At 43.3% G+C, this 72089-nt stretch overlaps 1 long non-coding RNA gene across 1 annotated transcript; it reads right to left on the reverse strand.

Moving 5' to 3' along the window:
* Nucleotides 1-22734: 22734 nt before the first annotated feature.
* LOC120987203 lies at nucleotides 22735-27856 on the reverse strand. The gene is made up of 3 exons (XR_005775957.1): nucleotides 27823-27856; nucleotides 23565-23694; nucleotides 22735-22839 (listed from the first exon to the last, which is right to left on the reverse strand). It is a non-coding gene; the product is annotated as an uncharacterized LOC120987203 (long non-coding RNA).
* Between the last annotated feature and the right edge of the window lie 44233 nt (nucleotides 27857-72089).

Here is a 72089-nt window from a genome sequence, read left to right on the forward strand (position 1 = left end):
GACTGAACGTACCAATCAAAACCTAGAGACATATTTGAGATGCTTTGTTTCCGAAAATCAGGAGGAATGGTCATCTTATTTACCGTTAGCCGAGTTTGCCATTAATAATAGTCGTCAAGAATCCACCCATAAGTCACCATTTTTTGGTGCGTATGGTTTCCATCCTCAGTTTTGTACATTTAGTGAGGGGGGGGCCGTCTGAGATTCCCGAGGAGGAACGATTTGCGTCTTCACTTTCTTCAGTGTGGCAGAGTGTGCAAGAAAGTTTGAAGAGAATTGGTGGTAGATACAAACGTGCGGCTGATAGGAAGCGCTCTGAAGGTCCGGACCTTGGGGTGAATGACTTGGTGTGGTTGTCTACCAGAAATATAAAGTTAAAGGTTCCCTCGTGGAAATTAGGTCCGAGATTTATTGGTCCTTATAGGGTAATTAAGATCATTAACCCGGTGGCTTTTCGTCTGGAGCTACCTCAGACTCTAAGGATCCATAATGTCTTCCACAGATCTCTGCTTAAGAGATATGTAGAACCTCCTGAACCATTGCCACTACCGCCTCCACCGGTGGTTGTTGATGGCAGTCTTGAGTTTCAGGTAGAAAAGATTGTTGATTCACGATATGTTCGCCGCTCTCTTCAGTACCTGGTGCACTGGAAAGGTTATGGTTCTGAAGAGAGAATGTGGGTTCCAGCATCAGAGATAAAAGCGGACAGACTCATTCGGGCTTTTCATAGCTCCCATCCGGAGAGGCCTGGTCTTGAGGGTCCAGGGGCCCCTCGTAGAAAGGGTGGTACTGTCACGACTGTGACTGATCCAGACAGGTCTGGGAGGAGAAGGTCGCAGCGACTTGCTACTCGCGATAGCTTGTGAGTTTGCTCCGTGGTTCAGGGTATGTCATCTGGGTTTTGCCTTGTGAACCTTTTTGTCCTGACTGGGAGTTTGTAGGCATCCTTCTCAGGTGAGTCCTGTCTGCCACTCCCAGCTACTATATTAGTTTCACTTTCACTTGCAGTCATTGCCAGATATAGTCCTTACTTCCAGTGCTACTCTGACCTTGGAAGGAGATCGTTTGATGGTGTTGCTGTGGAGCTCTTGTCCGGCGTGGACTGTCGTGTTTGGGATCGCCTTCTCTGCTCGTGACTGGATAAGTCTATCTCTGCTGTTGTTTGTTTGTTGCTGTCTTCCCCTGTTGTTTTCCTAGACGTGAGTGATGGTGACTAGCGCTCCCATCGGCCTTTCCCCAGTCCAGTCTTGTTAGGGCGACTGAGGGTTTAGGCATCCTGCTCGCCGCACGGGTTCACACCCCGTCTAGGGTATCAGGGCAGACAGGTGCCAGCTTAGGGTTAGTCAGGGGTGGCCATTCTATTTCCCATCCGTAGATAAGGGTCCCCCTTCCCCTCCGTCTGGTGCGACACGACTGCTGCTGGGATAGCGGTCGTGACAGCAGTCAGCTAGTTCTTTATCTTCTTCCATATACCTTCCTTCTTTTGTTTTTAATTTGGTAATTCATTGTTTTAGTTTTCTTTTTTCATTTATGGATCTGAAGAATGTCTTAACACCTTCTTTCACTGACTTAGCTAATTTCTCTTCTGCCTGTGCCTCTAGAAGCTCTTATAACTTGCTTGGCCTCTCTCTGCCTAATCTTCTAAATTTCCCTGTCATCCTCATTTTGTTTTGTTTTTTATAATTACTAAATGCTATCTTTTTGTTTTTAATGATTTTGGCCACTTCTGCTGAGTACCACAGTAGTCTCTTCCTTTTTTTTGCTTTTACTGACAAGCCTAATGCAATTATCTGTTGCCTTCAATAGTGCCATAGTGCCACTTTTATGTAGTCTCATTTCTCCTGGACTCCATTGAAACTGTTCCAATCTGATAGGGACTCGTATACCTCTAATCTAATTTTAGAAAAGTCAGTTTTTCTAAAATCTAAAACTTTAGATTTTGTGTGGTGTCACTGTACATATAGTAAACCACACTAACTGGTGATCACTAGATCCCAAGCTTTCGCCTACAGCAATATCAGATAGCAAGTTTCCATTTGTGAATACTAAATCCAAAATAGCCTCCTTCCGGGTTGGCTCCTCAACTACTTGCTGTAGAGATAATCCCAGTAGGGAATTTAGAATATCTGTGTTCCTGGCAGAACTAGCTATTTTGGTAATCCAAAATTCTTTGCTGTCAGGTAATGCCTATTGGCTAATTTTTGTGGCCTGTACTGTCCGACAGTTACATTTTTATCCTGTGACCGCCTAATGTACCTCCAGCCACAGAATCCAAAGTTCTTTGCTGTCAGGTAATGCCTATTGGCTAATATTTGGGATCTGTACTGGCCGACAGTTACCTTTTTATCCTGAGACCGCCTAATGTCCCTCCAGCGTTCGCGAATCGTCCCAGCCGATGTTCGTCCATCACTACTCTCAATGATTGAAGGATTACTATGAAGTCTCTAAAGAACGTTGTTATGAAGCTTGGACTATACAATGTAAGTCTTGCCAATGGCAGGCTTACTAATATTATGAATAAAAATTCGCATTACGAATTTTTTGGACTATAAATGCAGAATGTTTCTTGGGGATTTTACTATTGAAAACAGAACCTCCAGGAAGCTGAAAACCAATAATAAGCATGAATGCCACACTATAATTATTATTACTTTTTAAGTTAGGCGATGCAAATAGTTGCAATGAAAACTAACTGAAATATATAAAACTATGTAAAAATCTGTCCTAGCTAGCTGAATAAGTGCAATAAGTTGCCGAACATCCATGAGAAGTGGTGTAACTTACTTCCACAGCAGCCATAGTTAATATATTAAGTATAATTTGATAGTCTAGACTGACTGGTTGCCAAACAAACAACTCTTCCATGTGATGTCTTATGATGACCAGGATCCTTCTATCAATATTTGTTCTTTAAAGGTTGATTTTCACATTGATCAATAAATCTGCATAAGTATACCATATTACTATGCCAATAAGCCATAACATTAAAACTACTGATAGATGTAGTGAATAACAATGATTTTCTCACAACAATGGCACTTGTCAAGGTGGGGGGGGCATGCATTGGGCACAGTAATTTCTTGAAGTTGACATGTTGGAAGCACCAGGGGCGGACATACCGCCTGTGCAGCCGGTTCAGCTGCACAGGGGCCCAGCGTGGGAGGGGGCCCTCCACAGGACGCACAGACAGCTGATTCTAATGGTGAAGCAGAGAGCTCCCAGCTTCACCATTCATAACTCCATCCAGCATGTAGAAGGGGCCCCCATGGCAATCTGCGGCTCACTGTCTTGAGTCTGAGGACGTGCTGTGCCGTCCACAGCTCTGAGCAGCTGGGCCTGGGCAGCCCGTCCTGAGCTGTATATGTGATCACCCTGCCTCCTGTGCCAGGCCTGTGCTGAGCCACTTCACGGTGTCGGTAGCTCCGCCCCATCTAGTGATGATGGTAGCTCCGCCCCGTCTAGTGATGACGGTAGCTCCGCCCCATCTAGTGATTACGGTAGCTCCACTCCCATCTAGTGATGGTGGTAGCCCCCATCGGTAGCTTCACCCAAATCTGGTCCTCTCCTAGCTTTTCAGCACCTCAATGTTGGTGCTTAATGTGTGAGGCCTGCAGCAAACCAGCAACTCAGGAGAAAGTGAGTAAGGACTGGAGGTGGCACCTGTGCCCACTGTCCCTGCCAGACACTGAACTTGACACTTGGTATGTTATTTTTTTTACTCCATCCTTCACCCCTGTCCCCCTCTGGCCCTCCTGTGACTGGCCCTGGCCCACAATCATGTATTTTGCGGTCCGTGGATCGGCAAGATATGTATGTGGTCCATGTGCGACCATGTCTGCAGTCCGTATTTTGTAGAGAAGTATAGGACGTGTCACATTTTCTGTTTTGTGCAGAACGGACATACGGATATGGAAAGCATATAGAAGTAATTTGCTTTCTGCATCCTTATGTCTGTTCCCCAAAGGATAGAAAATGTGACATGTCCTATACTGGTCCCCAACATGCAGGCTAGTTAATGGGTCTGCAAAAAAAAAGGTAGATGGCACATGGACGTTGTGCCGGCATACATACATTATTCCTCTGGGTAGCCATTTTGTATGCTTCTGGCCTATGTAAAAGAACAGTGAACTCTCATCTTCCTGAAGCCTGGGTCAAGTATGATATAGATGGACACTTTTATTACCACTGCTCTGTGAGGCCGGCTATAAAAGGTCATAAAGGCTATACCAGGCCCAGCTCATCCTGTCCTATAAGATAAAGATCAGCTCGCTGTCAAGCCTGGCTGGAGCGTGACGTCATTAATTTCCAGGTCTGGTTTGAGGAGAGCTAATAGCCCTTAATTAGCTCTGGGCATAAAACCAGTCCACTTTCATATTTCAGTTATGAATCAACTTATGCCCTTTCTGACACCAGATCCAGGCTCTACAGAGTATTGTGGTTAATTGGGTATCAAATATGACCAGAGGATGTGATTCTGTAGCTCACCTATGGGTGGTAGAAGAACTACAGGTCCCAGCATTACCGTGTGTGGTCTCATTCTGTATGTAAATAAATAAGGATCGCAAATATGTATTCTGTATAAAAATATGCCGATGTATCAGGGAGATACAGGCTTAAGTATAATCCTCATTGTAGGAACTGAACTTTGATGGGGGTCATAAAACCCTTGGAGGCCAATCCCTAGGCTTCACAGTCACTCTGCTGCCATTGGCTGACAGGAGTAAGTCTCCTGCCCATGGCAGAGTTCATAAGAATCTGTGCACAAGGACAGAGGAGAGAGACCCATGGAACATCACCAGACACTTAATTGGACATTGACGGCATATCCCTGTATCAGAAGAACTTTGAGGGTCTCCCCTGATACATACTGAACGGGGTTTGCAAGGATTCAAAAAGGACAGATGAACGACCATCTGAAAGCCTCCAGAGAAACTAAGTATTCTTTCACCTTTTTCCCTTTCATTTGAACTGTCGTGATTATTTATATTGTTATTATTATTCTGTAGATTTATAGTCATTTTCATTAGATTTGTATGCACTGCTTTTTACCTCTTATTAAAGATTATAAAATCTAAGTGGCCAAGTCTTCCATATTCTAAGCTGCTGAACAACGTACCTTGCCTTTGAAGAGACGTTACCAGGTAGTTAGTTAAATTGCATTTAGGAATTGTAGCTGGGGGTGATTGACTGCGGTTGGTCAGTAAGTGATATCCGGTTCATCCACTGATCTGTGTGATAGTGAATGACCCGGATAGTCGGCTCGTGGACCGGGAACCCACGTGGTGGCAGTTACCGAAGTGTAGTGGGGGGGGGTGTTAGCCGGATGGTAATACCCCGGTCACGTGAGGTCTCTGTGTGTGCGCAGACTCCGTCACAGACCACTACGTCAGAGCTGTGGGATCCGGAGCGATCGGATCCATAGTTCGTGACATTTTCTGGTGGCAGCTTACGGGATTCTGTATGCTTAGAATATTAGTGCATGAAGTTATGTCCATAACTCTGTACTAAAGGGTTGAAAAATTCTGGAAGACGAAGCACAGTGCATTAGTTTTGATAGAATAATAATTCACGACAGTACCCTCCCCTCTCTCTTGTTTTCTGTCCTATCTTTTATTTGGCAATAATGTCCGAATCCGTGAATTATGACGCCATGAGCGTGTCTGATATCACAGCTCTGTGTGAGCACAAAGGCATCCAAGTATATGGGAAAAATAAGACTGTCCTTATCCAGGAGTTATGTGCACGGAGGAGTCAAGAGTCATCCCTGCAGGATTCAGAGAATGGAGGACACTCAGGGGCCCCTGAGCCAGGTGACCCCTTCCAGAATGAGGATGACGAACTGGGAGGAGGACAGCCTGCTGGGGCTTGCAGTCCTCTAGCTGGACATAACTCTGTCTCTATGCCATCCCAAAATGGTCTGGACCAACTAATGCTCTGTAACCCGGACTTATATTTTCGGTTGCTGGAGGCACGTCGGGCAGAGCGCCAGGCTGAGCGCGAGGCTGCAGAACGGGAAGCTGTCCGCAGGCATGAACTGGACATGGCCCGAGTACAGCTTCAGGGGTCCGACCGGCATGCTACATCCACAGGCCCATCCCTGATGGTCAAGCCAAAACTGCCTGTGATGGAGTCTGAGAACTGTGACATTGATCTTTTCCTGCATGCTTTTGAAACCTCATGCCAGCAGTACCAAGTACCAGAGCCGCAGTGGGCGGGACATCTAATGTCCACACTGAAGGGCAAAGCTATGGAGGCCCTGGTCGGACTACCATTAGCAGAGCGTACCAGTTACGCGGTCATCAAAAAGGCTATTCTGGTCAAGTACCAGCTGACTCCAGAGACTTACCGTTTACAGTTCCGGTCCCTGCCGAGAGGGCCCAGAGATACTTTTACGGACCATCTGGGCAAGTTGCAGACCACCTTCCAACAGTGGTCTGATCCCCTCACAGAGGACACCAAGCAGTCCCTGGCGGATCTGATGGTCCGAGAACAGTTTATCTCAAATTGCCCCACGGATGTGCAAAAATATGTATGTGAGCACAAGCCGAAGAGTGCGCGAGAGGCGGCCGAGCTAGCCGATGAATACGTCGCCATGCACAGCACTCGGGCATTCAAAGACACTCTGTCCCGCCTGGGAGGAACCTCTTCATCTGCTTCTTCCTCCCGGCCAGCTTTGTCGGTTCCGGTCCAGCGACCCTTTCACAGGCCTGCACAAAGACCCGAAGGAGTCAAGCCAGCACCGACAGATGTGCGCAAATGCTATGCGTGCGGCAAGCCAGGACACCTCAGCCACTCGTGCCCGGAGAAGAAGACAGCACCCCCTGGCAAGCTTGCCCGCAACCCATCATCTGTGCTGTTGGTGAATGGAGCTGCAAGACACAGCGCAGACAACCTACAGTCGGTTACTGTGGGCAACCGGTGCACCACAGGCTTCCGCGATACAGGAGCCGAAGTCACACTAGTTCGGCCTGAACTAGTGGATGACGCAGACCTTATTCCCGGCAAAAGCCTCACCATCACGGGAGTTGGAGGGGTGAGCCCTAATGTTCCCCTAGCTCGTGTTTTCCTTGATTGGGGGGCTGGGAGTGGAGTAAGGGAGGTGGGAGTCTCTGCGGAGATCCCCACAAATGTTTTATTAGGCACTGACCTAGGACGATTGGTCTCATGCTACGTGCCCCCTGGAAGCACACAGGACTCACCCGTCCCTATGGAGGTCCCTGGACATACCGAGGTACTGTGCAAGGATGTTTGCGTAACATCAGAAAACCTTGGGGATGGACCGCGGGAGGTGGGAGGTGGGGTGTGTGGGAGCAGTTCTCCTACGTCAGGAGATGTAGAGGGGATGGCGGGTGTATGTACACAGGTAGCTGACATGTGTTTAACTGATTCAAGTTGTGCAAATGTTAAATGTGATGACATTATTGTGCCTGTGTTGCCCGTCACTCGCAGGGCTGCAAAAGCCGCAGCGGAACGCTCCATTGGGGAAGAGCAAGTGGAAGTGTCCCCTTCCACTGGTTCGGACCCCGTGGACTTAACCGCGTCAGAGCCTCAGCCACAGCTGGCTGGGACTTGTAGTGCCGCCTTTGAGCAGGCCCTGCGAGATGACCCTACCTTGGAGCAGCTAAGAGGGTTAGCTGCTAGCCCTCACACTGAGGGAGACAAATACAGAGTGTGTTGGGACAATGGGAAACTGTATAAGGAGGACATCCCCCACAGTGACAGTAGGGTGGGGCCACTCAAGAGGCAGCTCATTGTACCTGTGCAGTTCAGGGAACAATTACTGCAAGTGGCTCATGAGATCCCCTTAGCTGGTCACCTGGGAGTAACCAAAACAAAGTCCCGGGTGATGCAGAATTTTTTCTGGCCTGGCCTCGGGGCAGATGTCGCCAAGTACTGCAGGTCCTGCGACACCTGTCAGCGAGTTGGCAAAGCAGGAGACCGTCACCGAGCTCCATTGAATCCCTTACCGATAATTGATGAACCCTTCAGGAGGGTGGCCGTGGACATCATTGGTCCACTGGCCATCCCCAGCAGTTCAGGTAAACGGTTCATATTAACCCTGGTGGATTACCCGACGCGCTACCCAGAAGCAGTGGCGTTATCCTCCATTAGGGCGGACAAGGTTGCGGACGCCCTGCTGGGGATTTTCACGAGAGTGGGGTTCCCAGCTGAGCTTCTCAGCGACCAAGGACCTCAGTTCATGTCTGAACTAATGCAGGGGCTCTGTAGGAAAATACAGGTGAACCATATCGTAGCCAGCCCTTACCACCCACAAACAAACGGCCTCTGTGAGCGCTTCAACGGGACGTTGAAGCAGATGCTGAAGACGTTCGTGGAGGCGCAAGGGACGGACTGGGAACGATATCTACCTCACCTGCTATTTGCCTATAGAGAGGTTCCCCAGGAGTCAACCGGGTTTTCGCCCTTCGAACTCCTGTATGGTCGACGAGTAAGAGGTCCCCTAGACCTAATCAGAGAGTCTTGGGAAGGCAAGGTTGCCGGAACAGAAGTCTCTGTAGTAGACTATGTCCTCAGGTTCCGAGACAAAATGGAGTCGCTTGTAGGTCTGGTACAGGAGAATATGGTGCAGGCCCAAAGCAAACAGAAGCAGTGGTATAACCGCACTGCCCGAGAGAGAATCTACCAGGAGGGGCAGAAGGTCTATGTCCTGCTGCCAATGCGGCAAAACAAACTGCAAGCTGCATGGGAAGGGCCGTACCCCATTGTCAAACGTCTGAGTAAGGTAAATTATGTGGTGGGCCTTGGAGAGGGAGGTAGAAGACAGAAGACGTTTCACGTCAACATGCTCAAGGAGCATCACGAGAGAACGCCACATGTTATGCCGGTTTGCAGCCTGCCCGAAAGGGAGGAGGCCGACCCCCTACTAGATCTGCTAGCTGACACTCGAGAGTTGGAGGTGGACTTAACCCTCAACCCTCAACTCTCGTCCCAGCAGAGATCTCAGCTCTTAGAAGTGTTGACGGCTCACCGTGACACTTTTACAGGGAAACCCGGGAGAACACACCTTGCAGTCCATCATGTGGACACAGGTACACATGCTCCCACAAAGCAGTCCGCCTACCGCGTCTCAATGGAGGTCCAGGCAGACCTCAGGAGGGAGATCGAGGAGATGAAGCAGCTCGGGGTCATTCAGAAATCCCACAGCGCTTGGGCCTCACCGGTGGTTCTGGTCCCGAAGAAAGATCAGACAACCAGGTTCTGTGTGGATTATCGGAAACTGAATGCCATCACAACCTCGGATGCTTACCCCATGCCCAGGATTGATGAACTGTTAGATAAGTTGGCAGGAGCCAGCTACCTGACAATTATGGACCTGAGCAGGGGGTATTGGCAGATTCTCCTGACCTCGGAGGCTCAGGAGAAGTCGGCCTTCATCACCCCATTCGGCTTATACGAATTTACTGTAATGCCGTTTGGGATGAAGAATGCGCCAGCCACCTTTCAAAGGCTTGTGAATGACTTGCTGGAAGGACTAGAAGAATGTGCTGTCGCCTATTTAGACGACATTGCCGTGTATAGCCCCACATGGAAGGAGCACCTGGTGCACCTGTCGCAAGTACTGGACAAACTTGCTGCGGCTGGACTAACTGTTAAGCCTAGCAAGTGCCAGCTGGGCATGAATGAGGTCACTTACTTAGGCCACAGAGTAGGAGGAGGCACACTGAGGCCTGAAATAGAGAAGGTGGAAGCCATTACGAGATGGCCAACACCCCTCACCAAGAAACAGGTCATGTCTTTCTTGGGAACGGCCGGGTACTATAGGAAGTTCATCCCGAACTATAGCACCCTGGCCAAGCCTCTGACAGACTTTACCAAGAAGAAGCTGCCCAGGATGGTGTCATGGACGCCGGAATGCGAGCAAGGCTTCCAGGCCCTGAAGGATGCACTAGCCAGTTCTCCTGTGCTTCAGGCCCCAGATTTCACTCGGAAGTTTGTGGTCCACACGGATGCTTCCGCCTTTGGTCTGGGTGTAGTCCTGAGTAAGGTGAACCAGGCCGGGGAGGAGCATCCTGTACTATACCTGAGCCGTAAGTTACTGGCCAGGGAGACCAGCTACTCCACAATAGAGAAGGAGTGTTTAGCTATTGTGTGGTCCCTGCAAAAGCTACAACACTACCTGTATGGACGCAATTTCACAGTGATCACCGATCACAATCCCCTCAGCTGGTTGGCACGTCTCGCAGGAGACAATGCGAAACTGCTGAGATGGAGCCTGATTTTGCAGCAGTACAACTTCACCGTGCAGCACAGAAAAGGTAGTTTACATGGAAATGCCGACGGGTTGTCGCGGCAGGGAGAATCGGCCGGAGACGGCTGGGTTGCTGAAGAATAGGCTTGTGGCCATTTCCCCAGGCAACCTTTTAAAAGAGGGAGGTGTGCCGGCATACATACATTATTCCTCTGGGTAGCCATTTTGTATGCTTCTGGCCTATGTAAAAGAACAGTGAACTCTCATCTTCCTGAAGCCTGGGTCAAGTATGATATAGATGGACACTTTTATTACCACTGCTCTGTGAGGCCGGCTATAAAAGGTCATAAAGGCTATACCAGGCCCAGCTCATCCTGTCCTATAAGATAAAGATCAGCTCGCTGTCAAGCCTGGCTGGAGCGTGACGTCATTAATTTCCAGGTCTGGTTTGAGGAGAGCAAATAGCCCTTAATTAGCTCTGGGCATAAAACCAGTCCACTTTCATATTTCAGTTTTGAATCAACTTATGCCCTTTCTGACACCAGATCCAGGCTCTACAGAGTATTGTGGTTAATTGGGTATCAAATATGACCAGAGGATGTGATTCTGTAGCTCACCTATGGGTGGTAGAAGAACTACAGGTCCCAGCATTACCGTGTGTGGTCTCATTCTGTATGTAAATAAATAAGGATCGCAAATATGTATTCTGTATAAAAATATGCCGATGTATCAGGGAGATACAGGCTTAAGTATAATCCTCATTGTAGGAACTGAACTTTGATGGGGGTCATAAAACCCTTGGAGGCCAATCCCTAGGCTTCACAGTCACTCTGCTGCCATTGGCTGACAGGAGTAAGTCTCCTGCCCATGGCAGAGTTCATAAAAATCTGTGCACAAGGACAGAGGAGAGAGACCCATGGAACATCACCAGACACTTAATTGGACATTGACGGCATATCCCTGTATCAGAAGAACTTTGAGGGTCTCCCCTGATACATACTGAACGGGGTTTGCAAGGATTCAAAAAGGACATATGAACGACCATCTGAAAGCCTCCAGAGAAACTAAGTATTCTTTCACCTTTTTCCCTTTCATTTGAACTGTCGTGATTATTTATATTGTTATTATTATTCTGTAGATTTATAGTCATTTTCATTAGATTTGTATGCACTGCTTTTTACCTCTTATTAAAGATTATAAAATCTAAGTGGCCAAGTCTTCCATATTCTAAGCTGCTGAACAACGTACCTTGCCTTTGAAGAGACGTTACCAGGTAGTTAGTTAAATTGCATTTAGGAATTGTAGCTGGGGGTGATTGACTGCGGTTGGTCAGTAAGTGATATCCGGTTCATCCACTGATCTGTGTGATAGTGAATGACCCGGATAGTCGGCTCGTGGACCGGGAACCCACGTGGTGGCAGTTACCGAAGTGTAGTGGGGGGGGGTGTTAGCCGGATGGTAATACCCCTGTCACGTGAGGTCTCTGTGTGTGCGCAGACTCCGTCACAGACCACTACGTCAGAGCTGTGGGATCCGGAGCGATCGGATCCATAGTTCGTGACAGACGTCATCCGTAATTTGCAGATCACAAAATGCATATGGTTCGTGTCGTGTAAATTGGTTAAAAGTGTTGCTTAGACACTCAGGGGGTCATTTATTAAGACCAGCATTTTAGACCCCGATCTTAATAACCCCTATATCTGGCGGTGCTTCCGCCGAAGTTATGGAGAGGCGCCGGCCTCTTCATAACCCTTGGCGGATCCTCCGCCAGTTCTACATGTTCTAGATGTTCCAGTTCTAGATGTAGATCATTTTCTACCCCTAAACCAGGCGTAGAAAATGGTGAATGAGACGGGCCTGTCGGCCCCTCCCCTTCCATGTCTACTCATTTAGACATGGCGTGAGCGGGGCAAAGTCGCAGATTGTGGCGACTGCACCGGAAATATTGGCGTATTTCGGGATAATAAATGACCCCCTCAGGTTCTTCTGATCAGACACGGAGAAAGAGCAAAAACATTTCCGACACCCAACAATTATCAAATCAGAAGGGTCAATGTACGATACTTGCTGAGCGTCGCATGGTTGCTTTGTCTGGTGTCGGCAAATGGCATGCACCGGTGTCCCTCCACGTGTGATGTCAGATTAAATCGTCTTTCAATAGCGAATTTTCCTACTGGATGCGATGTGTGCAGCAAATGCATATCATCCAGACTGAATCCAGACCCATTCATTTCAATGGGTCTGTGTGATGGGGCAAATATTAGGGCATAGTACTGTGAGGGGCACATATCTGGCATAACTACTATGACAGGGCACAATGTGTATATTACTACTGTGTGCTGGCACAAAGGGGCAATAATTACTGTGTGAGGGCATTAAGGGGGCATTAATATGGACCACAGGATCTGAACGGTCTCCACCATCTTTGATGCCCTTTATCACCCCTTCCTCCCCCTGAAGGATCGGGAGGAGCTGACAATCTGGTGTGCCTTCTGCTGTCACACATCACTAAGTATTAATCTTTGCCTATGGCCTATGTTTATTTCTGTATGTGTGGTTGCGAGGGGGTCTAGGGGAAGGGGGAGGGCAGGCCTTCTGCTTTCTGTTTTCACCCCTGGGGGGCACATATCTAGATATAAGTACTGTGAAGGGGGCACATATCTGGTCATAGCTACTGTGAAGGGCCACATATCTGGGCATAACTACTGTGAGGGGGCACATATCTGGATATAAGTACTGTGAGGGGCACATATCTGGGCATAGCTATTGTGAAGGGGCACATATCTTGTCATAACTACTGTGAGGGGCACATATCTGGATATAAGTACTGAGGGGCACATATCTGGGAATAACTACTGTGAAGGGGCACATGTCTTGTCATAACTACTGTGAAGGGGCACATATCTTGTCATAACTACTGTGAGGGGCACATATCTTGATATAGCTACTGTGAGGGGCACATATCTGGCATAGATACTGTGAAGGGGCACATATCTGGTATAACTACTATGAGGGGCACATATCTGGGCATAGCTACTGTGAAGGGGCACATATCTGGGCATAACTACTGTGAGGAGCACATATCTGGATATAACTACTGTGAAGGGGCACATATCTGGGCATAAGTGCTGTGAAGGGGGCATAGTGTGGGCGTTACTTCTATGTGCTGGCCTTGGGAGGAGTTAGAGGCGTGGCCTAGTATGAAGAAAATATATAAACATATTGACCCATATTATCAAGATTTCTTTTTATTTTGCACGTATATATTTATATCTGTATGGGTGGGTTTTTTTCAGGGGGAGGGGGGGCCCAGGTACATACTTTGCACAGGGGTCCTCTGCTGTCTGTGTCCGCCCCTAGGAAGCACTAAAAATGGGAAAACAAAAAAATCTAAGCAAGGGCCAAATCTAATTGCTAGTTGACTAGGACAAGGCATCTGCTAAACTGCAGATCTTGTGGGTGTTAAAAATCATCCACAGGAATATGAAACTCTTGAGATAAAGTCTTCTTGGGAAAGTTCTTATATGTTTATTAGAGACAGAACATCAAGACAAGTAACAGGAAATAATATAGGTGGCGGGCAGATCACGGCAATGAAGTAGAGTTGATGGTAGTGTAGGTAATGGTGCCTTATCTCACCAAACAGGAACTTTTATACCTCAGAGAACAAAGGAGAGATCATTAGTATAAATCAAGTTTGGGCATGGGAAACACAGAATAACCCATCTGGTCCAACCCCAAAGAAAATATACTATGTGTTCTTAAAGGTATATGTATGGGACTGCATAGCTACAGACCAGTCAGAAAGCCCATGCTTTCAACCTCTGAAAACACCTCCGGTGGGCACATGAGCATCAGAACTGGACCATGGAGCAGCAAAAGAAGGTGACCTGGTCTAATGAATCATTTCTTTCAAATCATGTGGATGACCATGTGCATGTCTGTCACTTTCCTGGGCAAGAGATGGTATCAGGATTCACTATGGAAAGAAGGAAAACTGGAGAAGACTGTGTGATGTTCTGGGCACTGTTCTGCTGGAGAACTTTGGATTCTAGCATTCATCTGGATGATACTTACCACATGCTTCTCAGGCCTATGGCTTATAAGACACCAAGATCATGCACAGGATGTCAGAATACCATCACAGGAAGTTTGATAACATCACTGCATTATGGCACCTGATGCTACACTCTTCACACAGGATTAGGTCAGTATCAGTTTACTTTTTTAAACAAATAGGACACTATTCTATTAGGGGAAATAAAAGTATATTTATTGTTTGTTGTGTGAGGAGAACATCTTATTATTTTAAGGTAGATAAGGTGTATTACTACTTTCCAGGGGGCACTCACAGGGAATTATTACTTTCCAAGAACAGAAAGGGGGCTTTATTTCAGTCAACTAGGCATTGTTACTGTTCAGAGGGCATATAGTACCCTCTTTCTTGAGAAAGCCATAGATTAAATTTATATTGAGAGTATGCTTAGTCTCCAGGCCACAGGGGAATATGTACCATACTTTACTATTCTATGTTTTGTAATACTGTGCACTGTGTAAAGAATTATTTTACTGGCATTTTGAATTCATTTTTCTTTTCATGCTTGTGATTTTTACTTGATAGTAGTGACATTCATTGTAATATTTTTAGAAGGAGCATTAAAGATTGGGCGTTTTTTTTTTATTCATGTGGTATCAGTATGTTATATGTTTTTTTTTATTATTTCTTAATAATCCTCAGGATGGGTCATCAATATCTGATCGGTAGTGGTCCGACAGATGGCACCCCCCACCCCAATCAACTGTTTGGAGAGGAGTCAGCACTCCACCGAGCTCTGCTTCCTCTTCATTACACTATGTGTCGTCTCCCTTACAGCGGTTACATAGTGTAATTACAAGTGCTCGCTCCATTCAAGTGAACCCAACTCCCCTTGGTTACAAAACTTGTCTAAGATATCTGTTAGGCAGCAATGAATGCTTTACTGCTTTACATGCCGTGATGAGACTCTTACTGGTGCACCCTGCACACTCTGCACTGGTGCTGTCACAACCAGACAGCGCAGAAGCTCTGACAGGAGCTTTCCAGATCCTCCTCCTTGAGTTTCTTTGTTTTGGTTAAGTTCCTCATCTCGTTAGTCTATCTCAGCTGTCATGCAGTTGGACTGATTGCTTCCCTTTAAGTTCTTCCCCATAATGCAGTAGTGTGCGGCTTATACAACTTCCTGGAGTGTGTGCGCATGCTGTTTCTATTCCTCAGTCCTCTGCAAGATAAGTGCTGTTCCTTTATTTGTGATTTTCTGTCTGCTGGATTTTCAGGTGACCCTGACTCCCTCCGTGTCTTGTGTAGGGAGCCGGTGGTCGTGTCCCCTCACTATTGTAGGGTCTTCAGGTATTAGATAGCCGAGGTACGTGGATATGCGCCCATCCACCATTGGGGTGTTCGCATAGGCTGAGCAATTAGGGAGAGTGGCAGGTCTCATGTAGGGGTCTCCCTTTTGTTCCTTAGTTGTGGATCCAGTGAGTCAATAATTGTATTGCATTGTCTTGTTTCCTGTACACCATCTGTGACATTATAAGCCGCCAAAACCGTCTCAAGCATGGATCCGGTTTCACTTTTGGCTGAGCGCTTCCAGGGTCTTTCATTGGAGGTAGCTGATCTCCGTAAGACTTTTTCTCAGTTTCAAGTGACCGGTTCAGCTTGCGTTCATGGAGTTTGTTCTGAGCCTAAGATCTCGCTCCCGGATACGTTCTCCGGGGGTAGTGAGTATTTTGTGCGTTTTAGAGAGGCTTGCAAACTCCATTTTCGCCTTCTTCCCCATTCCTCTGGTGATGAAGAACGGAGGGTGGGGATCATTATATCGCTGCTCAGGGGTAACGCTCAATCCTGGGCCTTTTCGCTGCCGGAGGGGGCACGGCCCCTCCGTTCAGTGGATGAATTCTTTTTAGCCCTGGGTCAGATATATGATGATCCGGATCGTATTGCTCTGGTTGAGTCTAGACTACGTCTGTTATGCCAGGGTAAACAATCCGCAGAGATATACTGCTCAGAATTTCGGAGATGGGCAGCTGATACTGGTTGGAATGATGCTGCACTCCGAAGTCAATTTTGCCATGGTCTTTCAGAGGAATTGAAAGATGCATTTGCCTTTCATGAGAGACCTACCTCCTTGGATTCTGCTATGTCTCAGGCCGTTCGTATTGACAGGCATCTTAGAGAGAGAGGAGAGATCTCTCCTTCCTGTCATACTCAGTCCCGGGACAGTGCAGCGGTCTCTTTCTGTGCGCAGGGGTCTCAGTCGCGGTCAGCCCCTTCTGAGCAGGAGCCCATGCAGCTGGGGTTGATTGCCTCTGACAATAGAAGATTCAGCCCGCATGGGAGGGTTTGTTTTTGTTGTGGAGGTATAAATCATTTGGCAAATGTTTGTCCCTCTAGGAGATTCAGGCAGTCTTCTGGGAGTAATAAAGAAACAAAAAGGAAAAAATCTTTTAAAAATGTTCCGTCTGTTAATATTGGCAGGGTGTAGGCGGAAATTGAAGGTTTTCCGTTTGCTTGTAGTTCCCGTTTTGTCCTGCCTGCTAGGGTGGCGCTAGAGAGCAAGAGCATTTTTTGTAAGATTTTTGTGGATAGTGGAGCAGCTGTCAATCTTATTGATTATCAATTTGCAATAACTCATGGTTTCCAGGTATGCACTTTGGGAAAGGATATTCCTGTTTTTGCTATTGATTCCGCTCCACTTTCTCAGAAATCATTAAAGGGCATAGTTCACAATATTCGTTTAATTGTGAGTGATGCTCATGTTGAGGATGTGTCATGTTTCGTCCTTAGCGGTTTGCCTACTCCTCTAGTGTTGGGGCTACCCTGGCTCACTAAACATAACCCCACCATTGATTGGCAAGCGAGGCAAATAAATGGTTGGAGTGACTTTTGCAGAGAGAATTGCCTCATGACATCTGTTTCAGAGGTTTCTACTAAGACTGTACCAACTTTCCTCTCTGAATTTTCGGATGTCTTCTCTGAGAGTGGAGTTCAGGATTTGCCCCCGCACAGGGAGTACGATTGCCCTATTAATCTCATCCCAGGCGCCAAACTGCCTAAATCTCGTTTATACAATCTTTCCCAACCTGAGAGGGTCGCTATGCGTGCTTATATCTCTGAGAGTCTGAGAAAAGGACACATACGACCCTCGAAGTCACCTGTTGCCGCTGGTTTTTTATTTGTTAAGAAAAAAGATTGTTCTTTAAGACCTTGTCTGGATTTCAGGGAGCTGAACAGTATCACTATTCGTGACCCTTATCCGCTTCCTCTGATCCCGGACCTGTTTAACCAGGTTTTTGGGGCTAAAGTCTTTTCCAAATTAGACCTAAGAGGGGCATACAACCTGGTCAGGGTCAGAGAAGGAGACGAATGGAAGACGGCTTTCAATACCCCTTAGGGCCATTTTGAGAATTTGGTTATGCCTTTTGGTTTGATGAATGCCCCAGCCGTTTTTCAGCATTTCGTGAACAGCATTTTTTATCATTTAATGGGAAAATTTGTATTAGTGTATTTGGATGACATTTTGATTTTTTCTCCTGATTTCAAGACTCATAAGGAACACTTACGTCAGGTCTTGCTCATCCTGCGGGAGAATAAATTATACGCGAAACTGGAAAAATGTATGTTTGCGGTTCCAGAAATTCAATTTCTGGGGTTTTTTCTCTCCGCTTCTGGTTTTCGCATGGACCCCGAGAAGGTCCGCGCTGTGCTTGAGTGGGAGCTTCCTGAGAATCAGAAGGCGCTGATGCGTTTTTTGGGCTTTGCCAATTATTACAGGAAATTTATTTTGAATTATTCCTCTGTTGTTAAACCACTCACTGATATGACCAGAAAGGGGGTAGATTTTTCTTCCTGGTCAGTAGAGGCACGTAAGGCCTTTTCTAATATCAAGGAGAGTTTTGCTTCCGCTCCCATCCTGGTACAACCTGATATTTCGTTACCCTTCATAGTTGAGGTTGATGCTTCTGAGGTAGGGGTGGGTGCGGTCTTGTCTCAGGGTTCCTCTCCTGCCAAATGGCAACCATGTGCCTTTTTCTCGAAGAAACTCTCCTCCGCAGAGAGAAATTATAATGTGGGAGATAGGGAATTGTTGGCCATCAAGTTGGCTTTTGAGGAATGGCGCCATTGGCTAGAGGGAGCCAGACACCCTATTACCGTGTTTACTGACCATAAAAATCTGGCCTACTTGGAGTCAGCCAAGCGTCTGAACCCGAGACAGGCCAGATGGTCTTTGTTTTTTTCAAGGTTTAATTTTGTTGTCACGTTCCGCCCTGGGGTTAAGAATGTGAAGGCAGATGCCCTGTCACGTTGTTTTCCGGGAGGTGGGAATTTTGAAGACCCGGGTCCCATTTTGGCTGAAGGTGTGGTGGTCTCTGCTCTTTTTCCTGAATTAGAGGCAGAGGTTCAGGCAGCCCAGTCAGAGGCTCCTGATCTTTGTCCTCCTGGGAGGTTGTTTGTGCCTCTCGCTTTGAGACACAAGATTTTTAAGGAACACCACGATACGGTCCTTGCTGGGCACCCGGGGGCAAGAGCCACACTGGATCTCATCGCTCGGAGATTCTGGTGGCCTGCTCTTCGTAAGTCGGTTGAGGGTTTTGTGGCAGCTTGCGAGACTTGCGCTCGTGCCAAAGTCCCTCATTCACGGCCATCAGGTCCTCTCCTTCCCTTACCCATTCCTTCCCGTCCTTGGACACATCTGTCCATGGACTTCTTAACGGACTTACCTCGTTCCTCGGGGAAGACTGTGATTCTGGTGGTGGTGGACCGTTTTAGCAAAATGGTGCATTTCATCCCTTTTCCTGGTTTGCCCAATGCTAAGACGCTGGCGCAGGCATTTATTGACCACATTGTCAAATTGCATGGTATTCCTTCAGACATAGTCTCTGATAGGGGCACGCAGTTTGTTTCCAGATTCTGGAAGGCTTTCTGTTCTCGCTTGGGAGTTCGGTTGTCATTCTCTTCTGCTTTCCACCCGCAGTCGAATGGCCAGACAGAGCGCGTCAATCAGAATCTGGAGACATATCTGTACTGTTTTGTGGTGGAGAATCAGGAGGATTGGTGTTCTTTTTTGTCCCTTGCTGAGTTCGCTTTAAATAACCGTCGTCAGGAGTCCTCTGATAAGTCACCATTTTTTGGTGCATATGGGTTTCATCCGCAGTTTGGGACTTTCTCGGGAGAGGGGTCTTCTGGTTTACCTGATGAGGACAGATTCTCCTCGTCTTTGTCATCTATTTGGCAAAAGATTCAGGATAATCTAAAGAGCATGAGTGAGAGATATAAGCGTGTGGCAGATAAGAGACGTGTGCCTGGTCCGGACCTGAATGTTGGTGATCTGGTGTGGTTGTCTACCAAGAATATCAAATTGAAGGTTCCCTCCTGGAAGTTGGGTCCTAGGTTTATTGGGCCTTACAAGATCCTGTCTGTCATCAATCCTGTTGCCTACCGTCTTGATCTTCCTCAGACTTGGAAGATCCATAATGTTTTTCATAAGTCCTTATTGAAACCTTATGTTCAACCTATTGTACCCTCGCCTTTGCCTCCTCCTCCGATTATGGTTGATGGAAATCTTGAATTTCAGGTCTCTAGGATTGTGGATTCTCGTCTTGTCCGCGGTTCCCTCCAGTACCTCGTTCATTGGGAGGGTTATGGTCCTGAGGAGAGGATGTGGGTCCCAGTGACGGACATTAAGGCCACTCGTCTCATCAGGGCTTTCCATAGGTCCCATCCTGAGAAGGTGGGCCCTGAGTGTCCGGAGTCCACTCGTAGAGGGAGGGGTACTGTCACAACCAGACAGCGGAGAAGCTCTGACAGGAGCTTTCCAGATCCTCCTCCTTGAGTTTCTTTGTTTTGGTTAAGTTCCTCATCTCGTTAGTCTATCTCAGCTGTCATGCAGTTGGACTGATTGCTTCCCTTTAAGTTCCTCCCCATAATGCAGTAGTGTGCGGCTTATACAACTTCCTGGAGTGTGTGTGCATGCTGTTTCTATTCCTCAGTCCTCTGCAAGATAAGTGCTGTTCCTTTATTTGTGATTTTCTGTCTGCTGGATTTTCAGGTGACCCTGACTCCCTCCGTGTCTTGTGTAGGGAGCCGGTGGTCGTGTCCCCTCACTATTGTAGGGTCTTCAGGTATTAGATAGCCGAGGTACGTGGATATGCGCCCATCCACCTTTGGGGTGTTCACATAGGCTGAGCAATTAGGGAGATTGGCAGGTCTCATGTAGGGGTCTCCCTTTTGTTCCTTAGTTGTGGATCCAGTGAGTCATTAATTGTATTGCATTGTCTTGTTTCCTGTACACCATCCGTGACAGGTGCCTTCTCAGGTTGCCGTATCTCTCTCCTTGTGACACACACAATTGCATTGTACACTGAAAATGGGAAAGAGACCTAAATAAGGCTTTTATGACACAACTTGCACCCAGTCTTGATTTCCACTAGACTTTAGGAACTCAATTATAAGATCATATTGAGATGGTATAAGAAATCCCAATTACTAAATAAAATAGATTGTACTTCAACCTCTTATTGCTGCCATTGTTATAAAGAAATTGGTAATCTGCTGCATATTCTCTTTGCAGGCTGCCTGGTTTAGCCAAACTAGAACATGATTTAGAAAATTATTTGCACCACCCTTGGCAATGAAGCCATCTTTCCGAGCCAAGATAACTTTGTTTTAACTAGATGATAATCAGATATTATGCTATATTTTACAGTGTTCAGTGTCGTCGAAAAAAAAAAATTCAATTCTTCTCTCTAGTGCCTCTACATGATCATTAATAATCATATTGAAAAGTAAAGGCCCAATATTGACCCCTGTGGTACCCCACTGGTAACTGTGACCCATTGATGACCACCCTAGGTTTCCTATCCCTATGCCAGTTGTTAACTGAAGACCCTGCAATTTTCAGTTTTTGCATTTTTGGTTTTTACTCTCTGCTCAGAGCCTTTGGAAGGCCTGAGGCTACCACAACGAATGAACGGCTCTCTAAATCTACCCCGAACGGCTCCACCTCTCAGAAACCATGGTCATAATTGACAACAGCATCGGAGGGGTTCAATGTTTGTGACTGGTGTTATTGCTGATCACAGGCATGAGCTCTGGGTTTCTGCTGTTTAAAATTGCAGAAACCACATGGTTATGGTGCCAGCTCAACTCCTTAGAGGGTGCCATGTTTAAATATGCAATGGAAGAGGTTAAAGGAGTTTACCGGGTGTTTGATATTGATGGCCTATCCTCAGGATAGCTCGTCAATATCAGATTGGTGGGGATCCGACACCCTGAAGCCCCGCTGAACAGCTGTTTGATGAGGCCATGGTGCTCTAGTAAGAGCCACAGCCTCTTTGCAGGCTTCCAAGCACAGCACTGCAGTCACTTCAAACGGCTGACCGGCAGGGATGCCAAGAGTTGGACCCCCGCTGGTATGAAATTTATAACCTATCCTGAGGATACTGTAGGTTATCAGCATTAGGCACTTGGAAAATCCCTTTAACTCATGTTGTACACGTGTTCACTCCTAGTCCCAGCATCCTCATTTTATGTACAAACCTTTTTTGTAGTACAGTATCAAATATAACATAACATTCACAGCATTACCCTGGTCCAGTCTAGAAAGTACTGTACCTCCTCATAGAAGTTTGATCAAATTAGTTAGAGAGGACCTATCCCTGGTCTTCACCCAAAAAATAAGGATGACGTCCATGTGCATTTCATATTTTGTGGAACGGAACAGTTGTTCCCTAATAGAACAGTCCTATCCTTGTCCATAATGCGGATAATAATAGGAATGGAAAAGGGATGAAGCGTGGACCCTGATAATAATTTTCTTAGGTGGGCCCAGAGAAGTTTACTTCAGCACTGCTTATGTACGGTAACTCTGTGCTACAGATGTTTCCTGTCTTCAGTTTCTGTCTCAGTAAGTATCTGACAGCTACTTCCTGTCAACCAATTTGGGGATCATTTCATCTGGTTACCCAGAGGTTCCTCTTTTGCTCAGTTCTTCTTGGTAGTAAATCCAAACTTTGCCCACACTCATCCTCCCATCCCTCTTACTGTGCAGGGATTTGCCTAAATCTTGAAAAAGATGTACACTTTGTGAACATACTCGGTGGGTTTTAACAATGGCTTTTTCATTTGTTCAATGTTTTCCATATTACCCTTCTTATGTTGATAACAGATGGAGGGTCATGTGACCGTCCATTCCAACATCGGAGATGGGCAGGGGAACGGGCACATGTGTTGTTCATCCCCAGTGTAAATGAATGGGTGCTGCTGATATCATCCTTACATTCACACAGAGAAAGTTTCATTAAACCAATCATTTTTGGTGCATTGTTTTTTTTTTTGTCAATGAGTGTATATAGTTGTGGACAACCGCTTGAATCTATTTTATCATTTTGCGCCATTTGTCTCACTCATGATACAAAACATAAGATAAATTTTTTTTTGATATAAATGCTTTATTTATAGAAAGGGAAAGATTCAAACAGAAAATGCTATGGATTTGCTATGAAGCGTGCCATACTGGATTAAAAACAGAAACTGATGCCTAGAATGGTGACAATGCTGCTGGTGTTGCAATCATCTTCATAAAACTTATCCACTAAGGAAGAGAAGAAGGAGAACAGGTTAAGATCAACAACCACAGTGGTCTAATATTACAGTACATTTCATAGTTTTCTTTTTTTTTTTACTATCATATTATTCCCTTTACTTTTAGAGAGTGCCCCACTTCTATTCCTTTATCACATTAACTCTTATCAGACTGGGTGTTGTCTGTTAGTGGAAGCACCTCTGTTGGATCTCCACCTCATTCGAGTGCGACATTATCTTATATTTATCTATAATATTCACTGCTTGTATTCAGGAGTTACGACCACCTTGCAATCCAGAAGTGGTGGTCATGCTTGCACACTATACGAAAAAGTGGTGGCCTAAGCACACTCCCGCTGTCCGGCCACCACAGAGGTCGTAGTCTTTTCCTATAGTGTGCAAGCACGACCACCGCTGCTGGATTTCAGGGTGGTCATAGCCATGGAAACGAACAGTGTATAATGTGATGGAAAGATTAAGGAAGCCATCAAAGGAGGCAATATGAATAATCACAATACATTAGTAAGTGCCTTGCATTACCTTTCTCTACATGATGAATGCCATTTGCTAAAGTGAGACATCTGCTTTAATGACTGTAATTTAAGCATGGCTACTAGAAGATGAGCCCCTTTAAGGGTTCTCGAAATGCATCCACCTGGAAACTGCAGTAAGTTCCTGCCATACATTTAGAAGCTAGTCGGTGTTAACATTAGGGATTAAGGCCTCTGACCTCACCTTGGTTTGCATCAGCAGTGTAGGATGGGATTCCATGACACAGGGCATCAATATGGACACCATAAATGCCAATGTTAGCAATGGGAATTTGGTTAATGTTAAACTTGAAGAGCTGTTTTGTGGTCTTGACCTAAACATGGAAATAAATTGAAATGTACACATATAATGTTGGAACAAATTAAAGGGATCGCCCAACCCCCAAGCTAAAATTATTGAAAGCCTGAAATGTGTTTAAAATAAACAAAAGAAACCCAATCACCTCTTCAATGGCCCACCGTTTCAGCGTTGAAGTCCCCAGTCTCCTGTGGACTGGAAGTGTGACGTCCTGCCTGTGGTCATGTACAGCGCTAGAGCCATTCACTGGCCTCAGCAGTGGCTTGTCCCCAAGCGGCACATGACTGCAGAGGCTCAGTGGTACATTCCTGTATTGCCAATGTCACGTACACTTCTCTGTACATTCTCAACACAAAGTAATACAACTTGGAAAAAAGTATTTAAAGAAGATCTGTCACCTCTCCTTACATGTCTGTTTTAGTGATTACTTGCATGACCTATGCAACAAATATTCTTGGGCATCACTCTGTTCCTCTATTTTCCTACTAGAAATTTTTGAATGAGTTACCAATCCTTTATAAGCCTGCATAGTCTGATAATTGGTCCACTGATTGGATAATGTCAGACTGTCAGGGACACATCCCTAATCGCTAACACCCACGTTTACTTTTACTGCAGACTGCTGGCAATTCTTGTCTAAACTTCTAGGAAAAATAGCACAACATAGAATTGTATAAAAAAGAATACTACAGCATTGTCATTACATGTGGAATACAATGAATTACTAAAACAGACATGTCAGGAGAAGTGACACTTTGTTAACCCCTTCCTGACATCCGCTGTAATATTACGGCGGATGTCGGGTCTTTAAAGATGGCACCCACTCTGAAGCGGAGCAAGCACCATAGCAACCATGTGCCTAATGTTTCCCACAGCAGACAACTGGGGCTAATGTCTGCAATTGGCGGTAATGCCGATCGCTTGCATTTAGCCCTTCAGATGCCGTGGTCATCTAAGAGGCTGAAAGCTCAGAAACGTGCACTTGCCGGGCAAGAATACCTCCCCAAGGTGGAGAATGGGGAAGGTGTTTCACTGTAGTAATGAGCCAGAGCATGTACTTGGCTTCTAGGCTTATTACATGTAAATTACAATTCAGGCCAGCAGGTGGCAGCACTGAATTGAAATATAGCAATCTTTGTATAGGGTAATGGACAAAATTCCATTACTGTATACAAATTGTAATCTAATGATAGCATGTTGGGGTCCACTTGGGGACCTAAAAAAAAAAAAAGTTAAAAAAAATATAAGAAAAAATCTAAATCAATGTTTAATAAAAAATAAAAATAAAAACAAACATCATATGCATCGTTGCATCTGAAAACAGCCGTGATATTAAAATATTTAAAAAAACTTTTTCAATATGGTGAATGGTGTAACAAGAAAAAAAAATCTAAATGGTTCATTCAACATTTTTTCATTCATTAACCTCCCAAAGAAAAACATTTAATAAAAAGTGATCCAAAAAATCATACACACCCGGAAAAATAAAAAAAGTTATAGCTCAAGGAAGGCAGGGGGTGAAAAACAATAACACAAAAACGGAAAATTGCCATGTCAGCAAGGGGTTAAAGATATATGTGGTAAATTCTATGTGTCAGCCAGTTGTTGTGTATTTATATAGTCCAAAAATACCAAGTATATGGTATACTTACCATAAAGGCAGCACAGGCAGCTGCTATGGAACCCTGACAAGTGTGAGCCCATTACAGATTAGTGTGTGTCCCCATATTAACCCATTAAGGACTATAATACTATTTTGCTGGTTTCATGGGTGTTGTTTTTTGTAGGACAAGTTGCATTTTCTGTATGTATCATTTGGGGTACATATACAGTAAATTAGTTTAATTGAAAATGTTTCAATATATATTAATATAAAATTTTTGACATATAAAGATTTATGAAAGCGGTGCACAACAGTTGAATTTAGCACAGGCTAAGTTGACGCATTCTGACTTATTTTCACCTGATACAGCTACCACAGATCAGGAGTGGAGAGCAGCTGAGACAATCCGCTATCATAAATAAGGGCCAAAACCAAGCCGCTGGGTTTCAGAAGCAAAAAAATAACTTTGGCTTATTGCATACAATTGATAAATTTGTCTTGCAAGTAAAATGACAGGAAATTCGCAATTTTCTCCAAAATAATCAGTTTGATAAATCAGGGCCTTATTTTAGGCGTACTTCTGTGTGCCAGCATTATTTCCTGTGCATAGTGATGCATCCATCATATAGTATATGTGGATATATCTACATAGTAAGGCCTTGTGCACACAGCGGTATTTTTCATACATGTGCTATCCCATTCATTTCTATGGGGCCATGTACACATCTGAATTTCTTGCGGAATCATTCCACAAATTCTATAGCATGTCCTACTTTGGTCTGTATTGAGATAATAGTCATTTCTATTGATGGGAGAGAGAAGATAATTTGCGGATGGAAATACTGACATGTCGTGTGTGTGTGAGGCCTAAGTCAAAGAGCTCTTGTCTGGGACAGAACCTGCGCTGGGACGTTGCGCCGCTGCTGTAGCAATGTTGGCAAAGAAAGGATTGAAAATAGGGGGCACCAGCGCCTCCTGTCCTGGGTGGTTAGAAGTATGGTGTCAGGCAGAACCTGAAACATGCCCAATTTTTATCTTCGCCAGGCATGCTCAACCTGCGGCCCTCCAGCTGTTGCAAAACTACAACTCCCAGCATGCTCGAACAGCCTACAGCTATCAGCATACAGCAGGGCATTGTGGGAGTTGTAGTTTTACAACAGCTGGAGGGCTGCCGGTTGAGCATGCCTGATCTTCGCAATACTCCCCTTCCCAATTCTGTGTGTACTCCACTCACCAAAACTGAAAAAAACAACAAAATAAGGCTTGTGCAACTTTTTTTAGGTCATTTGTGCAAATGTGACTTTTAGCATTTTTACACCACTCCAGTTTTGTACAGTAGGTGGGAAAGTATGCATGGTTAGCTATGTTATTGAGTTTCACTCCAGATTTATCGCTGGAACTTAAAAAAAAAAAAAAGTCCCCAAAAAGAGTCCCAAAGCTGCACCAGCAGGGAAAGGGGGTGCAGAAAACTGGAGTAGTATTTCTAGACAAAAGTGTCAGGTTTAAAGGGGTTTTCCGGGAGTTTTACACTGATGACCTAACCTCTGGATAGGTCATCGGTAACTGATTGGCAGGTGTCCAACAGCAGTAGCACCACGGCCTTCTCCAGGCTTGCCTAGGCCATGTGGCACCACGTTCATCGGTCACATGGCCCAGACACAGCTCACTTCAGTTGAATTAAGCTGAGCTGCGACATACAATATACAATATACGGCACTATTTTTGCTTTGCTGAGATAAGGACGCGGCTGCTGTGCCTTCTCAAACGCCTGATCGGCGGGGGTCCCAGGTGTCGGACCCCCACCGATCAGATACTATTCAGAGGATATCCAGAGGATAGTTAATCAGTATAAAACTCCTGGAAAACCCCTTTAAAGGGAACCTGCCACCTCCTAAAAACATCCCAAGCCGGCAGCAATACCTGAGAGTAGCCAGCAGCATGTTTGTAACGTTCATTTTCTTCCTGCAGGTAGATGAAGCAAAAGCTGTAAAAACGATCTTTAATCCCCTGCCCGGTGCGCTTCTCTAGTCAGGCTTGAAGTCAAGGGGGCAGCGGCCTTCTTGCTTCAAGTCACAGTAACCACGTCCCCTTCCCTGCCCCTTCGCTGTGATTGACAGCGCTTATGCACGACAGTTCGGCTGACTTTGAAGAACTGCCGGCTGTCAGTCACAGCGAAGGGGACGTGGTTACCGTGACTTGAAGCAAGAAGGCCGCTGCCTCCGTGACTTCAAGCCTGACTAGAGAAGCGCGCCGGCAGGGAATTAAAGATCGTTTTTACAGCTTTTGCTTAATTACCTGCAAGAAAATGATCGTTACAAACATGCTGCTGTCTACTCTAAGGTAGTGCTGCCGTCTTTGGACGTGACAGGTTCCCTTTAAAGATGAGCCAAATTTAACAAACAACATGCAACGTTTGATAAATTAGGAGCAAAATATGACAACGCGGACTCAGGGAAAACTGACTTCAAATATTCCCCTCATGATGCATTCTCCAATATTTCTATTCTCAATAATATAACAGTAAATGATTGAACTCCTTACGGGATTCTGTTTAAGGACTTCCAGGCTGGGGAAAACAGTCTCATCGATCCTTGTCACCACGCACATCTTCTTTCCATACAGTCGTGTTGCAAATACTCCCTTTAATAGAATAAGATTCAAACAGATTACAAATCCAGTAAGTGCATCACTATTGTAACTGTCTATGTCTTATAGTCTAAGGGTATATATGTAGCTGATTTTCCATTCAAATTAGCGGGTTGGAAATCCTCAGCGTATTGCAGCATCAGCAAAGTAGATGAGAATTATTTTTAATGTATCTCATCCACACCCCGGGGAAAAATTTGATAGTGGTGCAGATTTGCAAATCAATTCTTTCTATGAATTTTTTTAAATCTGAAACACCAAAATCTGCAATAAAAAAGTAGATGTGGACAAATGAAATATAAATTTACAAGTACGGGAATGAGTAGGATTTACATATGCAGCAGTATTTTAAGACTGGCATTTCATACTCCAGTCTAAGTCAGCAGTTTGATGGAGTAAGATGTGTCAAATGTATTAAAAAGATGCCTCTTCATAAATTCTGTGCGTCTTCTGCCTGTTCATGTCCAAGAAAAACCAGTCTATGGTAGCTTTTGCAGTCTATTGTAGCTTTGCTTTGTAGTTTCTGGCATAAAATATACTATAACTGCCAGCTGCAGGAGGTAAAACATGCTCCCAGTAAGCACTGTCCATCACCGCTAGTGCACAAATATGCAAAAAACTTACTTGCACAGCACCTTTGATATCCCCCTCCCCCACCACCACCACTGATTTTAATTATCTGCTTGCTTTCAGTATAATAGATTATTCTTGTTTCCATTCAAAGCCTTGTTTTGAGGGGGCACAGAGAGGGCATTACTACCATGAATGTGGTACAGATAGGGCATTACTACTGTGAATGAGGCATAGAGAGGGTATTACTACTGTGAAGGGGCAGAGAGATGGCATATCTACTGTGAGGAGGGGATACAGAGGGCATTACTACTGTGAATGGAGCACAAATAGGGCATTACTACTGTAAAGGGGGCACAATAAAGGAATAACTACTGTGAAGGGGCATACAGAAGGTTTATAACTATTGTGAGGGTGCACAATGAGGGCAAAACTAATGTTAAAGGGCACATAGACGGCGTAACTACTGTGAGGGGGCACAATAAATGCATAGTTACTGTGAGGGGACACAAGGAAGAGATAACTACTGTGAGGGGGGCACAATGTGGGAAAAACTACTGTGAAGGGGGCACATGCTAGACATAACTACTCTGAGGGGCATAGTGTAGGCATAACTACTGTGAGGGGGCAAACAGAGGGCCTAACTACTGTGAGGGAACACAATAAGGGCTTATCTACTGTGAATAGGGCTCAATGTGGGCATAACCACTGTGAAGGGGCACAGTGTGGGCATATCTACTGTGAGGGGGCATAATGAGGGCATTACTACTGTGAGAGGGGCACAATGGGGGCATAACTACTGAGAGCAGGCACAATGTTTTACAGTAGATGTGGTGCCAGAAAAAAGATCCTGCCCTGGATGCCAAACACCTTAGGCATGTCACTGTTCCTGATGCAGTTTTAGAAGCCAAAATCATGAGGGGATCATAAAAGAAGAGAAAATATAAATGACAGATAAGACTTCTTTTCCTTTTTTAATTCACTCTTGGTTTTTTATTCCAAAACTGCATCCAAAAACCTAACTGTGTGGTCCTACCCTAAAGGTTCCTACTGAATGACAGTTTTCTAAAATATATAATAGAAAAACTGCAAAGTGATACAGAAAGTGTATTGAGAAATTATATAATCGTATGAAGAATGATATTCATGTGCTGAGACTATAATATGTATATTTTAATTTTAATGGTAGAAAAGTGGATGCTAAATTGGGGAATGGTTGTAGAGCTATAAAATTCCCATATTCAGTAAATCTTAATGCTTAAAATGTATCTTATATGCAAGACTTCTCTTGTGCTTCCTCTCTCCTGGGGAACTTCCTCCCTCATTCTCCAATCCTCTCACTGAAAACTTCTCTCTATTGACAAGCATGTTACCTGGCTCCTGACCTCTTGTCCAGCACTGTCTCCATCTGAGATGACCAGAGCTGCACATTCTATTTGTGACATCCTTTACCTTTTCCCTACTGCTTATGAAATATAAACTGGTGTGGACAAGGCTCCTACTAAACGTATCTTGTATGGCGCTATGTATACAATAATACATTGTCCTTATTATATTCTATTAAGACAAGTGGTTGTCGGGGTCAGACAGGTACTTACTTTCCCGTAGTCACAGATGGAGTCCCAGGAGTTCCAGCCATTTAGATTATGAATGTTGGCCACTTGGTCATTGTTGTTGATATTCACCGTCTGATGGACATTGTCTCCATCGTTACCTTGATTATTAACATTGATGTTCTATGGGAGAATGTTAGAAAGTTACTCACAATCTTCTAAAATATCAAAGCAGAACAAGAATAGTGTGAAAATCAGAGCCTAGCAAGGGATAGCTGGTAAGTACACATTGGCTCAAAGTTAAAACAACTGTTCTCATTTAGAAATAAAAAGAACCAAGAAATTCTGGAACAAAACCGGAGCCACATTCCATGTATAAATACATGACTAGCAGATATGAAGAATTGAATAGGAATTCTTACATCAGTAGCAAGCAGAGATCCAAGGAGAGCAGCGAAAATCACCTGAAAGGGAGAAATATGCACAGTATCAATTTCACGTTATTACCTTCATCTAGTGTATACTTAACCCCTTAAGAGCCAGAGCATTTCATTTTTTTCTTTTTTAGCTTTTTTTAGGGGTAATACTTGAAAAGGTAAAAAATAGATACATTTATGTTTGCTAATCCTTTAAATTTGTATATTCACACTCAAATAGAATGGCTTCTCAATGGTGTTTTTGTTGTTTTGATATATAATATGTATAATCTCAGGTAAACAGGGTTGCTGTTGTGTTGGCATGGGTGCCGTTGCTTTTTGAAAACTATTTGCATTTCATTTTATTTTTAGTCTAGAATGGCCAGAAAAGACCTCTTGGGAATATTCATTCTTTATCATTTTTTTGTAATCTCCACTGATGGAAGTTCTTCACTACAGTGTAGCCTGGACATGCCATGAGGCGATCAGGTGAGTCACTACTGTTCACTACAGATCACACATTGACCACTCTGTAGACTAGAAAAGAGAAGAGAGGCTAAAGGGCTATTACAGTTCCAGCAAATATGACTAGAAATATCCACTGGATGGTAACAGTGGAGGTGCTTATTGAATGACTACAAGTAGAAAACCTGAAAGCCAAGAGGAACATTCACTAAAAACATATATAGTATAAACTGCTTCCATTTTCACTATACAAACAATAAATTTTATGACTGAATCGTTAATACCTCTTTAAGTTTTGATCTCAACTGAACTTGCCTTCAAAAAATTAACTCCACATGTTCAATTTATTGAATCTTACACCCATTTTTCTGCAATCAATTGCACGCTTATTGGATCACACATAAACCTTAATAAGCTTCAAGTGGCCTCCTATGTCAGTGGTCCCAGCATTGAAACTCTAAAACTTACCTGCAAATTTTATGTTAAAATAATATTCATTTTAACCCTCTAGGGTAGATTCACACACAGCAGATTTGTTGCATATAGTTCTGCAACTGCAAATTTGGTTTCATTAATCTGAAAGGGGTTATTTTGGTGGCAAGCACAAGGCCCAGTGCCCTTATAATGTAAATAGCATCAGCCATTATAGCAATAGTTTCCAAGTGTCGATACATACCAAGGTTTTCATTTTGGTTGTCTCTCCAGGAAAAGCTTAGAATGAAGTCTAAGGTACAGACCCATCGTTTTGTCTCATTTATATACAGAAGAAAGGACAAACAAACCAACTTCCAAATTTTACCTTGGAATGTGTCCACCTTGTGAAGAAAAGATATGATGTATATTTTATCTTATTAAACATAGATATGAAACTCCCAGGCAAAATTTGATAATGGGTCCATTGTTTTGGCAGTACAAGGTATGGTTTGTAGCCAAATCAAAAGTTGCTAATACAAGATATGGTGTGTCACCAAATCAAAAGTTGACTATGAGTAATATGTTCAAATGGAAACATAACAGAGACCTCTCAATGATTGAAGGATCACTATGAAGTCTCTAAGGAACTTTGTTATGAAGCTTGGACTATACAATGTGAGTCTTGCCAATGGCAGGCTTACTAATATTGTGGCTAAAAAATCCCATTACGGTATGTTGGACTATAAATGCAGAATCTTTCTTGAGATTTTACTGTTGAAAACAGACCCCTTCAGGAAGCTGAACACCAATACTAAGCATGAATGCCACGCTATAATTATTATTACTTTTTAAGTTAGGCGATGCAAATAGTTGCAATGAAAACTAACAGAAAAATATAAAACTATATAAAAATCTAACCTAGCAAGCTGAATAAGTGCAATAAGTTGCTGAACCTCCATGTGAAGTGGTGTAACTTACTTCCACAGCTGCCATAGTTAATATATTAAGTATAATTTGATAGTCTAGACTGAGGTCTGCATTTTCAAGTTGTGTGGCTGATGGAGCATATGGAGGTTTTCATTGCTGGTTGCCCAACTAACAACTCTTCCATGTGATGTCTTATGATGACCAGGATCCTTCTATCAATATTTGTTCTTTAAAGGTTGATTTTCACATTGATCAATAAATCTGCATAGGTATACCATATTACTATGCCAATAAGCCGTAACATTGAAACTACTGATAGGTGTAGTGAATAACATTGATTATCTCTCAACAATGGCACCTGTCAAGGTGGGGGGGGGGGGCATGCATTGGCACAGTCATTTCTTGACGTGTTGGAAGCACTAAAAATGGGCAAACCAAAAGATCTAAGCAAAGGCCAAATCTAATTGCTAGTTAGGTCAAAGTATCTGCTAAACTGCAGAACTTGTTGGTGTTAGAAATCATCCACAGGAATATGAAACTCTTGAGATAAAGTCTTCTTGGGAAAGTTCTTATATGTTTTTTAGAGACAGAGCCTCAAGACAAGTAACAGGAAATTATTATGACGGTCTTGTACACTACACACAGGGGGGAGGATAGTGACCACTGCGCTCCACCCTCACCTCTGGCCCTGCCTACTTGCCTCACAAGTCCTAATGACAGGGGACAACTAGACGGTAGTCCCTAACTTAGGATAAGTGCTGGGAAGACAGACAAGACAAATAACGGAATGTGAACGGACCGGGTCAGAACCAAGAGAGCTACGCAGTACAAATGGTTAAGCAAAGAATGGTCAGGAGAAGCCGGGGTCAAATACCAGGAGAGTAGAGAAGTACCAGAGGAGTCCGCAAAGAGTAGTCAGGTTTGAGCCGAGGTCACAATACCAGGAGGGATGCGCAGTACAGGAGGAGCAGGCAGAGGATTGTCAGCGAACAGGATCAGGTGAGTAATCAGTAGTCCAACAAATAGCCAGGAACCTAGAATTAACAGGCAACCTGTGGCCAGCAGGCTGCCTGTATTTATAGTGGGGTTTGAGGGTCATGTGACGTGGCCAGCGTCACATGACCGACAGACAAGTCGAGCACCGAGTGATCAGCTCGGCGCTCAAGGCAGACCTAGGAGCAGGGAGCCTCCCAGCTAGCAAAGCCGCCCTGGGAACGAGGTCAAACACAGATCCTCGCTCCCGAAGCTAAGCAACAGGTCTGCGGCTGATGGGAGACCGACTGCGCCTTTGGCGCCCCGTGACAATAATATAGGTGGCGGGTAGATACAATGAAGTAAAGTTGATGTCACGGATGAAGTTAGCAGAAAGCTGGAACATTTAAATAAACGAGCGACTGGCTTGATCCCAAACTAAGGAGCTTATAGGTGAGCCCTATAAAACCCTAAGAGCTCTCCCTGACTGCTATGCACATGCAAGGGTCTGTATGGTAGACGATTGCATGCCCGCGTACCAAATACTGTGTGACACCTGAAAACCCTATAATAGTGAGGAAACACGACCACCGGCTCCCTGCACTTAATACGGACGGAGTCAGGGTCACCTAGAATCAAGCCAGCAAGGAAACACAATAAAGTTAATGACTTATCTGAACAAACAGCAGAATCAGCCTCCAGCAGTGAACACCTCATCCAGGAAGTAGTATAAACCGCAAAGTGAGGCAGTATGGGAGGGATTATAAAGGAAGACAATTAGTCAAAATAAGTGACACCTGGCAGAAGGAAAGGAGATGAGAAAGTGAAACCAAAACAAAGAACATCATACAAGAGGTAGAGAAGAACATCTGCCAGATCTTCTCACAGAACTGGCAGTGACAGTTGATTTTAGTGAAGGTAAAAGTGCCTTATCTCTCCAAACAGGAACTTTTATACTTTAGAGAACAAAACAGAGATCTTTAGTATAAATCAAGTTTGCCGCAGTGTACATCAGTCCATAGATACCAATGTTTCACATTACATTACATTATTGATATGTTAATATTCATTTCTATGAAGACCACATTAGAACATTACCATATGTAAGAAAAGTCACACCTCCTGTACACAATTCTTGATTGGTTAAAAGTTCTTGTTATGTGACAACCTTCAAACATCGATATGCATAAGGCAGACCTACGCCTCTTTATACTCAATGATAGTTAATTGGCCAAAAGTTTTTTAGCACATATAAGCATTTGTATCTAATGCATTTTAAACTTTGTTCCATCTTCCTCTGATCTCATTGTCCTTAAAAGTGTTTGCCATAAACATAAAAAGCTGACAAATGTCCAATAATAAAGTATCTAGAAAAACCAATGGAGTACTTAAATATGTCACTAAGACTTAAAGAGGTGCTACCCTCAATATATTGCATACGTGTCGGGCCCATCTACCAGGCTTCAAGGTGGCTTCCGCAGATGGGTCCCTGACACTAAATATATTGCCTCACTTTGGACTTACTTAAGCCTACAATATTCAGGGCATTGTAGAAACCAGCTACAAACATACCCTGCTCAGAAGTCCCAGGTAGATGGGCGTGTTCAGTCTAAAAGAGTTGCTACCCCCAATATATTGCAAGAAAATTTTGACTAGAACCTTCAAAATCATAGGTGCATATCCATGAAGCAAACATAATTACAAAAAACAAGATTTCGCACACTATTATGTATACAAACAATAGAGCTAAGAAATGGGGGTCATTCTAGATAAAAGTGGTACAATACCGACTATAAATGAGTAATTGAAGCTCTTAGCGCACATACGTGTCGGGCCCATCTACCAGGCGTCAAGGTCCTCTTTTAGACTGAACACGCCCATCTACCTGGGACTTCTGAGCAGAGTACGTTTCTAGCTGGTTCCTACACTGCCCTGAATATTGTAGGCTTAAGTAAGTCCAAAGTGAGGCAATATATTTAGTGTTAGGGACCCATCTGCGGAAGCCACCTTGACGCCTGGTAGATGGGCCCGACATGTATGTGCGCTAAGAGCTTCCATTACACATTTATAGTCGGTATTGTACCACTTTTATCTAGAATGACCCCCATTTCTTAGCTCTGTTGTTTGTATATTTAATAGTGTACAGCCATCTTGTTTTTTGTAATTATGTCACTAAGACGTCATGATCTCATGGCTACTTCTATCCGGAAAACATATGTTTTCATCGATCACGTGAGGATCTCTGTTTTCTTAGAAAAATTATTCACCAATAACCAAGCTATTTCCTCACTTTAACTCTTGGATGAACTTTAAGGTAGAAATACTGTATAACATAGAAATAAAAGATGACTGACTGAGACAACATGGTATATTATCATACAGTGGGGTGTCCCCAGTGTATAGTGGTTAATACTTAGCAAATGTGGCATAAGGAAGGATAACAGTTAACTGATGTCAGGGTCATGGATGCTCAAGGCTCATTGATGGGCATAGGAAACACAGAATGAACCATCTGGTCCAACCCCACAGAAAAGATACTATGTATTCTTAAAGGTATAGGTATGGGATTGCGTAGCTACAGACCAGTCAGCAAGCCCATGCTTTCAACCTTTAAAAACATCTCCAGTGGGCACATGAGCATCAGAACTGTACCACCATGGAGCAACAAAAGAAGGTGACCTGGTCTAATGAATAATTTCTTTCAAATAATGGGAGGGAAGGGATGCAAATGATCTCTTAACAAGCTCTGCCTCTAATGCTATCCAGATGTAAGGCAGCTATACTATAAGTCAATGTTCAGCTCTTAAAATAAGCCTTGAGACATGACTTGGATATTAAATAAGCCAGCACCTCATCTGCAGAAAGCTGTTTCGGGGTGATTGCCCCTCATCAGTGCAGAGCAGAGAGTACTGGCTTAACTGGGTGAGGGGCCTGTGTCTGGGTCAAATCAAGTGGATGACCATGTGCATGTCTATCACTTTCCTGGACAACAGATGGCACCAGGATTCACTATGGAAAGAAGGAAAACTGGATAAGACTGTGATGTTCTGGGCATTGTTCTGCTGGACAACTTTGGATTCTAGCATTCATTGGGATGCTACTTACCACATGCTTCTCAGGCCTATGGCTTATAAGACACCAAGATCATCCACAGGATGTCAGAATACCATCACAGGAAGTTCGATGACATCACTGCATCATGGCACCTGACGCTACCCTCTTCACACAGGATTAGGTCAGTATCAATTTACTTTTTTAAACAAATAGGGCACTATTCTATTAGGGGAAATAAAAGTATATTTATTGTTTATTGTGTGAGGAGAACATCTTACTATTTTAAGGTAGATAAGGTGCATTACTACTTTCCAGTGGGCACTCACAGGGAATTATTACTTTCTAGGGACAGAAAGGGGGCTTTATTTCAGTCAACTAGGCATTGTTACTTTTCAGAGAACACATAGTACCCTCTTTCTTGAGAAAGCTATAGATGAAATTTATGTTGAGAGTATGCTTAGTCTCCAGGCCACAGGGTAATATGTACCATACTTTACTATTCTATGTTTTGTAATACTGTGCACTGTGTAAAGAATTGTTTTTATTATTTCTTAATAATACTGAGGATAGGTCTTTAATATCTGATCGGTAGTGGTCCGACAGACGGCACCCCCCACCCCAATCAACTGTTTGGAGAGGAGTCAGCACTCCACCGAGCTCTGCTTCCTCTTCATTACACTATGTGTCGTCTCCCTTACAGCGGCTACATAGTGTAATTACAAGTGCTCGCTCCATTCAAGTGAACCCAACTCCCCTTGGTTACAAAACTTGTCTAAGATATCTGTTAGGCAGCAATGATTGCTTTACTGCTTTACATGCCATGATAAGATCTTACTGGTGCGCTGTGCACACTCTGCACTGGTGCCTTCTCAGGTTGCCGTATCTCTCTCCTTGTGACACACACAATTGCATTGTACACTGAAAATGGGAAAGAGACCTAAATAAGGCTTTTATGACACAACTTGCACTCAGTCTTGATTTCTACTAGACTTTAGGAACTCAAATATAAGATCATATTGAGATGGTATAAGAGATCCCAATTACTAAATAAAATAGATTGTACTTCAACCTCTTATTGCTGCCATTGTTATAAAGAAATTGGTAATCTGCTGCATATTCTCTTTGCAGGCTGCCTGGTTTGGCCATTCTGGAATATGATTTAGAAATTTTTTTGCACCACCCTTGGCAATGAAGCCATCTTTTCGAGCCAAGATAACTTTGTTTTAACTAGATGATGATCAGATATTATGCTAATTATTTTACAGTGTTCAGTGTCGTTGATAAAAATTTCAATTCTTCTCTCTAGTGCCTCTACATGATCATTAATAATCATATTGAGAAGTAAAGTCTTAATATTGACCCCTTTGGTACTCCAATGGTGACTGTGGCCCATTGATAACCACCCTAGCTTTCCTATCCCTATGCCAGTTGTTAACTTAAGACCCTGCAATTTTCTGTTTTTGCATTTTTGGTTTTTACTCCCTGCTCAGAGCCTTTGGAAGGCCTGAGGCTACCACCACGAATGAACAGCTCTCTAAATCTCCCCCGAACGGCTCCACCTCTCAGAAACCATGGTCATAATTGACAACAGCATCGGAGGGGTTCAATTTTTGTGACTGGTGTTATCGCTGATCACAGGCATTTTGTCTGGGTTTCTGCTGTTTAAAATAGCAGAAACCATTTAGTTATATTTAAAGATGCAACTTCCTCCATATATGTATGGCGTAGGTCCGGAAGAGTTTAAAGGAGTTTACCAGGTATATGATATTGATGGCATAACTTCAGGTTAGCTTGTCAATATCAGATTGGTGGAGATTCGATACCCTAAAGCCCCGCTGAACAGGTGTTTTATAAGGCCATGGTGCTCCAGTAAGAGCCACAGCCTCTTTGCAGGCTTCCAAGCACAGCACTGCAGTCACTTCAAACGGCTGACCGGCAGGGATGCCAGGAGTTGGACCCCTGCTGGTATGAAATTGATGACCTATTCTAAGGATACTGTAGCTTATCAGCTTTAAGTACTTGGAAAATCCCTTTAACTCATGTTGTACATCTGTTCTCCCCTAGTCCCAGCATCCTCATTTTATGTACCAACCTTTTTTGTAGTACAGTATCAAATATTTTTGAAAAGACCAGATACATAATATCCACAGCATTACCCTGGTCCAGTCTAGAAGTTGATCAAATTAGTAAGACAGGACCTATCCCTGGTCTTCACCCAAAAAATACGAATGACGTCCATGTGCATTCCATATTTTGCACAACAGAACAGCTGTCCCCTAATAGAACAGTCCATAATGCGGCTAATAATAGTACATGTTCTATTTTTTTGCAGAACGAATATATGGAAATGGGATGCACACTGAGTCATTTACGTTTTTTTGGCGGCCCCATTGAAATGAATGGTTACGCATATGGGCCACGAAAGAAAAAAAAAAACAGAGCGGACACGGAAACAAAATTTGTTCGTGTTCATGAGGCCTAACTCTTGTACACAGATCTGGACTTTGCTGCTGGGGAACCGCTAAGCTGCTACCTCTTGGAGTTATCTCTATTCAAGTAATGACTGATCCAAAGGGGCAAGAGAGACTGTGGGATCAAACAAAATCATAGAGACGTCGCAAGGTTAAGGCGGCCAGAGTTCCTGCAATCCCATAAATCATCAGGGATTTGGAGATCATGGAGAGGTAGAGTCAGATAGCAGAGGGTCAAATACAGGAAACAGGCAGAAGTTGCTACACGGACAGACGTAATTTGGACAGGAATCTTTTGCAAGACATTAGCGGACTAGAACCTATTGCTCAGGCAACGTCCCATAGGGGAAGGTGCCTTAAGCTGGGTGCTGGTCATAGGCTGTGAAAGATTTGGGTACACCTCTCACTGCACCAATGAGCAGTGACAGGCACTGTTGGCATGAAGCAGGCCGCTGCAGGCAAGAAGGAATAGCCAAGCTACTTTGGTGGCCGGGTCCACTGTTAAAGAGGAGAGGACGGCTGGCGGGTCCGAGCTTCTGAAGCATGGGAGAGCAGAGTACAGTGGTTTGTCAAGGGCCTAGATAAAATTGAGGATGAAGCTGGACAGCCCCTTTAAGCCTTAACTGTGTGACCACCAAGCATCAGAGCCTCAAAGTGGATTAAAGCTGTGTTGTACATTCACACCCTTTCTCTAGCATATTTAGTCACTTCACCCCTTTGGTATATGGTTGCCACCAACACCCATATTCTTCTTGACCATCTTGTATGTTCTGCATACATGAAGCGTGGACCCTGATAATAATTTTCTTAGGTGGGCCCAGAGAAATTTACTTCAACACTGCTTATGTACGGTAACTCTGTGCTACAGATGTTTCCTGTCTTCAGTTTCTGTCTCAGTAAGTATCTGACAGCTACTTCCTGTCAACCAATTTGGGGATCATTTCATCTGGTTACCCAGAGGTTCCTCTTTTGCTCAGTTCTTCTTGGTAGTAAATCCAAACTTTGCCCACACTCATCCTCCCATCCCTCTCACTGTGCAGGGATTTGCCTAAATCTTGAAAAAGATGTACACTTTGTGAACATACTCGGTGGGTTTTAACAATGGCTTTTTCATTTGTTCAATGTTTTCCATTTTACCCTTCGTATGTTGATAACAGATGGAGGGTCATGTGACCGTCCATTCCAACATCGGAGATGGGCAGGGGAACGGGCACATGTGTTGTTCATCCCCAGTGTAAATGAATGGGTGCTGCTGATATCATCCTTACATTCACACAGAGAAAGTTTCATTGAACCAATCATTTTTGGTGCATTGTTTTTTTTGGGCAATGAGTGTATATAGTTGTAGACAACCGCTTTAATCTATTTTATCATTTTGCTCACTCATGATACAAAACATAAGATAAAAAAATACATTGATACAAATGCTTTATTTATAGAAAAAGGAAGATTCAAACAGGAAATGCAATGAATTTGCTGTGACGTAGAGGTGTCGTACTGGATTAAAAACAGAAACTGATGCCAAAAATGACGACGATGCTTTTGGGGTCACAAAATTCATTATACTCCTCCACTAATGAAGAGAAGAAAGATAATAAGGAGAACAGGTTAAGATTAACAGCCACAGTGGTCCAATATTACAGTACATTTCATAGTTTTCTTTTTTTACTTTTAACATTCTGTATAGCCCTGAAATGTTTCTTTATGTGATTATATCATTTCTAATATGTATAGAAGCCCATACACACAGGATCTTACAAGGAAAATTACAATAATATCACACTATCACATTCCCTTGCTCTTCATACAAGTGGAGAATTTGCAAACTACACTATTACAAATAATTCCTGTGTCCCATAAACCAGCTGAGCACCCCCAGCCACAACAGGGCAATGTGAACGGAAGTGGCCTTGAAAGCATACTTGTAAATGTGCATTGAATTACATCATGTGCTCAATATTCGGCTTCCAGCTGTCCGATGGGTTGAAATAGAACAGCCAGTTGGTTATAATGTCTGGATGTACATAAAAAAAAATCCAAGCTTTTCATATTCCATGGAAAAGTTCAGACACAGGGATTTACATAGAGGGTATAGAGAATGTAGTCATGCTAAAGCCAAACGTGTTGGAGGTTCATCTACGTCTTCCGGATGTACTTTGTATCCTACCACCGGTCCTCCATATCTCATCACTAATTAATTAGTAGAAGTCATTGCCAAAAAAAAACTCAACTCAAACTCAAGAGAAGTGTTGTGCATTTTTTCTATTATTGATTGGATGTAATATAAGGATGACTACTAGAAACTGAGCCCCTTTAAGGGTTCTCGAAATGCATCCACCTGTAAACTGCAGTAAGTACTGCCATACATTTAGAAGCTAGTCAGTGTTAACATTAGGGATTAAGGCCTCTGACCTCACCTTGGTTTGCATCAGCAGTGTAGGATGGGATTCCATGACACAGGGCTTCAATATGGACACCATAAATGCCAATGTTAGCAATGGGAACTTGGTTAATGTTAAACTTGAAGAGCTGTTTTGTGGTCTTGACCTAAACATGGAAATAAATTGAAATGTACACATATAATGTTAGAACAAATTAAAGGGATCGCCCAACCCCCAAGCTAAAATTATTGAAAGCCTGAAATGTGTTTAAAATCAACAAAAGAAACCCAATCACCTCTTTAATGGCCCACCGTTTCAGCCTTGAAGTCCCCATCCCCAGTCTCCTGTGGACTGGAAGTGTGACGTCCTGCCTGTGGTCATGTACAGCGCTAGAGCCATTCACTGGCCTCAGCAGTGGCTTGTCCCCAAGCGGCACATGACTGCAGAGGCTCAGTGGTACATTCCTTTATTGCCAATGTCACGTACACTTCTCTGTACATTCTCAACACAAAGTAATACACCTTGGATCTGTCACCTCTCCTTACATGTCTGTTTTAGTGATTACTTGCATGACCTTGGCAACAAATATTCTAGAGCATTCTGGAGCAAGATATCTGGAGAAAATTCTATAAGTATCAACTTGGACTCAAAAAACGTGCATTCATATAGTCCACCAATAACAAGTGTGTACTTACCATAAAGGCAGCACATGTGTGGGCTCATGAATTGGTTAATGGGGTGTTGTTTTTTGTCGGACAATTTGTATTTTCTGTATGTACCATTTAGTGATACATATAAATTAGTTTAAGAGAAAATTTATAAAATTTTCTTACAAGTCAAATTACAGAAACTTCAGCATTTACTCCAAAAGAATCAGTTTGATAAATCAGGGCCTTATTTTAGGCGTACATCTGTTGCCATTCCACAAATTATAGAGCATGTCCTACTCTGGTCTGAATTGCGATGAAAATAGTTTTTTCTATTGATGGGAGAGGGAAGATGGTTTGTGGATGGAAATACTGACATGTCGTATGTGCGAGGCCTGAGTCAAAAAGCTCTTGCTGGTGACAGAACCTGCGCTGGGACGTTGCGCCACTGCTGTAGCAATGTTAGCAAAGAAAGGACTGAAAATGTACTGACCCATGAAAATAGGGGGCACCAGTACATCCTGTCCTGGGTGGTTAGAAGTATGGTGTCAAGAACCTGAAACATGCCCAATTTGTATCTTTGCCATGCTTCCCTTTCCCATTCTCTGTGTACTCCACCCACCAAAACTAAAGCAATGGATAGAAAGTTACACAGTCCTTGACACATGAATTGACTTTGATCATAAACCCAATGGGGGGAATTTATCACGCCTTACACTCCAGGGTTCTGTCTTCAAAAAGTCACAAAATAGGGCTTTTTGCATTTTTACACCACCAGTTTTGCAAAGTAGGTGGGAAAGTGGATGTTTTTAGCTATGTAAATGAGTTTCACTCCAGATTTATCACTGGGATTCCAAAGCCACACCAGTAGGGGGTTAGTGCAGAAAACGAGAGTAGCATTTCTAGACAAAAGTGTCAGGTTTAAAGATGAGCCGGATTTAACAAACAGAGTGCTTGATAAATTGGGTGCAAAATACTCCAAGGCAGACCCAAATTAAAACTGACTTCAAGTATCCCACCCTCTCATGATAAATTGCCCCCAATATTTCTAGTCTCAATAATATAACAGTAAATGATTGAACTCCTTACGGGATTCTGTTTAAGGACTTCCAGGCTGGGGAAAACAGTCTTATCGATCTTTGTCACCACGCACATCATCTTTCCATACAGTCGTGTTGCAAATACTCCCTTTATTAGAAAAAGATTGAAACAGATTACAAATCCAGTCATTGCATTACTATCGTACATGTTTGAAGTAGTCTAAGGCTATGCCCAGATGTAGCTGATTTTTTATTTCATATTGATGGGTGGGAAATCCTTGGCAAAGTAGATGAGATTTTAACATATCTCATCCACACCCTGTGAACTTTTTAAATAAATTCTTTGTATGGATTTTTACTGCAGATTTTACCCCTTTTAATGTTGCAGGGTGAAATCTGAAGCACCAAGATCTGCAATAAAAAATCCAAATATAGTGTGGATTTGCAAATATTTTTTTTTTTGCAGCAGGTGTGGACAAACCCTAATGTAGAGAAATGAAATATAAATGAGTGCTGGGGATTATTCATCTCTTGGTAGGATTTACATAAGCATCAGCATTTTAAGACGAGAATTTCATACTCCAGTCTTATAGCTTATGCACACGACTGTATATTCTTTCTGCATTTACTTCGATGAGGACCAAAAGATGTGGACACCACAACGTATGTCCGTTCATTGGCACCCACAAAAAGATGGAATATGTCCTATTCTTGTCCATTTTACAGACAAGGATACAGCTGTTCTTTAGAGGCCGGGACATTCTGTTCCGCAAAATGTGGAAAGCTCGCGGCCGGTAACTGTGTTTTGCGTATCCGCAATTTGCATACCGTGTGCATAAGACCGTATTCAGGAGTTTGATGGAGTAAGATGTACCAAATTTATTAAAATGATGCCTCTTCATAAATGGTGTGCATCTTCTGGCTGTCCGTGTCCCAGAAAAACAAGGCAATGGTAGTTTTGCAGGTTCTGGTGTAAATTATAATATAACTGCCGGCTGCAGGAGGTCCCACACCTCCCAGTAAGCACTGTCCACCACTGCTTGTGCATAAATATGCAAAGGACTTGCACACTACCTTTGATATGCCCCTCCCCCACCACCACCACCACCAATTCCACAATTCTCTGCTTGCTTTCAGTGAAATGAATTATTCTTGTTTCCATTCAGAGGCTAAAAAGTTCACATGAACCTAATATTTTTATCATCCAGTCCAGACAACTCAAACTTTATCATAATAATCTCGATAAACCATAATAATTAATGGACATCTGTCAGCAGATTTGTACGCTGTCTGACCTGTTACATGTGCACTTGGCAGCTGAAGACATCTGTGTTGGACCCATAGTCATATGTGCGGCATTGCTGAGAAAAATGATGTTTTATTATACGCAAATGAGCCTCTAGGAGCAACGGGGGCGTTACCATTACACCTAGAGGCTCTGCTCTCTCTGCAACTGCCGCAATATGCCCTGTCAATCAAAACATCATTTTTCTCAGCAATGTGGGCACATATGACTATGGGACCAACACAGATGCCTTCAGCTGCCACAATGATGTTTTCTTATATGCAAATGAGCCTGTAGGTGAAACGGGGGAATTTCCACTACTTCTAGAGGTTCTGCTCTTTCTGCAACTGTCGCACCCTCTCCACTTTGATTGACAGGGCCAGGCAACCTCTAGGTGTAACTGTGATACATCTGTTGCTCCTAGAGGCTCATTTGCATGTATCCAAACATAATTTTTCTCAGAAATGAGGGCACATATGAGCATGGGACAAACACAGATACCGTCAGCTGACAAGCGCACATGTAACAGGTCAGCCAGTTTCATAGGGACAAATCTACCGTAATGGCATTTAAAATGTATCTTAAATACAAGACTTCTCTTGTGCTTCCTCTCTCCTGGGGAACTTCCTCCCTCATTCTCCAATCCTCTCACTGAAAACTTCTCTCTATTGACAAGCATGTTACCTGGCTCCTGACCTTGTCCAGCACTGTCTCCATCTGAGATGACCAGAGCTGCACATTCTATTTGTGACATCCTTTACCTTTTCCCTATTGCTTATGAAATCTAAACTGGTGTGGACAAGGGTCCTACTAAACGTATCTTGTATGGCGCTATCTATACAATAATACATTGTCCTTATTATATTCTATGAAGACAAGTGGTTGTCGGGGTCAGACAGGTACTTACTTTCCCGTAGTCACAGATGGAGTCCCAGGAGTTCCAGCCATTTAGATTATGAATGTTGGCCACTTGGTCATGGTTGTCTATATTCACCGTCTGATGCACATTGCCTCCATCGTTATCTTGATTATTAACATTGATGTTCTATAGGAGAATGTTAGAAAGTTACTCACAATCTTCTAAAATATCAAAGCAGAACTAGAATAGTGTGAAAATCAGAGCCTAGCAAGGGATAGCTGGTAAGTACACATTGGCTCAAAGTTAACACAACTGTTCTCCTTTAGAAATAAAAAGAACCAAGAAATTCTAGAACAAAACCGGAGCCACATTGCATGTATAAATACATGACTAGCAGATATGAAGAATTTAAGGATTCTTACATCAGTAGCAAGCAGAGATCCAAGGAGAGCAGCGAAAATCACCTGAAAGGGAGAAATATGCACAGTATCAATTTCACGTTATTACCTTCTAGTATCTAGAGTATACTTAACCACTTAAGGACTAGAGCACTTCAGTAGTTAATGACCTGACACTTTTTTTTTGTGATTTTATTTGTATAATGACCTTAACGTATTTCATTTGTTTTGCTAGCAAAATAATTTTTGTGCATTTTTTTTTTGGTGACCTCTCAGAACCACACCTATCTCTAGAATGAAGCTCCTAAAGAGAATAAGAGTAGTACATTGTGCATGTGCGGGCGCCCTCCATTCATTTCTATGCAAGTGCAGAAAATAGCCTAGCGCCAGCTCGACTATTTATGGCATTTCCATGGAAGTGAATGGAGTGATGGCCACGTTTGTGCGTGCTCTCTTCATTCGTTTCTATGGAACTTCTGAAAATAGACAAGCACCGCTCAGCACGTTTTGGCACTCCTATAGAAAAAACTGATAGGCAGCTGCACTCCAATCATTTCTTTGGAGCTCCATTCTAGAGATCAGTGCTTGTCCCAGAGGTGGGTCCCTCATCTATGTGACACTGGTGACATTTCCTAGTGAAATGTCGCCAATGTTCCAGATGAGACAACCCCTTCAATGCCATTTAACAGAATTGTATTCTTTTTTTAGTTTTATTAGGAGTAATGCTTACAAAAAGTACCAAAAAAAAGTAGATACATTTATGGTTGCTTATTCTTTAAATTTGCAAATTCACACTAAAGTAGAACGGCTTGCAAATTTTGTTTTGATTGTTTTGATATATGGTATGTATAGTCTCAGATAAACAGGGTGTCATGTTCTAGCAAGGGACCTACTGACCATTAGAATATCTCAGGCAAACACACTAAAGCAAGCAGAGACAAATCCAAGACAGTGAGCAAAACCGAATACTTTAATAACAAGATACAGACATGGCAGAAACCTGGATCAGCGCGTAAGGGACCAGTGACAGAAAATACCACTGGACCAAGTGCACGTAAGGGACCAGTGACAGAAAATACCACTGGACCAAGTGCACGTAAGGGACCAGTGACAGAAAATACCACTGGACCAAGTGCATGTAAGGGACCAGTGACAGAAAATACCACTGGACCAAGTGCACTGGTTTTACTTGGGGCCAAACCCAGAGGGCAGAGACTCAGTGAGCCCAGTTCTTCACAGAACCCCAGATGGTAGGAATGAACTTAGCAAGGGGTTCACTGGTTGCATCTCCAGGATGGTCCTGATGCACTTGGCTACTTACCTACAGAGACTGATGGTGCAAGCACCTGCAGTCCACACAAATAAGGACTGGAACCCAGGCACACATACTGGAACCAGAATAAACCGCACAGGACAGAGTACAGACAAGACAAACGGCAACCGGCACACAAGCACCTGCCTGGACCCCATGCAGAACGGATGCATGGCGGTCTCAGGCAGAGCTGTCCAAACAGACAGGCAAGCAGATGCCTGGACCCCATGCAGAATGACACAACGCGGTCACAGACAGAGCTGCACAGACAAGCAGATGTCTGGACCCCATGGGGAACGACACATGGCAGTCATAAACCAGACACAGAACCAGACAAGGTGACCTTGATGTCTTACTAAGTGGCCACACAGACAGGGCAGGTGGAATAACCCCAGTTCAGGTGCAAAGCTCCTGCACCCAGCAAGGCTGGAGACAGACTTAACCCCAGGCCCACAGCTAACAGGATAATATAGCACCGTGTGACCACACCAATACATTAACCCCACATAAACTAGGAACCAGGGAGGGGAAAGCAAGGAAGAGACAGAGCACACACAGGTTGCCGTTACTACATGTTGCCCCTGGCAACCAGCCAACACCAATCCACCATAGCCAGTACGCCAAAGCATAAACGTGAGCAAGAAGGCAACCCGTGTCACAGTGTTTTGGCATGTATGGTGTGGCTTTTTGAAATGTATTTGCATTTAATTTATTTCTTTTTAGCTAAGTTTCTAAACACTACAGTGAACGTGCTTTTTAAATGACTGCAAGTAGAAATCCTGTAAACCAAGAGGAATATTAGCCAAAAACATGTATAAACTGCTTCCATTTTCACTATACAAACAAGCTATCTGGATCACACATAAACTTTGATAACCTTCACTTGACCTCCTACGTCAATGGCCCCATCATTGCAACTCTATGACTTACCTGCAAGTTTTATGTTAATATAATCTCCATTATAACCCTCTAGGGTTACATGTAGGAGATTTGCTGCATATAGTTCTGCAACTGCAAATCGTTCCTATTAATCTGAAAGGGGTTATTTTGGTGGCTAGGACAAGGCCCGGTGCCCTAATAATGTAACTTGTATCAGCCATTATAGCAATAGTTTCCATGTGTAAATACATACCAAGGTTTTCATTTTGGTTTTCTCTCCAGGAAGAGAAGCTTAGAATGAAGTCAAATGTACAGACCCATCGCTTGGTCTCCATTATATACAGAGGAGAGGACAAACAAACCAAATTCCATTTTTTTCTTTGGAATGTGTCCACCTTGTGTAGAATAGATACCATCTAACTTTTATCTTATTAAACATAGATATGAAATGTCCAGGCAAAATTTGATAATGGTTCCATTGTTTTGTGTTTTGGCAATGCAAGGTATAGTCTGTAGCCAAATCAAAGATTGGTAAAACAAGATATGGTCTGAAGCCAAATCTAAAGTTGTCAAACATAAGAGAGATTTCTCTGAAGGACCACTATGAGGTCTCTAAGGAACTTTGTTATGAACCTTGGACCATGTTGGAATATAAATACAGCATATTTTTTTTTTTTGGGGGGGGGGGGGGGATTTTACCATCGATGTCCTATCCTCCGCATAGGCCATCAATGTCATTCGGAGTGCCAATCAGGCAGTGGCGTAACTAGAGTGTTATGGGTCCCAGTGCAAACTTTGGATCGGGGCCCCTCCCCCCATTTTTACAAAGAAGCAGCAGATTTTCTTACTAAGGGCTCTTTCCCGTGCGGCTAGTCCGCTGCGTGAATGAGGGCCAAGCCCCATGCAGGACAGCAGAGACACGGAGCAGTAACATGATTGATAATGCTCTGTGCCTCTCTGTGACCTGTTGTCACCGTGATTTTGTAGCAAAACGATCATAGAGAGGCAAAGAGCATTATCAATTATGTTACTGCTCCATGTCTCTGCTGTCCGGAGCGGGGCTTTGCTCTCTTTCACACAGTGGATTAGCCACGTCCCCCCTCCTGCGCAAACCTCCCCCACCTTGCCTCATATTAAACATGTAATGAAGCGCCCTGACGGGGCCCGGCATTGTCACTGTACTTCATGCCAGGCCCCATCACAACGCTTCATTACATTTTAGTACAGCGGGCCCCCTCCCCCCGCCGGGCCTGGTTGCAGTCGCACCCCCTGCGACCGCGATCGTTACGCCTCTGCAATCATGTGTTCTGCATTGGCTCTAGTGCCAATAGTACACATAGCAGTTTGTTTAGTGGACCGAGCTGGTAACTGCAGTGCTGCCCCCATTGAAGTGAATAGGAACAGTACTGCCGTAACCCGTTCTGTCCACCATACATTGAATAGAGCTGAGTAGTTCTGGTGATGATTTCCGTCACCTGAGCTGCTCTGAAACAGCTGATCGGTGGGGGTGCTGGTTGTCATACCTCCGCCAATCAGTTATATCCTGATAGGTCATCATCAACAATAAAATCCCGGAAAACAGACCTTCCAGGAAGCTGCATTCCAATAAAAAGCATAACTGCCACAATATAATTATTGCCACAATATAATTTTTTATTGCAATATAAGAATGTAACTATTACTTCTTAAATGAGACAATGCAAATAGTTGCAGTGGAAAAAAACTAAACAAAACTGTGTAAAATCTAATCCAGAAAGCTGAATAAGTGCTTATCCTTAACTATAAAAATGCAGCACTGGGAAAACTCCCAACTAAATTTCAGCAATCTATTCTAGGTGCCTTGTACTGAGTCAATTGACTTGAGAAGTATCGGAAAATGAGTTTTTCTGCCTGATGATCTAGCTACAACTTGTTCAGACTGGACAAGGCTTCTATCTTTATAAGAACAATGAAGAGTATGACAGATCATTTAGTGACAAGTCCCTGTGGCTTAGATCTCATGCACGTGGCTGAATTATGGCTTGGTAAAAGGGTAACCATGGAAGAGCATAGGGCCTTTAATGAACCTCCTTGAGAAGTGGTGCAACTACCTTCATAGCAGCTATAGTGATCATTAAAGAGCCTAGTTTGAGGTCTGCATTTCGTACTTATGTGGTTTATGGAGCATATGGAGTTTTTCGTTGTTGGTTGACTTACTTGCAACTCTTCCATGTGATGTCTTATATTGACCAGGACTCTTGTAGCTCTATTTCCTCTTTAAAAAGGGTTTCTGGGAGTTTTATAATGATGACCTATCATCTAGATAGGTCATCAGTATCTAAACAGTGTGGATCTGACACTCGGGACATCATCATCTCCTGTTTGAGAAGGCTCCAGTGCTCATCTTCTCTCAGATCACCAACCACAGTGCCATACATTGTATAGCAGTTGTGCTTGGTATCTGAGCTCAGCCCCATTGACTTCAACTGATAGAAGGCCATGGCGCTACTGTAAGTGCTGGTGTATTCTCAAACAGCTGATTGGCGGAGTTCCCGGGTCTCGGACCTTCACTGATCAGATACTGATGACCTATCCAGAGGATAGGTCATCAGTATAAAGGTCCTGGAAAATCCCTTTAAATGTTGGTCTGATCAATAAATCAGCATAAATATACCATATTACTACACCGATCAGCTGAAACATTAAAACTACTGATAGGAGGAGTGAGTAGCATTGATTATCTCACAACAATGGCACCTGTCAAGCGGTGAGATGTATGAGGCACATAATCTAAGCAAGGGTCAAATCTAATTGTTAATTGACTAGCTCAATGCATCTGCTAAACTGCAGGTCTTGTGTGGTATATGGTGGTTACTTCCCAGCAAAAGTATTATAAGTAGAGATGAGCAAATTTCATGTTATGAAATTCATTCACACTTCGTTTGGTGGTAAAAGCAGAATTGCGTTATGGATTCCATTACCACGGACCATAACGCAATTCTATGATGGAATGCATAACGGGATGCCTTTAGAGACATTCCGTTATTCATTACGTCATAATAGAAGTCTATGGGCTGCATAATGGATCCCTCCCGTTTCCGTTATGCAGGAGAGGACTCCCCTGCATAATGGAAATGGGACGGATCCGTTTTGCAGCCCATAAACTTCTTCATTGCATTTGAAAGAGGTTTCAGGCAGCCTTCCATACTTCTGAGACATGAAGATAAAATATAAAAAAGTGTGCTGTGGGGCTTGCCCAAGGATAGTGGGCAGTTGCACAGGGGCGCCAAGGTGAAGAAAAGAAAGAAAAAAAAAAAAAAAAAGGGCGGTGTAGTCTATGGAGGGTTAATACTTTGCTAGTTGGATTAGTGCTTCTGCTACACAGTATCGATATATTGCAGGGGTATATATATCACTGTGTCTGTATAGTTAGCGGTTCTATTTCGCAGTCTCAGTATATGGTAGGCCTATATATCACTGTGTCTCTTTATATTTTGTTATAATGGTTCTATTTCACAGTATCGATATATGGCAACACATGTATCACTGTACGGGTATTTAAAAGATAATAAATAATATGAATAGTAATAAATAATGTTAAAAGATTTATATGAGAAAGAAACGGAAGGCGACTTACTTCACCAGGGAGGGAGATATAGGATAAGCAAAATACACCTATACCTGCTCCTCCCCCGCCGAGATCGCTTGTCAGGTAGTATAAACTTTCCTCCACGTCCCAAATGATGGTAGTCAGGGTTCCAAATGGAGAGTTTTTTATTGCATAAATAGATAGAAGCTCAACGCGTTTCGGGGTGTCTTCCCCTTTCTCAAGAGCAGTGTTGGTTAAAAACACATAACATAAAGTGCATGTAGCCAGGAATATATATAGGTCTCTTAATTAAACAATCAAAAAACAATTTACCAAGAGTTTTGGCGGGGACCGGAAGTAGGCGGAGCGTCACCTCCGGTCCTCTCATCCCCCCCAGTCATCCAAAATACATCGTCCGATTAAGTATAGTGCTTTAATGCATTTCAGAGTATCTTAAGAAGGAAGTTATGAAGTGCCTAGCAGGGTTCTCGTAGCCTGAGAACCTCTATCAGGCTTAGATCGCTTCTGGTGCGTTCCACTGTGGAACGCAAACACCCTGGTGAGGAGGCGGGGTCTCGAGCGGATGTGCGCCATGCGTTCCACCAGTGGAACGCATGAGCAGGAGGAGGGGAAGGAAAGGTGACGGCCGGAGGTGGTGCCGTTTGAAGATGCTGTATGGAGCGCACCAAGGGGCGGGGCGCTCGACAGGGCAGGGAGGAGCAGACGTCTGTGCGTTCCAGGCTGGGACGCAGAGGCATCGGTTGGGGTCAGGAAGAGAAACCCGAACGGGAATGGAGAATGGGGAGTCCATAGGGACTATAGGCATTTAGGGATGGGCTCACATGGAGTCCTTATATTAAATAGAAAGCCAAATATGTGTAAATAAAAGTCTGAATATGTATAAAAGGACAAATGACATGAGTTCTATACCAAAGGATATTATAAAGTATTATAATGGGAAGGGTGTAATAAGTATTCACATATGGAATGTTCCTGGGAAATTACATAGTGGATGGTGGTTGTATGAGTATAGTTACAATATAATGAATATATAATTATTGAGGAAAATTGTAGAATAATAGAATAAATAATATATAAATATATAAAAAATATATATAAAAAAAAAAAAAATGTTAAAAAAAAAAATAATATAAAAAAAAAAAAATACAGAAATATATTAAAAATATATATATATAAAGAAGGAAATATATATAAAAAAAATAAATAAATATATATATTAAAAAAAATTTTTTTTTTAAATAATTGAGAAAAAATAAATAAATAAATAAATAAATAAATAAAAAGATTCCCAATTTCCCAATGTTCACTAATAATTATTATGTTCTAGACATTCATTAAGGCCGAGGGGGGTAAGAGAGTTAAAACGGAAAATCCAATACATTTCTTTGCGGCACAGTAGTGAAAAGGAGTTGGGGACCCATTCGATAGGGGTCAATTTCAGAAGGGATGCATCGCCGGAGTGGATTTCTGCAAAGTGTCTCGATACACTATGTTTTGTATATTTTTTGGTGATGTTGGAGCGGTGGGAGTTTATCCGGTCCCTCAAGTTCTGGGTTGTCCGGCCCACATATTGAAGTCCGCAGGGGCACTCGAGCATGTATACTACATTGGATGTGCCGCAATCCATGTAGCTCCGAAGTGTGATTTTTTCCTTTTCGGCAGTGATCTCAACTTCCTGCAGCCCGTCACTAATTATTAAACAGCATTTGCACCGTTTATGCCCACATTTAAAGGAACCCCTGCTCTTGGCACTTATGGTGGTAGTAGTATCGGTGGGTACATTAAGTTTGGGGCAGGATGGAGCCACCATCTCTTTTAGTGACTTCGCTCTACGAAAGGTTAAATTTGGTTGGCTGGCCACTGTTCTGCCCAAGATGGGGTCCTTCTGTAGGATGGACCAGTGACGGTTTAATATTTCCCTGATTTTGTGGTGTGCTGAGTTGTAGCGAGTTATGAAGTTATATTTATATTTATTCTCATCCTCTGTTTGTGGCGTTGTAGACAAGTTATTACTTTTGGATTGTTTGTTCCTAGGTATCAAACAGTCGGCTTGATTTTCTTTTTCTATTTTTTTAAAAGAGTCGTCAATTAGGCCTTTTGGGTAGCCCTTTTCTAAAAATCTGGTCTTGAGGGTTTCCAGCTGTTTCTGCATCACCTGGTTGTTAGAACAGTTCCTTCTTATCCTTCGCATCTGCCCGTACGGGATGTTTCGTTTCCATTTATGATAATGGCAACTTTTATAATCAAGGTAGCTATTAGCATCAACTGTTTTAAAGTGTGTACGTGTTTCGATTTGATTGTCCTGTATCATTAGCTCCAGATCTAAGAATGTGACATGATTAGTATCTACATGGGCAGTGAAGGCCAGATTCCAATTGTTGGAATTAAGGTTAAAAATATATTGGTCTAAAATATTACGTTCACCTTTCCAAATAAAAATTATGTCATCAATAAAACGTCTATAGAACAATATATTGGGGTGGTGTAGGAGGCCGATTGTGTCTTCAAAGGCCCCCATGAACAAGTTTGCATAGGATGGGGCAAATTTTGTCCCCATCGCCGTGCCTCGTTGTTGAATGTAAAATGTGTTGTCGTATTTAAAATAATTGTGATTAAGAATAAACGAGATGGAATCCAAAATAAACTTTTTCTGTGTCGAAGGCATAAATGGATCTGCTGAAAGAAACCTGTCGACTGCGTTTATGCCCTGTTCATGAATGATATTACTATATAGTGCTGCTACGTCTAGGGTAACCCAGAACATGTCATTTGACCAGGCAATGTCATCCAATAGTGTAATAAGGTGGCTCGAGTCTCTAAGATACGCTGGAAGATGGACAACATATTTCTGTAGAAGGTTGTCCACATAAGCTGAGAGGTTAGATGTTAAAGAATCAATACCAGATATGATAGGCCTTCCGGGGGGGTTGTGCAGTGTTTTGTGTATCTTCGGGAGAAAATAAAAATAGGGAGTGGACGGGTATTCTACTAGGATGAAATTCTTTTCTTGCTTATTCAGTATTTCCAGTGTATGCCCCACCTGTATCAAATCAGATAGTTTTTTCCTGTAATGGTCTGTCGGGTCAGTTTTCAGTGTTTGGTAGTAGTTTGTATCCGACAGGATATTCAGGGCCTCTTTGTGGTAGTATTCGGAGTCCATGATGACCACCCCACCCCCTTTGTCGGCATTCTTGATGACGATATTATTATTTTTGGCTAACATAGTGATAGCTTTCCTTTGTTCGCTAGACAGATTGTGGGTGTAGGCTGGTGATTGTTCCCTATTAGTGGGGGAGAACGTGGTCTTTAACTCATTGAGGACCAAGTTGTAGAAGGTCTCGAGGTGTGGCCCTCTACTATTTAGGGGGTAGAAGGAGGATTTGGGCCTAAGTGATGAATGGATGGGGACATTGACGAGTTCATCAACGAGAAGTTTAATATCCTCATCCTCCAAATCCGAATTATCCGCTGTCTGTGTGTCGAATTCTGGGGGCATGTTAATGGGGGGTTTAGAATAGTAGCGATTTTTAACAGTATAGTGTCGCTGGAGGGTAAGGTTACGAATGAAACGATTCAGATCTACAAATAGTTCGAATATGTCCGGTCCACTAGTGGGGCAAAAGGATAGGCCTTTACTGAGTATTTCTACTTCGTCCCTTTGAAGGATATGTTTAGATAGATTGAAAATACCCTTGGATTTCAAAGTATTGGGGGAGTTGGTGGAGGCTGGACAGGACGCGGTTTTGCTTTTTTGGAGGCGCGGGCATTTCTGTCCTCCTCTGCATCCTCGTCTCCTCCGTTTTCTCTTCCCTTCCTTTTGGTCTGTTTCGGTGTGTTGATTGGACTGTAGAAATGAGTTATTTTTTCCTGGGGACGTGGAAGTGATGGAGTGGGTATTCTGGGTCGAACTACCATGTTTTGTGATAACAGAGGTGTGAGGAGTTGGATGCTGGAGAGGGTGGACCGCGAAGGGGTCGAGGCTGGGGAGAGTTGATTTAACGGAGGGTTCTCGGATAGATTGGGTGGTAAGGCTAAAAAAGGCTCCAATTCTGAGCCTGAATCTGGAGAGCTGTAGGTGGAAATATTATTAATATTGAATAACGGGGAAACAGGTGGGGGAATGGGGTGACTGATGATGTTCTGGAGGGCGATTTCATCCTGACCACTCGGATGGTTGGTCATATTGTTCTATAGACGTTTTATTGATGACATAATTTTTATTTGGTAAGGTGAACGTAATATTTTAGACCAATATATTTTTAACCTTAATTCCAACAATTGGAATCTGGCCTTCACTGCCCATGTAGATGCTAATCATGTCACATTCTTAGATCTGGAGCTAATGATACAGGACAATCAAATCGAAACACGTACACACTTTAAAACAGTTGATGCTAATAGCTACCTTGATTATAAAAGTTGCCATTATCATAAATGGAAACGAAACATCCCGTACGGGCAGATGCGAAGGATAAGAAGGAACTGTTCTAACAACCAGGTGATGCAGAAACAGCTGGAAACCCTCAAGACCAGATTTTTAGAAAAGGGCTACCCAAAAGGCCTAATCGACGACTCTTTTAAAAAAATAGAAAAAGAAAATCAAGCCGACTGTTTGATACCTAGGAACAAACAATCCAAAAGTAATAACTTGTCTACAACGCCACAAACAGAGGATGAGAATAAATATAAATATAACTTCATAACTCGCTACAACTCAGCACACCACAAAATCAGGGAAATATTAAACCGTCACTGGTCCATCCTACAGAAGGACCCCATCTTGGGCAGAACAGTGGCCAGCCAACCAAATTTAACCTTTCGTAGAGCGAAGTCACTAAAAGAGATGGTGGCTCCATCCTGCCCCAAACTTAATGTACCCACCGATACTACTACCACCATAAGGGCCAAGAGCAGGGGTTCCTTTAAATGTGGGCATAAACGGTGCAAATGCTGTTTAATAATTAGTGACGGGCTGCAGGAAGTTGAGATCACTGCCGAAAAGGAAAAAATCACACTTCGGAGCTACATGGATTGCGGCACATCCAATGTAGTATACATGCTCGAGTGCCCCTGCGGACTTCAATATGTGGGCCGGACAACCCAGAACTTGAGGGACCGGATAAACTCCCACCGCTCCAACATCACCAAAAAATATACAAAACATAGTGTATCGAGACACTTTGCAGAAATCCACTCCGGCGATGCATCCCTTCTGAAATTGACCCCTATCGAATGGGTCCCCAACTCCTTTTCACTACTGTGCCGCAAAGAAATGTATTGGATTTTCCGTTTTAACTCTCTTACCCCCCTCGGCCTTAATGAATGTCTAGAACATAATAATTATTAGTGAACATTGGGAAATTGGGAATCTTTTTATTTATTTATTTATTTATTTTTTTTCAAAATTATTTTTAAAAAATATTTATTTTTTTCTATATATATATTTATTTATTTTTTTTATATATATTTCCTTCTTTATATATATATATTTTTAATATATTTCTGTATTTTATTTTTTTTATATTATTTTTTTTTTTTAACATTTTTTTTTTTAATATATATTTTTTATATATTTATATATTATTTATTCTATTATTCTACAATTTTCCTCAATAATTATATATTCATTATATTGTAACTATACTCATACAACCACCATCCACTATGTAATTTCCCAGGAACATTCCATATGTGAATACTTATTACACCCTTCCCATTATAATACTTTATAATATCCTTTGGTATAGAACTCATGTCATTTGTCCTTTTATACATATTCAGACTTTTATTTACACATATTTGGCTTTCTATTTAATATAAGGACTCCATGTGAGCCCATCCCTAAATGCCTATAGTCCCTATGGACTCCCCATTCTCCATTCCCGTTTGGGTTTCTCTTCCTGACCCCAACCGATGCCTCTGCGTCCCAGCCTGGAACGCACAGACGTCTGCTCCTCCCTGCCCTGTCGAGCGCCCCGCCCCTTGGTGCGCTCCATATTGCATCTTAAAACGGCCCCACCTCCGGCCGGCACCTTTCCTTCCCCTCCTCCTGCTCATGCGTTCCACTGGTGGAACGCATGGCGCACATCCGCTCGAGACCCCGCCTCCTCACCAGGGTGTTTGCGTTCCACAGTGGAACGCACCAGGAGCGATCTAAGCCTGATAGAGGTTCTCAGGCTACGAGAACCCTGCTAGGCACTTCATAACTTCCTTCTTAAGATACTCTGAAATGCATTAAAGCACTATACTTAATCGGACGATGTATTTTGGATGACTGGGGGGGATGAGAGGACCGGAGGTGACGCTCCGCCTACTTCCGGTCCCCGCCAAAACTCTTGGTAAATTGTTTTTTGATTGTTTAATTAAGAGACCTATATATATTCCTGGCTACATGCACTTTATGTTATGTGTTTTTAACCAACACTGCTCTTGAGAAAGGGGAAGACACCCCGAAACGCGTTGAGCTTCTATCTATTTATGCAATAAAAAACTCTCCATTTGGAACCCTGACTACCATCATTTGGGACGTGGAGGAAAGTTTATACTACCTGACAAGCGATCTCGGCGGAGGAGGAGCAGGTATAGGTGTATTTTGCTTATCCTATATCTCTCTCCCTGGTGAAGTAAGTCGCCTTCCGTTTCTTTCTCATATAAATCTTTTAACATTATTTATTACTATTCATATTATTTATTATCTTTTAAATACCCGTACAGTGATACATGTGTCGCCATATATCGATACTGTGAAATAGAACCATTATAACAAAATATAAAGAGACACAGTGATATATAGGCCTACCATATACTGAGACTGCGAAATAGAACCGCTAACTATACAGACACAGTGATATATATACCCCTGCAATATATCGATACTGTGTAGCAGAAGCACTAATCCAACTAGCAAAGTATTAACCCTCCATAGACTACACCGCCCTGACTTTTTTTTTTTCTTTTCTTCACCTTGGCGCCCCTGTGCAACTGCCCACTATCCTTGGGCAAGCCCCACAGCACACTTTTTTATATTTTATCTTCATATTATCTCGCAGTGCACTGACGTACACTGCTTTAGGGTGCTGCCTCGGTGAATACCCACCTAACCACCTACATCCCATCCCTAATATTTTGTCACTTCTAAATAGTCCTCTTGGCGCTCCAGAGAATACTTTCCCTCCTTCCCTTTCTACTGCGGTTAATCCCCCTTCTCCTTTTTTCTCCTTATTTTTTCTTCTTCTTCAACATACTTCTGAGACAGACTGGCTTCACCACACAGTTGGACACTGTACTATATTGGCAGTGGGAATCTATTGTAATAGAGAATTTGCACCACTTGGCCGAAGTGGGAACTTTGCCTGGATTAACTGGAAATAATTAATTTTATGGTCTATACCCCTAGATACAGCCTTGGGCAAACTGTGTGTGCAACCTGGAAATACTGAACTTAGTTTTGCAAGTGCTTGTGTGTATCATCTGCCCAAGTTGTCTCAGTAAGGAAGTGGACTGGTTACCCCCCAAAAAACGCCTAATCCTTGCCTGCATCGCCAGCCTGTACTACTGCCTCATTGCCCCTTTCAACAGTTCTTTGAGGGAACCTTGCCTTGCACTCCAAAAGCCGATTGTTCTGTATGGGTTGAGATGTAGTTTTTATCGGTGCCATTTTTGAGGTACATGGGATTTATCGATTATTTAATTAAAATGAATTTATTTTTATTTTTTGCTGTTATTTTTGTGTTTGTTATGTTGTTCACCATGTGGTTTGAATAACATGTTATTTTTATTATATAGCTTGTGATAAGCGGTGAGTGAATTTCTTGAAATTTGATTCAATATGGCTGAATCGGTTAGGCGATTTGATTTAGTTCTGAAATTTGACCCATATCAAAAGTGTTCCAATTGCCCTGAAAAGTTGTGGATGATATTCTGGGGTCTCCTAGGACTGTCTGAAACTCATTTCAAGCTCATTAATGCCAAGCCAACATTAGTAATATTAAAATGACAATGATTGTACCGTATATATGGCTATATGGCGATGATTCTTTAAAGACACATTCATTGTAGGATTTTTTTTAAATAAATGGTTCAAAAATTTTCACTTTTTGGCAGCAAATGTATATGCACACACCCCCTTACGCCATTTTGAAAAGTTTGCCAAAATTTAATCAGCAAAAATTCAGATTTGGAAAATTAGAGTCCGTGATGTGTGTGTTTTACCACTTTTATACAATAGAACAATTAAAAAAAAAATCTACATTTTTAATTAACTTTATAAGCATTTATTTAATTTTGTTTTACCTTCACCAGAGACTTTACAATGCAATCATTTTGATAGCTGATATAATCCTTTGGTATACTCAGCATGACAAGGCACTATAGACTTATATCTGAAGAAAATTCACAGCACGCTTAGATGTCTTGCAATAAGTCATGAGATTTGTTATATCTTGTATATGGGCAATATACAAAATTGTTAATGTGGTTCCTGGGTTAGATCTAGATGTTTTGGTCACATAAGACCTTTCTCTGGGGCATATTGTGCCGCCTATGTGGTTCAAGGCAGGTGCATCAGCAGTATAAACTTAACAGGCCATTCCACATACTGTACAGCCATGACATGACTGGAGCCCTTTGTTAGCCCCAGTGGCATCTAGTGGGTTAAGTGGTCTGGATCAGTATTATCTTTGATCCTGGTCTTTACAGTTGGAGCCTGGCTGTAAGTCAATGCTTGGCACGTGTAGTGCCCCAGTGATCACATGACATAACTGTTCATTGTATAGGCTTAATACCAATCAATCCATGACATACAGTTACGTCATTGTGGCTTAACAGGATAAAGGGGTTGTTTTCCCTCTTTGCAACATCATTTCAGTTAGAATGACCATAAGATAATAAACTGACCACAGTATCTGGGATCCTTAACATTCTTCAGTCATCTGTGTCAGCAGCAAGCATTTCATTCCTCTGGAACGCCACCACAGGCCATATGAAGCATTACATGTCTACTATTTAAAGGGGTTGGCCACTATATCTTACTAACAGGAAACACATGCAACTAGTAATAAACATTATTAAACCATTATTAAACTAGCAGCACAATGAAGAATTCATGTTTACGTGCAGGTCCACTCAGCTGCTTGCCAGAGCTGCGCTCCGAAAATGGCTGCTAATGGAGGCCTCTTCTAATTATTTAGACTAGCAATGAACAGGGTAACTGGCGCATGCACAGTCTGTTCCCTGTGTAAATGAATGGAGGCCACTGATGGACGGAGTGGTCATTTTTTGAGCTCTGTGTCAGCATGCAGGTCAGCAGAATTATTCATATTGAACTATGTGACCTCAGCATATGCAGCTAGTGCTATGTAGTGGCCAACCCCTTTAAATCAATGGGCTGTCTGTGTAATTCATACGAGCAAGATCCTACAAGTTGGGAGATAAATTGTGGGACTACTTTTAGCTGTGAATAAGGGAACTCGTCTTCTAAGTAAGAATCCTCTTATAAAGGATTTGATGTTTTCAATTTTTTAAGTCATTTTATAGCACGATTTACAGTAATGGTAAAAAAAAAAATCTAATATCATAGTTCATAGCGTGACCTTCAGTATATAGTTTAGATACTTGCTGGTGAACAGTTTACTGGCCACCCTCTGTATTTTGTTAGGGTAGCGAAGGAAAGCTGGATATCTGTGTTCTCTAAGAATCAACCATTACAAGTGATCCACAAGGGATTCTACACATCACTTTGGGGATACCTAAGTTAAAGTGGTTCTCTGCTATTTGTATTTTGATGGCCTATCCTTAGGCAGGGGCCTGACTTAATTAGTAAAGTAAATTGAAGCAGCACATCTGTAACCAGCTTGTTCCACTAAATAATGGATGGAACTGGGTTGTTCCAACACCAACTTCTGGCACTAGAGCTACTTCAGAACAAGTGATCAGCAGAGGTGCAGGGTGTCGGTCCTGAGGATGGGCCATCAATATGAAAATCCTAAGTAACCCCTTTTACTATCCCTCCAAGATCAAATTTAATTTGCTAAAATTGGTGGGTCAGTTTCTGTAATTTTTTGGGGGATGCCAGTTGATTGGGGCCTAATAAAAGGACATTGGTGATTCATTGCTGGTCCTAAAATATAGATGTCAGGACATCTTGCTAAACCTGGAACAGGGGTAGACATAAAATAACACCTGGGTCCACAAAGCTCAGTATTTCAGTTTCTTCTGGCATGAAATTGGTACCGGTTGCCCTTCCCAACCAAAGCATCTTTACTCTAGATAATCCATTGACTAAGCTCGCTGACATGAATGTTTTAATCAGTGTATGGAAGCCAAAAGATACAATAAGCATACACTTTCCATGCTGGACTGGATCCACTTCGCTGTTTGACGTCTGAGTCCACAGATTAAAATGACCGTGTTGACAGACTGGGCTGGAATCAAAGATATGAATCTGATTCATTACTGTCTTTCCTAGGTCATGATGGAGTAATATAACATAAAACAGTACAGATGATGATGAGAATAAGGTATAGAAATCAAGCTGGACTATTGAAAATAAGCTTAGATTGTTGTCAGATACCAGCCTCCGAGATATATATATATATAAATATATATATATATATATTTAGACCGTATTTTTCGCCCTATGACGCACAAAGTGGGGGGCAAAATGTCAGTGCGTCTCTTGGGGACAATACTAATGAGCGCCTCATTAGTACAGGAGGACCAGTGCTCCCTCTTTGGGCTCTATACTCACCGCTTTCTGGTCTTCTCCTTCAGGCTGATCATGCTGTGCTGTGACCTGCGCACAGCATGAGGACGTCAGCGCTCTATGTCAGCTCACAACACAACACGGAAGGAAGACCAGGAAGAGCGCTGGATGTTAGGAGCAGTGACGGCGTACAGAGCAGGAGAGGTAAATAGATTTTTTTTGTGACAAATACGGTATATATTGTGGCAAGATATGTGGTAAAGTCCTGGAAGGGGTGTACTTCTCGCCCAGAGTCCTCAACTGGGTGAGATAAAAGAAATACAGAAAGCTGCATTTGTTTCAGCAGAGGGTAGTTTGCTAAAGCTGTTTGTTTAGATTCTGTTCTGGGCTGGATTTTTTTGGACTGCTGGGTAGGTTGGTAGTGGGACCTACAGGTCCACACCCTTGATCTACAGATTTTCCCCCTAGCTGAAGGTGATCCCAGGTGTGGCTTCTGGGATTATTACTGGGGAATAAAAGAGGCATCAGACTGTTAGTCTTGTGTCAGGGCATGGAAGCTGGTGGACCTGTCTTCAGTAAAAATGCCTGATCTCCCTGTGTTAGGTGAAAGTATAGGTGAGGAAAAACCTATGTTTAGTTACAGCCCAGACGGGCAGGTGTTTGATTTGAAGTTTTGTGTCAATTATTATGTGGATTGTTACAAGTGACTGTGAACTTGTATTGGAGACAAAATAAACATTGTCGACTCGCGCAGATCCCGAATATATATATATATCAGTATCTCATAAAAGTGAGTTCCACCTTCACATTTTTGTAAATATTTTATTATAACTTTTCATGGGACAACACTGAAGATATGACACTTTAACCACCTCAGCCCCCTTAGCTTAAACACCCTTAATGACCAGGCCACTTTTTACACTTCTGCACTACACTAGTTTCACCGTTTATTGCTCGGTCATGCAACTTACCACCCAAATGAATTTGACCTCCTTTTCTTCTCACTAATAGAGCTTTCATTTGGTGGTATTTCATTGCTGCTGACATTTTTACTTTTTTTGTTATTAATCGAAATTTAACGAAATTTTTGCCAAAAAATGACATTTTCCACTTTCAGTTGTAATTTTTTTTTAAAAAGACATCCATATATAAATTTTTCTCTAAATTTATTGTTCTACATGTCTTTGATAAAAAAAAATGTTTGGGTAAAAAAAAATGGTTTGGGTAAAAGTTATAGCGTTTACAAACTATGGTACAAAAATGTGAATTTCCGCTTTTTGAAGCAGCTCTGACTTTCTGAGCACCTGTCATGTTTCCTGAGGTTCTACAATGGCCAGACAGTAGAAAAAACCCACAAATGACCCTATTTCGGAAAGTAGACACCCTAAGGTATTCGCTGATGGGCATAGTGAGTTCATAGAACTTTTTATTTTTTGTCACAAGTTAGCGGAAAATGATGATTTATTTTTTATTTTTTTCCTTACAAAGTCTCATATTCCACTAACTTGTGACAAAAAATAAAAACTTCCATGAACTCACTATGCCCATCACGAAATACCTTGGGGTGTTCTCTTTCCAAAATGGGGTCACTTGTGGGGTAGTTATACTGCCCTGGCATTCTAGGGGCCCTAATGTGTGGTAAGTAGTTTGAAATCAAAATGTGTAAAAAGTGACCTGTGAAATCCTAAAGGTGCTCTTTGGAATGTGGGCCCCTTTGCCCACCTAGGCTGCAAAAAAGTGTCACACATCTGGTATCGCCGTACTCAGGAGAAGTTGAGCAATGTGTTTTGGGGTGTCACTTTACATATACCCATGCTGGGTGAGAGAAATATCTTGGCAAAAGACAATTTTTTCCATTTTTTTATACAAAGTTGGCATTTGACCGAGATATTTCTCTCACCCAGCATGGGTATATGTAAAATGACACTTAAGAACACATTCCCCAACTTCTCCTGAGTACGGCGATACCAGATGTGTGACACTTTTTTGCAGCCTAGATGCGCAAAGGGGCCCAATTTCCTTTTAGGAGGGCATTTTTAGACATTTGGATCCGAGACTTCTTCTCACGCTTTAGGGCCCCTAAAATGCCAGGGCAGTATAAATACCACACATGTGACCCCATGTTGGAAAGAAGACACCCAAAGGTATTCAATGAGGGGCATGGCGAGTTCATAGAATTTATTTTTTTTGCCACAAGTTAGCGGAAATTGATTTTTATTTTTTTTTCTCACAAAGTCTCCCTTTCCGCTAACTTGGGACAAAAATTTCAATCTTTCATGGACTCAATATGCCCCTCACGGAATACCTTGGGGTGTCTTCTTTCCGAAATGGGGTCACATGTGGGGTATTTATACTGCCCTGGCATTTTAGCGGCCCTAAAGCGTGAGAAGAAGTCTGGAATATAAATGTCTAAAAATTTTTATGCATTTGGATTCCGTGAGGGGTATGGTGAGTTCATGTGAGATTTTATTTTTTGTCACAAGTTAGTGGAATATGAGACTTTGTAAGAAAAAAAAAATAATAAAAAATTTCCGCTAACTTGGGCCAAAAAAATGTCTGAATGGAGCCTTACAGGGGGGTGATCAATGACAGGGGGGAGATCAGGGAGCGTATATTGGGTTATCACCCCTCCCTGTCATTGATCACCCCCCTGTAAGGCTCCATTCAGACATCCGTATGTGTTTTGCAGATCCGTGGTGTCCGTGTTTTGCGGATCCATGGATCCGCAAAACACATACGGACGTCTGAATGGAGCCTTACAGGGGGGTGATGAATGACAGGGGGGTGATCAATGACAGAGGGTGATCAGGAAGTGTATATGGGGTTATCACCCCCCTGTCATTGATCACCCCCCTGTAAGGCTCCATTCAGACGTCCGTATGTTTTTTATGGATCCACGGATACATGGATCGGATCCGCAAAACACATACGGACGTCTGAATGGAGCATTACAGGGGGGTGATCAATGACAGGGGGTGATCAATGACAGGGGGGTGATCAGGGAGTCTATATGGGGTGATCACCCCCCTGTCATTGATCACCCCCCTGTAAGGCTCCATTCAGACGTCCATATGTGTTTTGCGGATCCGATCCATGTATCCGTGGATCTGTAAAAAACATACGGACGTCTGAATGGAGCCTTACAGGGGGGTGATCAATGACAGGGGGGTGATCAGGGAGTCTATATGGGGTGATCACCCCCCTGTCATTGATCACCCCCCTGTAAGGCTCCATTCAGACGTCCGTATGTGTTTTGTGGATCCGATCCATGTATCCGTGGATCCATAAAAAACATACGGACGTCTGAATGGAGCCTTACAGGGGGGTGATAAATGACAGGGGGGTGATCAGGGAGTCTATATGGGGTGATCACCCCCCTGTCATTGATCACCCCCCTGTAAGGCTCCATTCAGATGTCCGTATGTGTTTTGCGGATCCGATCCATGTATCCGTGGATCTGTAAAAAACATACGGACGTCTGAATGGAGCCTTACAGGGGGGTGATCAATGACAGGGGGGTGATCAATGACAGGGGGGTGATCAGGGAGTCTATATGGGGTGATCACCCCCCTGTCATTGATCACCCCCATGTAAGGTTCCATTCAGATGTCCGTATGTGTTTTGCAGATCCGATCCATGTATCCGTGGATCCGTAAAAAACATACGGACGTCTGAATGGAGCCTTACAGGGGGGTGATCAATGACAGGGGGGTGATCAATGACAGGGGGTGATCAGGGAGTCTATATGGGGTGATCACCTCCCTGTCATTGATCACCCCCCTGTAAGGCTCCATTCAGACGTCCGTATGTTTTTTACGGATCCACGGATACATGGATCGGATCCGCAAAACACATACGGACGTCTGAATGGAGCATAACAGGGGGGTGATCAATGACAGGGGGTGATCAATGACAGGGGGGTGATCAGGGAGTCTATATGGGGTGATCACCCCCCTGTCATTGATCACCCCCCTGTAAGGCTCCATTCAGACGTCCGTATGTGTTTTGCGGATCCGATCCATGTATCCGTGAATCCGTAAAAAACATACGGACATCTGAATGGAGCCTTACAAGGGGGTGATCAATGACAGGGGGGTGATCAATGACAGGGGGGTGATCAGGGAGTCTATATGGGGTGATCAGGGGTGATCAGGGGATAATAAGGGGTTAATAAGTGACAGGGGGGGTGTAGTGTAGTGGTGTTTGGTGCTACTTATTACTGAGCTGCCTGTGTCCTCTGGTGGTCGATCCAAGCAAAAGGGACCACCAGAGGATCAGGTAGCAGGTATATTAGACGCTGTTATCAAAACAGCGTCTAATATACCTGTTAGGGGTTAAAAAAATCGCATCTCCAGCCTGCCAGCGAATGATCGCCGCTGGCAGGCTGGAGATACACTCGCTTACCTTCTCATCCTGTGAACGCGCGCGCCTGTGTGCGCGCGTTCACAGGAAATCTCGCGTCTCGCGAGATGACGCATATATGCGTGACTGTGCCTCCAGCTGCCACCTCCGGAACGCGATCCTGCATTAGGTGGTCCGGAGGCGGTTAATACAATGTAAAATAGTCAGTATACAACTTGTATAAGTGTAAATTTGGTGTGCCCTCAAAATAACTCAACACACTGGCATTAATGTCTAAACCATTGGCAACAAAAGTGTGTACACCCCTAAGTGAAAATGGTCAAATTGTGCCCAAAGTGTCAATATTTTGTGCGGCCACCATTATTTTCCAGCACTGCCTTAATTCTGTTGGGCATGGAGTTCACTAGAGCCTCACAGGTTGCCACTGGAATCCTCTTCCACTACTCCATGACGACATCACAGAGTTGATGGATATTAGAGACCCTGCACTCCTCCACCTTCCTTTTGAGGATGCCCCACAGATGCTCAATAGGGTTTAGGTCTGGAGACATGCTTGGCCAGTCCAGCATTTTTACCCTCAGTTTCTTTAGCAAGGCAGTGGTTGTCTTGGAGGTGTGTTTGGGGTCCTTATCATGTTGGAATATTGCCCTGCGGCCCAGTTTCTGAAGAGAGGGGATCATGCTTGAGTATTTCACAGAACATATTGGCATTCATGATTGCCTCAATGAACTGTAGCTCCATACAGCCGGTAACACTCATGCAGCCCCAAACCATGACACTCCCACCATCATGCTTGATTGTAGGCAAGACACACTTGTCTTTCTACTCCTCACCTGATTGCCGCCACACATGCTTGACACCATCTGAACCAAATACGTTTATCTTGGTCTCATCAGACCACAGGACATGGTTCCAGTAATCCATGTCCTTAGTCTGCTTGTCTTCAGCAAACTGTTTGCGGGCTTTCTTGTATATCATTTTTAGAAGAGGCTTCCTTCTGGGACGACAGCCATGTAGACCAATTTGATGCAGTGTGCGGTGTATGGTCTGAGCACTGGCAGGCTGATCCCCCCCACCCCTTTAACCTCTGCAGCAATGCTGACAGCACTCATATGTCTATTTTGAAAAGGCAACCTCTGGATATGACGATGAGCATGTGCACTCAACTTCTTTGGTCAACCATGGCGAGGCCTGTTCTGAATGGAACCTGTCTTGTTATACTGCTGTATCGTCTTAGCGACCATTCTGCTGCTCAGTTGTAGGATGTTGGCAATCTTCTTATAGCCTAGGCCAGTGACGGTGAACCTTTTAGAGACTGAGTGCCCTACCTGCAACCCAAAACCCACTTATTCATTGCAAAGTGCCAACACAGCAATTTAACCTAAATACCAATATAGTATATCTTCCATGTACTTTATCATTTACCCATACCTCCCAACTTTCTGGACAGTCAAAGAGGGACACTTATGATTCATTGCGTGAAAGATCCATTTTTCCTACATATTTATACACTTCAATAGTTTTCTGTTACGAAATAGTGCAAAAACTATCTGAATATAGAAATTTCTAAAATTCTAATTGTATCAAGCAATGCAATAATATACAAGGTGGGCTCTAATATACAGAGAGGAACCAGACAAACACTTTCTGTATCAATATTGTAAATGTAATAATGAAAATCTATACCTCAGATTAAAAAGAGGGACAGAGGGACTTGGGTCAAAAAGAGGGACTGTCCCTTCAAAAGAGGGACACTTAGGAGGTCTGACTTACCTATAATAGCCTGCCTAGATTCAATATGCTGCCTGTGTTGTTCATAGTGCGCCCTTCACTGATGAATGCAGGAAAAGTCTAAGGCATATTGGTACACCATAGACTTTTTCCAGGGTGCGAGTGCCCACAGAGAGGGTACTGAGTGCTGCCTCTGGCACCCGTGCCATAGGTTCTCCATCACTGGCCTAGGCCATCTTTATGTAGAGCAACAATTCTTTTTTTCAGATCCTCAGAGAGTTCTTTGCCATGAAGTGCCATGTTGAACTTCCAGTGACCAGTATGAGAGAGTGTGAGAGCGATAACACCAGAGTTAACACACCTGCTCACCATTCACACCTGAGACCTGAGACACTAACGAGTCATATGACACCAGGGAGGGAAAATGGCTAATTGGGCACAATTTGGCATTCTCACTTAGGGGTGTACTCACTTTTGTTGCCTGCGGTTTAGACATTAATGGCTGTGTGTTGGTTTATATGGAGGGCACACCAAATTTACACTGTTATACAAGCTGTACACTGACTACTTTACATTGTATTAAAGTGTCATATTTTCAGTGTTGTCCCATGAAAAGATAGAATAAAATATTTACAAAATGTGAGGGGTGTACTCACTTTTGTAAGATACTATATATATATATATATATATATATATAGAGAACAAAGAAGTAGGACTGCACTCCAAGATAGTGATAAAATCAGCAAGTGGTTTATTCACCCATAATATGGCAAGTCTTGCGACGTTTCGGCTCACAAGAGCCTTCCTCAAGCATGCTTGAGGAAGGCTCTTGTGAGCCGAAACGTCGCAAGACTTGCCATATTATGGGTGAATAAACCACTTGCTGATTTTATCACTATCTTGGAGTGCAGTCCTACTTCTTTGTTCTCTATACCATTGGGGATTGCCGTTACCCTACGTTGGACCTTGCACCCACATGCTGGCTGGTGCTCCCACTGGACTTTTTCTTCTCTCTATATATATATATATATATATATATACACTGCTCAAAAAAATAAAGGGAACACTTAAACAACACAATGTAACTCCAAGTCAATCACACTTCTGTGAAATCAAACTGTCCACTTAGGAAGCAACTCTGAGTGACAATCAATTTCACATGCTGTTGTGCAAATGGGATAGACAACAGGTGGAAATTAAAGGCAATTAGCAAGACACCCCCAATAAAGGAGTGGTTCTGCAGGTGGTGACCACAGAACACTTCTCAGTTCCTATGCTTCCTGGCTGATGTTTTGGTCACTTTTGAATGCTGGCGGTGCTTTCACTCTAGTGGTAGCATGAGACGGAGTCTACAACCCACACAAGTGGCTCAGGTAGTGCAGCTTATCCAGGATGGCACATCAATGCGAGCTGTGGCAAGAAGGTTTGCTGTGTCTGTCAGCGTAGTGTCCAGAGCATAGAGGCGCTACCAGGAGACAGGCCAGTACATCAGGAGATGTGGAGGAGGCCGTAGGAGGGCAACAACCCAGCAGCAGGACCGCTACCTCCGCCTTTGTGCAAGGAGGAACAGGAGGAGCACTGCCAGAGCCCTGCAAAATGACCTCCAGCAAGCCACAAATGTGCATGTGTCTGCTCAAACGGTCAGAAACAGACTCCATGAGGGTGATATGAGGGCCCGACGTCCACAGGTGGGGGTTGTGCTTACAGCCCAACACCGTGCAGGACGTTTGGCATTTGCCAGAGAACACCAAGATTGGCAAATTCGCCACTGGCGCCCTGTGCTCTTCACAGATGAAAGCAGGTTCACACTGAGCACATGTGACAGACTTGACAGAGTCTGGAGACGCCGTGGAGAACGTTCTGCTGCCTGCAACATCCTCCAGCATGACCTGTTTGGCATTAGGTCAGTAATGGTGTAGGGTGGCATTTCTTTGGAGGGCCGCACAGCCCTCCATGTGCTCGCCAGAGGTAGCCTGACTGCCATTAGGTACCGAGATGAGATCCTCAGACCCCTTGTGAGACCATATGCTGGTGCGGTTGGCCCTGGGTTCCTCCTAATGCAAGACAATGCTAGACCTCATGTGGCTGGAGTGTGACAGCAGTTTCTGCAAGACGAAGGCATTGATGCTATGGACTGGCCCGCCCGTTCCCCAGACCTGAACCCAATTGAGCACATCTGGGACATCATGTCTCGCTCTATCCACCAACGTCACGTTGCATCACAGACTGTCCAGGAGTTGGCAGATGCTTTAGTCCAGGTCTGGGAGGAGATCCCTCAGGAGACCGTCCGCCACCTCATCAGGAGCATGCACAGGCGTTGTAGGGAGGTCATACAGGCACGTGGAGGCCACACACACTACTGAGCCTCATTTTGACTTGTTTTAAGGACATTACATCAAAGTTGGATCAGCCTGTAGTGTGTTTTTCCACTTTAATTTTGAGTGTGACCCCAAATCCAGACCTCCATGGGTTGAAAAATTTGATTTCTATTTTTTTATTTTTGTCTGATTTTGTTGTCAGCACATTCAACTATGTAAAGAACAAAGTATTTCAGAAGAATATTTAATTAACTCAGATCTAGGATGTGTTACTTTTGTGTTCCCTTTATTTTTTTGAGCAGTGTATATATATATATATAAATAGCAAATACCGCAGCAGCACAGTCAGACAGTGTGCACTGGGTGCAATTCCTCACAGAGGCCGGCTTCTCCTCCACGATATATACTTTCCAAAGAATGAGGCAGCACTTCCAGATTTCAGTGGCAGGATGACGACCCCAAAAACTTTATTCCCAGAAATGTTTCGGCCTACTCAATGAGGCCTTTGTCAAGCTACACAACAGTGCATAATACTGGGTATAAATACCCACAACTCAGTGCAAACAAGTGCAATTAGTGAACTCACATGATAACAATAAAGTCACATGGTTTTCAGAGATAACATCACATGACATTCAGTGCAAAATAAATCCTTATGCAAAATATATCAAAAACTATAAGGGGCAGTATACTGAGACTAAAATATACACTTTAATGAAATATAGGAGATAAAACAACGGCCCCACAGACAGACAACACGTAAGACCTGTGCACACTCAGCAAGGATGCTGAGCGGTCAAAAAACAGTGTTTGGCGAAAACCAAAACGCACACAATGAGGTGATGGACTAGACTGGTGATAACAGGAGACGGGCAGAACAGTGTGGGCATGCGCGTATGTGCGCCCGTGCGATCACACGGGTGCTCCGGGATTTGCCTCCTCTGACGTCATGTGTAGGCGCAGGTGGCTATGGGACGCTGAATAGGGCCCCACAACCTTTATAAGGGGGCGGTCTGCGCCCCACTCGTTGCCGGTCACCCCACCTCAGCAGACACCATCACCCTGGGTCTTTGCTGAGAAGGTGGATGTACAGCTGAAAGCCGACCGCTGCCAACAATATGTGAGTACCTTTCCTCCAGAGCCCTTTATGTGTGGTCAAATGGAGGTGCGTCTATGTTAAGTGACTGACTTTGGCGTTCTGTTGTTTTTTGCATTATCCTTAGATTCAGCCACATCAGGACTGAAGTATCCACGCAGGTCATTCCCCTGCTTCTGGGCTAACTTGCCTGAAGGGATAGTTACCAATCTTGCCCCGTGTCCCCTGATGAATCTTGGGGCATCCTGTGAGGAAACGCGTCGGGACACATGAGTATTTGCCCACCTGACTTACCCTTTCTGGGGTGTCTGAGTGGGGTCACCTCTTTACTCATTTTTTGTTTTGTGTATGCATTTTGCCAATCCTTTGGACGGATTCTCTCCCCCTTGTTAGGGCCTCATCAGGGTCATATAACAGGGTGAGAGATCCTGTCTGGGCCACCCCTTGCAGGGCTTTTTGGACCCCGTCCTCTGGATATAGTTTTCAGGGTGATATAGGACAAGCAGGGAGGCATCAGGGCCAGTCCATTAGGTACCCACACTGTTCTGCCCGTCTCCTGTTATCACCAGTCTAGTCCATCACCTCATTGTGTGCGTTTTGGTTTTCGCCAAACACTGTTTTTTGACCGCTCAGCATCCTTGCTGAGTGTGCACAGGTCTTACGTGTTGTCTGTCTGTGGGGCCGTTGTTTTATCTCCTATATTTCATTAAAGTGTATATTT

Source organism: Bufo bufo, chromosome 1 (assembly GCF_905171765.1).
Source record: "Bufo bufo chromosome 1, aBufBuf1.1, whole genome shotgun sequence".
NCBI classification, from domain to species: Eukaryota; Metazoa; Chordata; class Amphibia; order Anura; family Bufonidae; genus Bufo; species Bufo bufo.